The sequence below is a fragment of the Monodon monoceros genome, unplaced genomic scaffold (assembly GCF_005190385.1).
Source record: "Monodon monoceros isolate NGI ecotype Baffin Bay Population unplaced genomic scaffold, NGI_Narwhal_1 Super_Scaffold_7, whole genome shotgun sequence".
Lineage (NCBI taxonomy): Eukaryota > Metazoa > Chordata > Mammalia > Artiodactyla > Monodontidae > Monodon > Monodon monoceros.
Window position 1 is genome coordinate 27,481,491 of NW_021703784.1, and position 72,089 is coordinate 27,553,579.

Here is a 72,089-nt window from a genome sequence, read left to right on the forward strand (position 1 = left end):
CTCTGTTTTTTCTTTTGCCCTACCCAGGTATGTGGGGGAGTTTCTTGCCTTTTGGGAGGTCTGAGGTCTTCTGCCAGCATTCAGTAGGTGTTCTGTAGGAGTTGTTCCACGGGTAGTTGTATTTCTGGTGTATCTGTGGGGAGGAAGTTGATCTCTGCATCTTACTCTTCTGCCATCTTCTCCTCCTCTGAACAGTAAATTATTAAAAAGTTAAATGGTACCATACAATGGGATACCATGCAGCAGTTTTATTTGTTTTTTTGTTTTTGTTTTTTTTTGCGGTCGTGGGCCTCTCACTGTTGTGGCCTCTGCCGTTGTGGAGCACAGGCTCCAGACGCACAGGCTCAGTGGCCATGGCTCACGGGCCTAGCCACTACGCCGCATGTGGTATCTTCCTGGCCCGGGGTACAAACCCGTGTCACCTACATCGGCAGGCTGACTCTCAACCAGTGTGCCACAAGGGAAGCCCCATACAGCAGTTTAAAATGTCAGTATATTATGTTTGATGGAGGAAAAAAATGAAAGATTTAGTTTTAAATTATAAAAATAAGTTGAAGAATATAATAATACTATGTCATATAAAAGTTAACAAATTGTACATTTGTTTATTTGAGTATATTTCTATGTAGTACAAAACTCAAAATTATTAATATTGGTTACTCAGCAAAGAAAGATGAAGTTTGGAGATAATGATATTTACATTTTTAAAAATACCACTTTTTTATTTTTTGAATTGCTTACAACTATTATATAAGAATGGAATCCTAGTAGTGTTTAAATAAAAGTATATAAAATAAAACAGTACAATCTCTGCCTGATTTTACATAGTTAATTTGCAAAAGAGAAGAATATAAGTGAAAGAGTTTTGAATTTGGAAAACTGAAAAAGTCTATGCATAGGTCTTGGTCTTTCTTGGCCTATATTTATTCATCTGTTAATTCAGAACAATAACAGCTACATCACAAGGCTATTGAATGAGACACTCTATACACAATCTCAAGTAGAGAGTCTGCCATAGAGTAAAAAGGCCCTCAATAGCTACTAGTTAGCTTTCTTGTTTCTCTTCCCAGCTCACAGACTTAGAACTTAAAACAAAACAAAACAAAAAACAAATAGTCCCTCACAGACTTCCATTATAGTTCTGAGAAATGAAACTGTTCAAAAGACGAGTGAAATGTAGGAAATGAACAAAACAACAACAACAACAACTAGCTGAAGTGTCTCACTATTTAAAATTATAGTGAAACATTTGTTTCAGGACTAATTATTGGCAACAGTTCCAAAAATGAAAAGATGTTGAATAGATGAACTTTAAAACATAGGCAGAGATGAGATCTGCATTTAGATGTGTGGCTATTTCAAAACATACATATTTCAAAGGGAAGAGCTAGTAGTTGTGAGGAAAATGTTAGTGAGTTACCGATGTCTATTTTGGTTTTCCCTTTGCCTTGTGAAGGATTTGGCTGGAAGTTATATGGGAAATCCAATTAATAAATTAGATATATTCACTAGTCATTTATCTTCAGCCTGTGGCCCATCAAACTGGTGCTGGGATGCTGAGACTGCTCCCTGCTCAGAATGTAATTCATCAACCTTGCTGCAAAGAGGATACTTTGCCAAGAATAGCATATGCAAAACAGGATGAAGAGAAGGTCAATAAACTCATAATCACAGAAGCATTCTGTAATGCCATTGATGAGGCTCTGCACCCCCTGAAAAAACTTGGGCACTTCTCTTTGGTTTATCAGTTTAAGAATTAGGGCTGAGATGTGGCAGCCTAAATTCTCACATGGTGGTTAAGATTCTTCTAAAAATAGAACAAAAGAATATACCAAAGCCTTGAATGATTTTTATTTCTGGATATCCTATGTTGTCTTTTTCTTCATCCTCCTACCACCTTGGCCATTATTTTTCTTCTAGAGGAAGGATCTTCTAATAAATGTCCTCTTCTTACTGCTCCAACTAAGAAAGAGAATAGGGAACTTCCACTTTTGGACATGATGGAGTAAAAATGGATGGATTTACCCTTCTATTCAGAAAAACTACAAAACTAGACAAAATGTAGGAAATGCCAGTTTCACACATCCAGTAACCAGCAGTACAGGACAATGATCACTGAAAGGAGAGGGGACACAATATGCAGAAATAAATCACTGCTGCCAACTGGACAGTCTGGGCACTCAGGTAGATTCCCACAGTAAGTAAAGCCTGTTCTCTGAGGAAACTGACTATAATCAAGTTGCTGATGAAGCCAGCCCTACCAAGTCACTGCTATGTCTACTTGAATCCATCATCAAACCAGACATGGTAGCACATCCACCATCATGGACTGGGAACACAGTTAAGATTATATATGATTCTAATGCAAAAACTACAACTGCATGTCAAACTTGTGACTTCTGCCAACAATGATCCCATTTATCTCAGGGTGACAAAGGCCATATTGTATGAGGTGAGCCCCTGACTGATTCTGGCAAATTGACCATGTAGAATTTTTAGGCCTATCTTGGGGCAACTGTCAATGCTTCACTGCTATTCCAGTCTGACCAGCTGACTCTGGTATCATATTTGTCCTTGAAACAAAAATTGTTTCATGTTTTCAGCTTTTCAGATCATCTGTGTTCTGACAGTGGTGTGCATTCTGTCTTAAAGACCACTTAATAGATCAATTGTCATGGTATTCAATGGACAACTTATTATCCTCAGGTTACTGGAGTCGATATGAGGTGGAACGGATGTCTGAAAGGAAACTAAAAAAGATTTCTGATTCTTCAACTCTCAACTCTTCCTGTTCTACACATCTGAGTAAGGCAGTTTGGTCACTACAAACAGCTGTCCCCCAACAAGTGTTTCTTTCCTTTGGTAATTGCCAGGTTAATGAAGAGGGTGAGGGGTTACGTAGGGCTAATTTAATAATTGATTTCTCCTTCTTTTTTTTTTTTTTTTGTGGTACGCAGGCCTCTCACTGTTGTGGCCTCTCCCGTTGTGGAGCACAAGCTCCAGACACGCTGGCTCAGCAGCCATGGCTCACAGGCTTAGCCACTCCGTGGCATGTGGGATCTTCCTGGACCGGAGCATGAACCCACGTCCCCTGCATCAGCAGGTGGACTCTCAACCACTGTGCCACCAGGGAAACCCCTCTCCTTCATTTTTGAAGGGTAATTTTTCAGGGTATAACATTTTGGGTTGACATTCATTTACATTCAGAATTTTAAATATATCATCCCATTGCCTTTGGCCTCCATGATTTCTAATGAGAGGTTAGCTATTAATCTTATTGAAAACCTCTTGTATGTGTTGAGTATCTTCTCTCTTGCTGTTTTCAATATTCAGTTTGTTTTTAGCTTTCAAAAGTTAACCTATAATGTATTTCTGGGTGGATGTCTTTAAGTTCATCTTATTTGAAGTGTGTTGATCATCAAGAACTTGTAGTTTGTTTTTGTTTGATACCATCTAATTTGGAAAGTTTTTTGACCATGATTTATTCAAATATTCTTTCTGTCTCTTTCTCTTCTCTACTTCTGGAACTCCTATCATGAGTATATTTATAATGTCCTTCATTTTCCTGAAGCTTGGTTTACTTTTTTCATTCTTTTTCTTTTTTGTTCCTTAGACTACAAAATCTCAATTGACTGCTTTTAAAGTTTATTAATTTTTTTCCTTCTGCCACCCAATGCCTCTGCTGAGCCTCTCTACCAAATTTGTTATTTAAGTTATTGTACTTTTCTACTCCAGAAATTCAATTTGGTTCTTCATAATTTCTATAATTTTACTGATATTCTCTATTGGTGGAATATTATTTTCATACTATTTTGTTTCTTTAGGTCTGGTTTTTGTCATTCTTTGAATGTATTTATAATAGCTGACTTTAAGTCTTTTCCCAATAAATCCATTTATTGGGCATTTCTTCAGGGACAGATATTTCTTCAGGGACAGCTGTATTTCTTCAGGGACAGCTATTTTTTTCTCCCTGTGGAGCTTTTGTTTTTGTTTTTGCTTCTTACTTGTTTTCCTCCCTTAGTTTAATTTTTCTTCTTCTAAGTTTTTGTTGAAAAATTATATAAAATTTTACAAAAATTGGACATATTATATTATATAATATAGCAACTCTAGAAATCAGTCTTCCAACTCCCCAAATTTTTGGTGATTTTTCTGGTTATTGTTATTATTCCTTTTTTTTAGTGATTTCTTTGGTCTGATTCTACAAAATCTGTATTCTTTGTTGTGTGTGGCCACACACACACTTTGTTGTGTGTGGTCTCTTTTCTGTAGTTTAGTGGTCAGCTTATGATTGGAATTCTTAAATGGGTAGAACCATTAATTCTCCCAGTCTTTGGTGAAGGAACCTGTGTGTATGTTGGGACACTCATTCAGCATCAGCCAGGCAGTTAACAACTCTTCCTTAACTTCACTTTTGGCTTTTGTAGAACCTCAAAGTCAATGAAAGGTTATAGCTTAAGACTTTCTCTTGTCTTCCCTGAGCATATGTACACCTTTACAGATTCTATGGGTTTCTTATTTTCTAGCTTTTTCTTTTAAGTTTTTGGCTAGCCTGTTCTTTGCCTGTACTGTTATCCATAGCCTAGGCAGCTGCAAAATTAGTCAATTTTTTCTTGCTGTTTTACACAAATATCTCCAGTGAAAAGGCTCTTTTTTTTTTTTTTTTGCATTGGGAAGCCATGAATCAGTTCATATTCATACTTCCTTGTAATTGAGGTCTTCCAGGAAATCATTAGAAAAGTCAATTCATGACAACTGTCTGAGAATGCGGCTTTGAAATAGCTTCAACCTTGATCTTCTGTCTCAGGTGACTACCATCCTTCTTATCACCATTATAGCAGTCTGTTACTGGTTTTCAAGTCTACCATGAAACTGAAAAGGGGACATGAAAAGAAGGAAAAGTAAAACACCACAAAACTTACAGTTTTTACCAAGATTTAGCTATTAAAAAATACTTATAGGACTGCTGCAATCCTTTGGTTAATTTCCAGAGTTCTGAAACATTTTATTCTGACAATTTTTGTCAGTACACCCATTGCCTCTATGTAAGAGAGAATTTTCAGAAGGCTGTACTCCTTCACTCAGGAAGTGCCAGCCTCTACTATGATTTTAGAGTACTCTTTTAAACTAATTTTGTTTCTTCCACCCACAATCAATGTATAACCAAATCTTGTTAACATTTTTCCAACAAATATGCAGAATGTAACTGCTTATCATGATTCTGTGCAATCATCTTGGGCTAAGCCACTATCATATCTCATCTTGATTAGTAGTATATTCTTTCAAAAGTTCTGAGTCAGCTATTGTGTCCCTAAAGAACCCAAACAAGCAGCTAGAGTGACTCCTTTGAAATGTACATCACCATGTCCTTTCCCTGCTTAAAATACCCTTTTCCCTGTCTCACTTAGAGTAGAATTCAAGATCTTAAAATGCCTAAAAATCCTTACATGATCTGACACCTAGCTTCCTTTCTGCTTTCTCAGTACTTCCTCTTTTCTCACCTTACTTCAGCTGCACTGGCCCTTTGTTATTTCTCAACCATGCTATGTAGACTTGTGTGATTCTACCTCAGGTCTTTTACATTCTTTTTCTTTATCTATGCACAGGTCTTACTTAATCATTTACAAACAAACTTCATTGGAGATATCTTCCTTGATTTTCTTATATAAACAATAAACCTCCTGCTCCATTGGTAGTCTTTTTCCTCTTAACCTGTGTTATTATTCTCCACAGCACTTATTATCTGACATATTATTTTCCTTTATTTTTATTATTACTAGTTTTATCTATCTACCCTAGAATGTAAGTGACATGAGGATCTGAGATTATACATTTTATTTCTCACAGTATCTCTAGTCCTTAGAGAAGTGCCTGGAATAGTGAGTATGTTATAAATACTTTCTTAAATAAATGAATGGATCAGGGTTGCAGACAGTAAACTAAGGGGAAGAAACCTAGAATTACAATGACATTAATAATTTTTTATTTCTGAAATAAAATAATAAAGTGCTTAAATATATTTTGTAATTTTTCAGCATTAACTGATTTATTTAGAGGGTTAGATTAATTGCAAATGTGTTCTCATTCAATAGAATCCAGATAAATCAAAGAGACAACAATTAATTCAGGATGATTCCCCCCTTCCTATTCAGAATCCATACATGAAAAGAGGAAGAAAAAGTAGCCCATCTCTTTGTTTCTCTTCACAAACACAAAATTTGGGAGAACATCTTTGCCTGACTCAGCTTCTGTCTGAACAGTCTCCATCTGTTCGGCACCATGTGGTACTTGAGCATATGCCAAACAATCAGTCATTCTGCTGTTTGCAAGGAGAGACAATGAAAAGATTAATAAAATTCCTTTTACTCTGATGAGAAACACAACAGCTCAGTGATCTCACACACGCATTCTGGAAATTACTGTGCTACAGAAAACCGTTAAACTTATTTCTGGGCTGAGTGGAATATTAAAAAAACAATTTGACAGAGCAAGTATAATGAACAATGTACATGACAGTCCCCTCTAGTCTACATTTTCCTGCCCAGACTAATGAGATACATTGGGAAAAATCTACACAAGATCCTCAGAAGAAGATGTTTCTTTTGTGTTAAAACACAAAGGCAAGTTAAGGTCGAGTGGTTGCATGAGATCAGAGCAAGAGGCCATCCATATTGGAAATCAACATTGCCACAAAGTTTTCTGTCCCTAAGATCTCCTCAAGTTTTCTGGAAGAAAAGAAAAGTTCAGGGAAACTCCAAGTTTATCAGCAGGATGATTTAAACCAGGTTTTCCCAGGCACCAGTTTGGAAGTTAGTAATTGATCTTAAAGTCTGGTGGGAACTTTATTCTCAGTTTCATGGTCATCTTCTCTTAATTTCTGTTAATTTCTCAGGAAATAACTAATTATTATAATCACTAAAGTTGGAAATTCTGGGTTATAATTTCTTTATAACTTTTTTCCTTATTAAGTATGTGATACATATTCTTTGGCAGATAACTTGAAAAATATAAACAAAGAATACATCCAAATTCCTATAATCTAGTCATGCACTATTAATACTTGGTAGTATATTCTTCTTGAAAGATATATTTTAAAAATTTTATTTGTGTGTACAATATACATAGATACAATATATTTATACACATTTACATATGTTGATATATATACACATAGATAGATATATATGTATATTTATATATATGATATATATATATATATAAAGAGAGAGAGTAGATATAATATTTGGATAGGGAACTGAGGAATGCCCAATGCTGTTAACAATTATTTTACCTATTTCTCATATTCCAGGGAAATTATATAACCCAGAGGGCAAAGATTTGATTACTAGTTGGAACTTTAATGTGGAAGCATGCTAAATTAGAAGTGTGTGTACCAGGAAGGACATCTTTTGCTCAGGTTAGTTAAACCTCATTCTTGTCTCACCTTTTCTTACTAAGGGAGGATGGTCAATGAGGCAACTTTTTCCAAGCAGGAAAAGATGGTAAGTCCTGTCTTACCACCACCCTGTGCAAGGGAAAATTAGAGAGATGCCATTTATCTTATTAAATGTGGCAGATTGAGACATATTGTATCTCAACTCCTTTCCAAAAACTACACTAACATGATAATACTTTTAAAATAACAAAAATCAAAGGAATAAAGAGAATGTGAAATATAGCAGAGCAAAAGATGTCTATACATACAATTTTGGAAGGTGGAAATTAAATAGGAAGTGACACCCAAGTTGACAAAGGAAAGTGAAACTTTAACATGACTGAGAAGAAGCCAATAAGAAGCTAACTGATTCATGCTTCACAGTTTTAGAAAAGCTTAGAAATGAGAGCCAGTGGATATCTCAGTAGAGAAAGGTATGGATTTAGGCAAGATAAATGAGGACTGGCTGAAGTTTTTTTTTTTTTTTCTTTACTTATTTGTTTGTTGTATAAAGATTTTTCAGTCCTCAGACTTTCCTTAAACCCAGCAGAAGATTGGAGTTTAAACTTTGGAGAGGTTGAATTAAAGGTGCTCTGTGCTCAGAGATACTAGGCACAACTGAGAGTAGTAGTAATATACCTGAGAAATGAGATAAAGTAAAAATATTTGTACAATGAATTGGGAAACTTATATTCGTTTGGCCTGTGTGATTCACATAAATTTGGCAGCTAAAATTTCTCCCTAGACCAAGAGACTATATGATTCTTCTCTGGAGCACATGTATTAGCCTAATACATAATACCCACTAACCCTAATTTGGAAATCTTCCAACAAAATAACTAGGTTTAATTACCCTACAAGGAATCCCAACAGTCAACATTTTTATCCATCTCCCTTCACAATTCACAAAAGGCTTCCAATAAAATTTTTGAAGCCCCACTTCCAAGAGAATAATCAGACATTTGGACAGAAAGACCTTACAAGTGAAACAGACAAAATTAAAAATAATAGGAAGTTAGAAACTATAAACTATGATGTCATAGAGATTATGAGAAAAATGCCAAGAAACTATAATTAATTTCTTAAAAGAAATATGAAAAAATATTGTATTTATAGAGAAGGACAGGAGATTATAAGAAGGACTATTCAAAGAATTTGAAAAATAATCTCTTGAAAATATGATAGTAGAAATAGGAATTTTACCATAAGGAATAGAACATAAATTTGAGTTTCTCTCCATGAAAGTAAAATAAAATTAATTGAAAAAAACTGAGTAAAAATATAAGAAAGAGACTCAGTAGACTCAGACCACAGGGTCCAACAGTTCAGTAAAAATAAATAAATAAACAAAAAGAAATAAGGATAAGAAAACTTCTCATAAATGAGGGGCTTACGTTTCCTGATTGAAAGCCTCCGCAGAGTGCCTAGCATATTATAGGTAAAATGAGTGACACCAAAGTACCTCATGAGGAAATTTCAAAACACTAGATTAAAAGTATTTTTTAAAGTATCAAAAAAAAAATCTTACACAAATCTTAAGGCACAGCACAGAAGTATATTTTTCAAAAGCAATGCTGATGGTCAGAATTTAGTAAAATTTAGAATTTTCCTTCAAAAATATGAAAGTTATTTTCAACCTAGAATCTTATTCCCTATAATCAAGTAAACCTAAACTTTTTCACACAAACAACATCCAAAAGAAATTTACCTCTCACACATTTTCCCAGAAAGCTACTCAAGTATATGCTTCAACAAAACAAGGGCTGAAGGCTGACAGGACTCAGTTGAGATTGGAACAAAGGACAAAGGATCATTAAAAGAAGCATTCATGAAAAGAAAGTGAAGAAAACAAGAAAAGTGAAACTTTTAAGATAGCTTCTCTGTACAAATATGATGAGTGGATATTTACACTTACATAGGAGTGTTTGGTGATGAGATAGTTATGGCTATGTAGAAAAATAAGCAAGCAAAAAAACAAAAGACACAATTATGAACACCAGAGAAAAAATTTTACAGAAATATGATTAGATATGAATTACGATTCAACTGTGAATAATTATATACTCATAACAACATATATTAAATATTGGTTTAATCAAAAATGTTTTACATAAATAAACTGAAAGGATGCTAGGGAAGGTAATGATTCCTTTGTGGGTAGCATGTAAAAAATTAAATTCTTATCATCCATATAAAAATTCAATAAATTGTGCCAATTCTCAAATAACAGTATGAGTTATTACTGAGAAATATGACAGTAAATATCACAAGACAAAGTTAAACAATGTTAATAGATTTTCTCTCAGGGAACAAGAAACCAGATTAGGGAAATGGGTTTTATATGCCTGCTGTTTTGATGTAGAGGTGGTGGTGGTTGTAGCTGTGACAAGCCCAGTTTACAAAAGAGAGAAAGAAGGAGAGAGAGAGAGGTAAAGAAGAAAAGGGGAGAGAAGAAAAGGAGAGAAGTAAAGAAAAGTGAGCTAAAGAGATAGGGTAAGCTTTGTTCCAAGAGCACAGTCCTGGTCCTACTTGCCTTCAAAGATTTGTGACTAAAAGTATGACAGGGGTACAACCTACTCCCAAGAGGGAAAGTTATGAATCTTATTCACATCTTTTTTTTCCTTAAATAAGAACATCCCGGAAAATAAACAACCTGATATGTATTCAGACTTTTGTCTTTGCTCAATCATTCATGATATTGTGTTCATAGAACAGAGTGTGACATGAATAAACATTAACAGCAAATACACAAAAATAAATTTATATCTGAATTGCAGATAATTTTTATATATGTATTCACCATGAATCTCAGTCTTGACTGAACATTAAAATCACTTAGGGTGTTTTTTTAAAATCCAAGCCTGGCCCCCAAAACACTCTCTGGGGACAAGGTCCGGGCATCAGTAGTTTTAAGACTCTCCAGGCTATTTTAATTTGCAGGCAAATTGAAATTATGACTGTTTCATTTGGTCCTCAGACTAGAAGTATTGGCATCATCTAGGTACTTTTATTAAAGTAAAATCTCAGAACCTACCCCCAGACCTACAGAAGGAACAGTTTTGGGTGTAGGTAGCAGCAATCTGAGTTTTAATAAGGCTTTCAGGTGATTCTGAAGCATACTATAGTTTGAAAAACTTTGCTTTAGGGTCTTACTTTATACAAGGTAGTTAATGGACTTATTGGGTTGAGCAAAAAGTGCTTTCTGTTTTTAAGTAAAAGTAAAAGACACATTTTTCATTTTCACCAAGAACTTTATTGAACAACGTATTCACTCTTTTGTTCCACTACCCTCTGCCATTTTTCAGGCAACTTCATAATTCCACCTTCCTAAAACTTTTTATCTTTTTGAGCAAAGAACTGTTCCAGGTGCCTTTTAAAGTTTTCCAGGGAATTGAAATTTTTTCCATTAAGAGAATTTTGTAAAGACCTAAATAAATGGAAATCCAAGGGTGAAATGTCTGGTGAATACAGCAGATGAATCAGAACTTCCCAGCCAAGCTGTAACAGTTTTTGCCCGGTCATCAAAGAAACATTCGGTCTTGTGTTATCCTGGTGGAAGACGCGTTTTCTATTGACTAATTCCTGATGCTTTCTGTCGAGTGCTGCTTTTAGTTGGTCTAATTGGGAGCAGTATTTGTTGGAATTAATCGTTTAGTCTTCCAGAAGGAGCTCATAATAGAGAACTCCCTTCCAGTCCCACCATATGCACAACATCACCTTCTTTGGATAAAGACCGGCCTTTGGTGTGGTTATTGGTGGTTCATTTTGCCTGCTCCACAATCTCTTCCATCCCACATTACTGTACAGTATCCACTTTTTACTGCCTCTCACAATTTGCTTTAAAAATTGGACCTTTTCATTACGTTTAAATAGAGAATCACATGTGGAAACACGGTCAAGAAGGCTTTTTTCACTTAGCTTATGTGGAACCCAAACATCAAAGTGAGGAACATAACCAAGGTAGAGCAAATGATTTTCAATGCTTCATTTGGATCTTCTGAGTATGTGGGCTATATCCCACGTGGTATAACACTGATTGTTCTCAATTAATGTCTCAATTTGATCGCTATCAACTTCAACTGGTCTACCTGACGGTGGAGCATTGTTAGCGAGAAATCTTCAGCAGGAAACTTCACAAATTGTTTTTGAAATGTTTGATCAGTCACAGCACCTTCTCCATACACTGCACAAATCTATTTTTGTGTTTTGGTTGCGTTTTTACCTTTCTTGAAATAATAAAGCATAATATGCCAAAAATGTTGCTTTTTCTTCCATCTTCAGTATTAAAATGGCTACACAAAAATTCACCAATCTTGATAAGCCTTTTTTTTTAAATGCTCACTGATATGACAGCTGTCACATAAATTCTAACAAAATTATTTCAAATGAAGTTAAAGACAACTAAGTGCTACTAGAGCCATCTTACAGAAAAACCCAAAAGAAATTTTTTGGCCAATCCAATATAACTAAGCATATCGACTATCCCAGTTTATCAGGATAACCTTAGTTTGATATTTAAAGCCCCATATGCTAGATAAACCAGAATGATTGGCTACCCTCAGCAGCAGTATTACTTGAAATTTTGTTGTAAATAAAAAGTGTCAGGCCCTCCTCTAGACAGCCTAAGCTCAAATTTGCATTTTAAGGAGAGATCTAGATGACTTGCATGTGCTTGACAACTTGAGAAGCACTGCCCTTAGACAGTAATGATTTTCATGCCTACTGCACATTAGAATCACCTGGGTGTCTTTTTAAAAACAATGGTACCCAGGCTTTACCCATGATTGAATCAGAGTTTCTGAGCTTGAGCTCCAGGCCTCTATGAAACTATGATTGAGCACAACTACAAATTTCTTGTTTTGTTTTGTTTATGTTTGTTTATAAACATTTGAAATTTTATTTAAAATAATTACAACCATGAACATTGTTACAGTTAGAGGCCTTCTTGGTTCTCTACAATGACACTGAGCACATTTGTAAGGGGTTCCCATTGTTTGGTCTTAACCATCTTTCAAAGAAGGGAAAAAAAAACTTGGCACACTACCATTTAAGTTGTTTGTTTCTTCACAAATGGTGAAAATACTAAAGAACAGACAAGGAATAATCATAATGTGTGGCCAACATTATAAATATGGAATTATAAATTTAAACATTTGTGCAGGGAGCTCATCTTGGTGCTCTGTGGTGACCTAGATGGATGGGATAGGGAGGCATTAGGGACGTCCAAGAGGTAGGGGATATATGTATATATATAGCTGATTCACTTTGTTGTACAACAGAAACTAATACAACATTGTAAAGCAACTATACTCCAATAAAGAAAGAAATAACTAAAGTATAAAAAGTAAATAAATCTGGTAGTCAATGCAGCTCCGTGGGGTCTCTGCATCTAGTAGGGTCAGTCTCTGCATTCCTGATGATGCTCACTTTTATTCATTTTCCCATGTTCTTCACTCCTGCCTCTTATCCCTCCCATCTGTTCCATCAAAGGTCCAGGGTGTCCCCCAGGCCCCCTTGTCTTCCTCCACAAAAGCCACCCTTTGTCCATGCCCTGGCCATCACAGAAGCCACCTCTGTCTCCACCACAGCCACCTCTGAACATTCCACTAGAACCACTACGGTCCATGAGGCCACCTCGTGCTCTCAGCATGCTACCAGGGCCACCTCTGCCATGGTCACTGCCCGGGGGTGGGAAAGGTGGTGGGAGAAAGCTTTCAGGCTTTGGGGCCTTACACTGGTTGCAATCTGTTCTACAGGTGAAGTTCTGCTTTACACACCCCTGATTGGGCACTGCCAGTCTCCAACTTGGTGCTGGACCTTTCTTCCTCCAGACAGGTTCTCTTGGGAACTGAGGGCCCTCTTGGTGGGAAGCCTCCTCTGTCTCCTCCTCGGCCTCCCATGTAACCCATGGGTCCTCTAGGACCTCCCAGGTCCCTTGGACCTCCTCAGAGAAGTGGCACCATCCCTCTGCCCTCATGGGGTGGCATTCCTCCCTGCATGCTGTTCATTGGAGGCTTCTTCCAAGCCAGAGAAATTTTAAGTTTGCTCCCTTGAAAAACCCTTCCCATCAAACCACTCGACAGCAGTATTGGCAGTTTGTGGGTCTTCATAGGACACTGTAGCATCACCTTTGGCCTTTCCTTGTCCAAGTATATATGAATCATGGGTTGTCCAGCCCTCTTGTTCACCTTAACAACTCCACACTGCTTAAAGAAGTCTGCCAGATCATCTAGAGTCACACTGTCATTTAATTCCTGCACATAAATTGCACTGTTGTCAGAGTCTTCATCTGGATCTGCAGGTGGGCCTAAATCAAGATCTGGTCCTTCATCTATGGGTCCACCAGGCTAATTGGAGCCACCTTGCTCTTCAGTGCCCATTCCACAACGTCCTTTTCCCCATCCACCTGTGTTCATGCTTCCAGGATCAAATCCTCCTCTTCCACTGCCTTGGTTATCAGGGCCACTCATGCTCTGGTTCTCTCCTGGATTTAGGTTTCAAAGAATTATCAGTGTTCTGTGGTTACAACAACTGAAAAATCTCAACAAAAATCATAGTGAAAAATCAAAATGGTTGTCCAGACTAGGATAAATATCTAAAGGTTCTCCATGTCTTTAGGCTAAAATAGATCTTGAACAGTATTATGCTTTTACTTTTTAAGATATGAATTACTGTGCTTTACCTGCACTAAGTAACCACTTTGAAACACATTGCTTTGGGGGTATTATTGAGAAGTAAATATATAAGCAAAATCTCCATGGAATATATTAAGCTTTAGCTGTAAATTAGCTGTTTTGAGCACTTAATTAAAATACTATCTCATTCTTTTCTTAAGTACAGTGATTTTCCTATAAGAAATAGGGTTTAAGATATCAAGAACATGAATTTGCAATCACCCAGCTTAATCAAGCCTGAGTATCCCCATTGCCTACTAATCTATCAGAAACTGATGTGGTCATACATTGTTCATTCAGGTGTGCTGCTGATATGACTCATACTGGCAGAAAGCTCAGGTTCATTAGATAAAAATCAAACTTGATCTTGCATTGTAATGCAGTCTTCTAACATGCATTTAAGAAACAATAATGTAGCTCTTTGTGGTTGCAACCACTTCTATTATTTTCTCCTAGGATATTGTACATATGCTCTTTTGATTTAATCAAATGTATTACAATCACACTTTATCTTACTAACACAACTTTTTTTGAGTATTAAAAAATTCCTCCTGACCCAGCTAAAGAAGAACATGTGATAGAATTTTATTCTTAGAGAATGGGAATGAATTTTTTAATTATCCATATGTTCCTACCCAAAATTCCAAGGACACAGATCTGCTTGACCACTGGCTAGAAGTAAGAGTATCTGGAAGTATGAAGTCAAAAAGCAGAGCAAAGCTGTGTTTACATGAGGTGAATTCTAAATTTTGGTTACGTTAAGTTAGGGTGCGAGCTTTCTTAGCTACCACTAACTGGAATGCAATTATGTATTACTGATCAGGTATTCAATAGTCAAAAATTAGTGGTACATAAAGTATTGCTTTGGCATTTAAGTAGTTACTATCCTCATGATCTATATACTGTCTTGTCATGTATGACAAGATCTGGGACCCAAGTGATAGTCTGAGATACATACAATCTTGAACAATTTTACGTATGTGAGACAGAGTGGGCTAGATACTTGCACCACTCTGACTTGATCTGATCACCTTAGAGCTTCAAGAAGCCAACTGTATAATAACTCTATTGTTTATTGGGATTCCTTTTCCTTGCTTGTCTTTTTTATAAGATCTCTGAAATGCAGCTCTGTTATGGTCAATAGTTTTAGAGAATGAACTTATAATTACCAGGGGGAAGGGCAGGGAAAAGGGATAGACTGGGAGTTCAGGACTAACATGTACACACAGCTATATTTAAAATAAAATGTCTTTCCATGAAGAAAATTTTTTTGTTTTCTCAGATTTTTTTTATGCCAGAAGACTGTTGTTTTTAATAAGTTTTTTCATGTCATATAGTTTTTTGAGTCATATAGCAAGTATTGTTGCCATGCAAGCTATAGGTGTAAAACAGAGAAATTAATGGTTATTCTTCCTTTCTTTTAACAACCATGTAATGAGCACCACCAGTTTTATGCAGGTCTAACTCTGTGATATGCAGAAAGATGAATAATGAAGCAGCCGTTGATCACAGGGTCTAACAATCCAGAAGGGAAAGCAAAAAGTACAGATGCATACAATAACTACAATTGTTAAAAGTGCATTTCATGAGTGGTGTTGAGAAATGCTGGGGCTATGAAAGAGAAAGATCAATTTGATTTTGGAGTATCAGGAAAGACTTCACAAAGTCAGTAGTTAAAGCAATGTTTGTAGATAAGCACTGCAGAAAACCAAAATTTAATCTCTTCTTTCATTTTCTATTTGATGTTTAAATCTCCATACCTCACTTGAACTTTCTCATTTGTAACAGGAGATTTAAAGCTTTTGTCTTAAGGACAGATTGCATATCTAAATATAAAAGGCAAAACCTAAAGGATTTACAAAAAAATCGTAGGAGAAAATCTTTATGACCTTGGAATAGGAAAAGCTTCCTTAAACAGTACATAAAGAGGTTAAGAACATATAAATCTTTTGTTTTGTCTTCATCAACCAGTAATACAGTTGAAGACGGATGGACAAACTAGAAGAAGATGTGAAGATATTGGTGATACTATGTCTGAAAAATGACTCATATCTTAAATATTTTTTAAAATCTCTCAGAATTAGGTAAGGAAAAGACATTTAAAAATAGGTGAGAGGCTTGCCAGTCACATCACAAGATAGGATGTCCACTTGCCCCATAAACATGAAAAGTGTTTGACTTCATTTATTATTGGAGAAATGCAAAATAGAATCACAGTACATATAATTTTACTAGAAGAGTGGAAATGACAAAAGAAAATTCCAAATGTTGAGGAAGATGTGGAGGAACTAGAATTTTCATGTACTCTTAGTAGAAGTATGAACTGATAAAACCACATAGGAAGCTGTTTGACAGTTTCCAATCGAGTGTAAGTTTACCATATGTCTCAGCAATTCCAGCCCTAGGAATATACCTGTATTGTATCCTATTGCTGCTGTAATAAACTACCTTAAACTTAGTGTCTTAAAACAACACAAATTTGTTATCTTACAGTTCTTTAAATCAAAAGCCTCATCAGGTCTCAGTGGGCTAAAATAGAGGTGTCTTATGTTCCTTTCAGCACTTTCTAGGTTAGAGTCTGTTCTGAAGCCATTCCCAACTTCTAGAAGAGTCCTGCATTCCTCGAGTCATGGCCAAGCCCTCCATTATTAACGCCAGGAATGTTGGATTCTCTCACCCTTCTTCCTTCATTATCTCTCTCTCTCTCTCTCTCTCTCTCTCTCTCTTTCTCTCTCGGCCTGTCTCTCTCTCTTTGTGCCTTTCTGTCATCTCTCTGCCTCTCTCTTTGCCTGTATCTCTGTCCCTCTTTGTCTCTGTCTCTCCTTTTCTCTATCTCTCTGATTTTCTTTCTCTCTGTCTGTCTCTTTCTCCTTCTCTCTTTCTTTCACCCACTGTAGCCAGAAAAGTTTCTCTGCTTTTAAAGACCCTTGTGATAAATTGGGCCCATCTGAATAACCTAGCTCACTAACTCCATCCATCTTAAAGTTCTTAAATTAGACACATCTGTAAAGTCCAATTGGTGATGTAACATACTGACAGATTTAAGGATTTAGAAAGTAGTTATCAAGTTCAAAAACAGGCAAAACTCATCACTATATTAGAAATCATGATGGGGGTACCCTTGTGGAGGATGTAATTTATGATTAGAAGAGGACATGGGTGGGGGACATTTCCAGGGTGATAGAACTGTTCTGTTTCTTATCCTGGGTAAATTGTTTAGTGTGTGAAAATTATGTATGTTATGCTTAAATATTACATTCGAAAAATCTGTTGTACTAACTTCACAGAGCAGTAGATATAATAACCATATGATATAACAATATTGGAAATTATTTTTATTGGACTATACTATTTGACAGATGTTGTACAGATTTTTTTTGTTCTGTTCCCACATATCCCATATGATAAGCATTATTATCCTCATTTAACAAATGAAGGGGCTAAGAACCAGAAGTGTTAAGTAGCATAGCTAATAAAGATCACCTTGACTTAAAAAAAATTAGTTTTGTTTTTTACTTTTTGCTTCTATATAATGGAAATCACCTGGTACCTTACTTATATCAAACTTTATCCCTTTCTATATAATATTGGAAATTTTGACCACACTTCTTTATTAGATTCTATTTACTATTTTCTGGTCAGAGACAAATAATTATCTATAACTACATGCAGCATGTAACCAAACTATTTAGGAAAAGAGTTTCAGTTGCTTCCATGCATTTTCTAGACAATAGCATTGAAACCTGAAATGACATTGCATTCCAGAGTATACAGCCAGGACTTCTACTTTTCAAAAGGATATTGTTCTTATAAATCATGGGAGGAAACGAGGTCCTGGAAATGCTAAAGGAGTCTGTAGAGCTATGGGATTCCCTCAACCTTTACCAACAGGTTTCTAGAATACTCCAATTATCTCTGCAGGATCAGGTATGCTTAAGATGAACTCTTCAACACTATAGAGAATACATCCCTTGCCTAGTCTTTGAGGTAAGATTGTTTCATAGAACTTTGGGGTTGCTTCTCTGCTCTAAGATTCTGAGTTTGGAAATGCTATTTGAGATGGGTCTCCCTAAATGGTAACTAAAATCTTTGGTTCTTATGTATTGGTCTGATGGTGGCTACTAGGATATTTGGTTAATCAGTTGCATACTAAAAAAAAATAATGAATTTTTAAATTTCTCATACTTTTGCCACTTCTTGGAATCAAGTTTACCATTATGTCCTGGTAAGACAAGATATATCAGAAACAAAGGAGATTAAGATTCAACCTAAATTCAAATTATGTACTTCTTTATCACATATTCTAGTTATATATTATCAGGATAGATCAGGTATAGGAAATAAATCTGATGCTTTAAACATATTTAACTCCAATATTTTTAGTTTTCTTATTTATATTGGGACTTCAGCATTATTTATTCCAGGCACCCGAAATAATGGGTCAGAATTATTCACATTAATTAAACTTGTATACTAAATATGTTTACACATTTCTCTCACACATAAACTACAAATGTGAGCTCTAAAGAGTTTTTTCATTGAGTTCCAGACTTTTAAAATATATAATTCAAAATATTATTTTGAAAATATTTAAAATATCTATACAAAAGACACTTGAAAGTGCTAGAAAATCTTCATTTTGGAGAAAGAAAGAGAGTTGGGGGGTTGTCAATGTCATAAAAAATTAGATTTTGAAGACAAACAAGAGAAGAATAAACATAAAGGAAAAGCTGCATTACTATAATCACCTGACAAATGACTTCTACATTTTTATGTTCTTTTAATTTTGGAATAAGTAGAAAATATTAAAAAGTGTGCCAAAATGAGATATAGATTTTCCCCTTGTTTTCTCAACTTATAGAAAAAAAAAAGCAATATTGCTTTTTGTTTCTGCAACTAGGAAAAGTCAAAAAGAACTGGCTAAAATGCACATCTTCCCACAATTTATTTTTGGTGTGCCAGGCCAAACTGTTGCAGAAGGATACTTGTTGAATTTCAATCTGGCTTGCCGTCTATCAGCACTTCAGTGCACTTCCACCATCACTTTGCATGCAAGATTGGTAGACAGGTAAGGTTACAACAGGAAAACAAGGTAGTTTATCACATGGAGGCTGCAACCCAGAAGTTCTGGATTCAAATGCAAAAAGTTATGCCTCTCTATGCTCCGCTTTTTTTCATCCCTAAGATGAGAGTAACATTAATAATAGCACCTACCTCACAGTGTTGTTGTGACAATTAACTGAGCTAATATTTAAAAATTGCTTAGAACAATGTCCAGAATATTAGAAATGTTGCATAAGTTTTAGCCACAGTATATAGGCTTTTCTTTAGCTCAAGTGAAAGCATGATATTTCTTGGAAATGTAGAGGGAACTGCCCTTGAATGCCAGTAAATATATGTTTGAAAAATATTATCTTTATCCTGAAGGAGCAGCTAAAGTTATTGAAAGGACTGCCAGGACACATTCACTGGTTATCTGATTTTCAGAATGGGCTCTGAGCCTAGAGCTGGATTTAGTCTCCTCTGTTTCTAGAGCTGTCTACTGGCCACACATTTAAATGAGCACTTTTATTGCCCGGAAACATACAGACATCAGGCTAAGCTTTCTATACGACAACAGAAGAATCTGCACCTGACTAAGCTAAGGCAGTGCCCCTATAGGACTGCATAAGTCCTGAGGAATGGCTGTCTGTACTACTACTGCTTGTGTAACTAGTTATGTTAGAAAGAGAACATGTCTCTGGTAAATGATTCTCGAACACATGAGTGAAGTAGCATGCATATGGATTTTGTTTTGTTTTGTTTTCTGTTTACATTCAACATGTAGAGAATAAACAACATGTACTACAATGTGTACCACATTGAAAGAAAACTCAAATGATATTGTTGAATTTATAAGGAAAAAGCATTAGTGTTACTACTAATTTTCACTTAAAGAGATTTACCAAATAATTCTTAAAATAAGCAATATCCCCTAGAACATTTCAAATGTTTTCAATATTCAACGTGTATTTATTGAGCACTACTATGGGCCAAGTACCAATCTTACCCAATCTTAATTTAAGTGAGAGTAGGTGTAGAAAAATACTGTATTGAGATTTAAACCATCTTTCTTAGCCTTTGTTATTTGACATTTATACAAGTATTTTTTGTATACTTGACATTACTAAGTATAATTTACACAGTTAATTTTCTGTCAATGGGTACTTTAACCACAAAAACACTAAAATTACTTCCAGTTATAGTAATACATAACTTTACTGATTTTTCCAATCAAAAGTGACTAAAAACAATAATTTAAGAATATATATCATTATTGTCCCTTATATTAACTAATGTGGTCTGTAAATTAGTATATTGCTGAATGCTACTTAAAAAGAAAAGAATTGGAGGAGATAAACCACTGGGAAGCAAAGTTTAAACTTATATTCCTCTGTTTCTTGTAAACTGGTTATTATTTTCTTTAAATGTTATTAAATGGAACAGAGGCTCTCTGAGATAGTCAACTGTTCTAGTATTTATATCTATTTTTTAATCTCACAAGAGTGTAACATTTAAGTGTGAGAACTGAGATGACCCTAGAGTTTTCTTTGTTAATAAGAAATTGAATTTGTCCATTTGACTAAAGCGTAGCTTTTGACTCCACTCTTTGGCAATGTGGATGCTGTCTGAATTATTTTTTCATATTCACAGCAGGATGGCAGTTTCATTCGCAAAGTTCCTAGTCCAATTTTCATATCTAGCAAAATTTAATCCATGTGATCTGAGATTTTACACTTTCTAGTCTCATTTTCTGAACTTCTTTTATCCTAAATAGATGCAACTCATGAGAAATAATGAGACTCTAACCTCCTACTCTTTTTTTTTTTGTGGTACGTGGGCCTCTCACTGCTGTGGCCTCTCCCGTTGTGGAGCACAGGCTCCAGACACGCAGGCCCAGTGGCCATGGCCCACAGGCCCAGCCGCTCTGCGGCATGTGGGATCCTCCCGGACCGGGGTACAAACCCGTGTCCCCTGCATCAGCAGGCGGACTCTCAACCACTGTGCCACCAGGGAAGCCCAAACCTCCTGCTCTTAAGGATGATTTTTACAGCTCCCAAGTTATAATTCTCCACCAAAACTTCCTCTCTAAATCCATCCTGGCTTGTTTTCTCAGTCTCTGTCTCCTAATGAAAGTAAAAAGAAAAATATTGATGAAAGACTAAAAAATGATTAGTAAATCAAGTATCTATAGGACAGGATAGTTACTCAGTTTCAAAGCTTACCCAAAATTATATTTTCAACCAGTTGTTCAAATAATTGAAAAAAGATGAAGGGTATGTCTACCTATTTATGGAAGGGAAGGCAGTGGTGAGCTACTTCTGCTATTTTATACTTGGCTGAGCAACTGTGTATTTTTTTTAAATATAATACCTCTCCAATTTCAATTACCAGCTATTGTTCCTTAATTTTTGGCAACTGTTTGGCCTTCATTTATTGTTTTTATACTTTTCTCTGTGTTTATGTGTATTTTACTGGGAAAATAGAAGAAATTGAGGTTGCTGGACCAATGTCATTTTTTAAAAACAACTTTATTGAGATATAATTTATATGACATAAAATTAACTCATTTCAAGTATATAATTCAATGTTTTTAGTATGTTCAGAGTTCTGCAAGCAGCATCCTAACCAATTTTAGGAAATTTTAATAAACATTAAAAAGAAACCTGATAGCCATTAGCTTTCTCTCCCCATTTCTTGCCCAAATCCTCCAGGCACAGGCAACTACTAATACATGTTCTCTTTATACATTTGCTTATTCTGGACATTTCATACAAATGACATAGAATACGTGGTCTTTAGTGACTGGCTTATTTCACCTAGTATAATGTTTTAAATGCTTATCCATGTTTTGGCATATATCACTACTTTGTTTCTTTTATGGCCAAATGATAGTCATTTGTATGTATATACTACATGTTTATCTGTAAATTAGTTAATGCATTGGTTTAACTTTTTGGCCATTGTTAGAAATGCTGCTATGAACATTTATGTAATTTTTTTCCAAAACTTTTAGTGGAGTATAGTTGATTTACAATGTTGTGTTAGTTTCCAGTGTACAGCAAAGTGAATCAGTTATACATATACATATATCCACTCTTTTTTAGATTCTTTTCCCATATAGGCCATTACAGAGTACTGAGTAGAGTTCCCTGTGCTATACTGTAAGTCCTTATTAGTTGTCTATTTTATATATAGTAGTGTGTATATGTCAATCCCAATCTCCCCATTAATCCCTCTCCTCCTCTTATGCCCTGGTAACCATAATTTATTATGATTACTCTATTTCTCTTTTGTAGATAAGTTCATTTCTATGCTTTTCTTTAGATTCCACATATAAGCATATTGTATGATATTTGTCTTTCTTTATCTGACTTACTTCATTCAGTATAACAATCTCTAGGTCCATCCATGTTGCTGCAAAAGGCATTCTTTAATTCTTTTTTATCGCTGAGTAATATTCAGTTGTATATATGTACCACTTTTTCATTATCCATTCTTCTGTTGATGGACATTTAGGTTGCTCCCATGTTCTGGCTATTGAAAATAGTGCTTCAATGAGCATAAGGTGCATGTATGTTTTTGAATTATGATTTTCTCTGGATATATGCACAAGAGTGGGATTGTTGGATCCTATGGTAGCTCCATTTTTAGTTTTTAAGGAAACTCCATACTGTTCTCCATAGTGGCTGTACCAATTTACATTCTCACCAACAGTGCAGGAGGGTTCCCTTTCTCCACACCTACTCTAGCATTTATTGTTTGTAGATTGTTCGGTGATGGTCATTCTGAGAGGTGTGAGGTGATATATCATTTAGTCTTGATTTGCATTTCCCTAATAATTAGTAATGTAGAGTATCTTTTCTGTACTTCTTGGCCATCTATATGTCTCCTTTGGAGAAATGTCTATTTAGATCTTCTGCCCATTTTTTGATTGGGTTGTTTGATTTTTTGATATTCAGCCACTTGAGCTGTTTGTATATTTAGGAGATTAATCCCTTGTTTGTTGCTTCATTTGAAAATATTTTCTCCAATTCTGAGGGTTGTCTTTTTGTTTTGTTTATGGTTTTCTTTACTGTACTGAAGCTTTTACATTTCATTAGGTCCCATTGGTTTATTTTTCTTTTTATTTTCATTACTCTAGGAGATGGATCAAAAAAGATCTTGCTGTAATTTATGTCAGAGTGTTCTGCCTATTTTATCCTCTAAGAGTTTTATAGTATCTGGCCTTATATTTAGGTCTTTAATCCATTTGAGTTTACTTTTGTGAATGGTGTTAGGGAGTATTCTAATTTCATTTTTTTACATGTAGCTGTCCAGTTTTCCCAGCACCACTTATTGAAGAGACTCTTATTTTTCCATTGTACATTCTTATCTCCTTTGCCATAGATTAGGTGACCATAGGTGCATGGGTTTATCTCTGGACTTTCTATCAAGTTCCATTGATCTATATTTCTGCTTTTGTGTCAGTACTATACTATTTTGATGACTGTATCTTTGTAGTATAGTCCAAAGTCAGGGAGCCTGATTCCTCCAAATCCATTTTACTTTCTCAAGATTGCATCTACTATTTGGGGTCTTTTGTGTTTCCATACAAATTGTAAAATTTTCTCTAATTCTGTGAAAAATGCCATTGGTAATTTGATAGGAATTGCATTGAATCTGTAGATTATTTTGGGTAATACAGTCATTGTGACGATATTGATTCTTCCAATCCATGGACCTAGTATATGTCTTCATCATTTGTTTGTGTCATTTTTATTTCTTTCATCAGTATCTTATAGTTTACTGAGTATAGATCTTTTGCCTCCTTAGGTAGGTTTATTCCTAGGTATTTTATTGCTTTTGTTGCGATGGTAAATGGGATTGTCTCCTTAATTTCTCTTTCTGATATTTCATTGTTAGTGTGTACGAATGCAAGAGATTTCTGTGTATTAATTTTGTGTTTTTTTTGTTTGTTTTTGTTTTTTGCATTATGCGGGCCTCTCACTGCTACAGCCTCTCCCATTGCAGAGCACAGGCTCCGGATGGGCAGGCTCAGCAGCCATGGCTCACAGGCCCAGCCACTCCATGGCATGTGGGATCTTCCAGGAACAGGGCATGAACCTGTGTCCCCTGCATCGGCAAGCAGACTCTCAATCACTGCGCCACCAGGGAAGTCCTGTGTATTAATTTTGTATCCTGCAACTTTACCAAATTCTTTGATGAGCTCTAGTAGTTTTCTGGTAGCATCTTTAGGATTTTCTATGTATAGTGTCATGTCATCTGCAAACAGTGACAGTTTTACTTTTTATCCAAGTTGGATTCCTTTTATTTCTTTTTCTGTGGCTAGGACTTCCAAACTATGTTGAATAATAGTGACAAAAGTGGATAGCCTTGTCTTGTTCCTGATCTTAGAGGAAATGTTTTTAGTCTGAAAGCAGCAAAATACACTTTCTCCTCAGGTGCATATGGAACATTCTCCAGGATAGATCACAAATCAAACCTCAGTAAATTTAAGAAAGTTAGAATCATATCAAGCATCTTTTCCAACCACAACACTATGATATTAGAAATCAATTACAGGAAAAAAAAACATTTAAAAACACAAACACGGGAGCTTAAAGATGGTGGAAGAGTAAGATGTGGAGATCACCTTCCTCCCCACAAATACATCAGAAATACATCTACATGTGGAACTGCTCCTATAGAACACCTACTGAATGCTGGCAAAAGACCTCAGCCCTCTTCAAAGGCAAGAAACTCCCCACGTACTTGGGTAGGGCAAAAGAAAAAAACAGAGATAAAGGAATAGGGATGGGACCTGCACCAGTGGGAGGGAGCTGTGAAGGAGGAAAGGTTTCCACACACTAGGAAGCCCCTTCATGGGCGGAGACTGCAGGTGGTGGAGGGGGGAAGCTTCGGAGCCACAGAGGAGAGCACAGCAGCAGGGGTGCAGAGGTCAAAGTGGAGAGATTCCCGCACAGAGGATCGGTGCTGACCAGTACTCACCAGCCCGAGAGGCTTGTCTGCTCACCCGGCAGGACGGATGGGGGCTGGGAGCTGAGGCTCGGGCTTCCCTTGGATCCCAGGGAGAGGACTGGGTTTGATGGTGTGAACACAGCCTGAAGGGGGCTAGTGCACACAGCTAGCCAGTAAGGAGTCCAAGAAAATGTCTGGAGCTGCCTAAAAGTCAAGAGACTTTTTCTTCCCCCTTTGTTTCCTGGTGCGTGAGGAGAGGGGATTAACAACACAGCTTAAAAGAGCTCCAGAGAGGGCCGTGAGCCGTGGCTATCAGAAAGGACACCAGATACAAGCATGGCACTCTAAGGCTGCTCCTGCCACCAACAAGAAACCTGTGAGCAAACACATGTCACTATCCACACCACCCCTCCCGATAGCCTGTGCAGCCTGCCACTGCCAGAGTCCCCTGATCCAGGGACAACTTCCCCAGGAGATCGCACGGTGCGCCTCAGGCTGTTGCAACATCACATTGGCCTCTGACACCACAGGCTCACCCCACATCTGTACCACACCCTCCGCCTGGCCTGAGTGAACCAGAACCCCCGAATCAGCTGCTCCTTTAACCCAGTCCTGTCTGAGCGAAGAACAGACACCCTCAGGCGACATACATGCAGAAGCAGGTCCAAAACCAAAGCTGAACCCCAGGAACTGTGAAAACAAAGAAGAGAAGGGAATAACTCTCCCAGCAACCTCAGGAGCAGTGGATTAAAGCTCCACAATCAACTTGATATACCCTGCATCTGTGGAATACCTGAATAGACAACAAATCATCCCAAATTGAGGAGGTGGACTTTGGGAGCAAACGTATAGTTCTTTTTTCCTGTTTTCCTCTTTTTCTGAGTGTGTGTATGTATGCTTCTCTGTGTGATTTTGTCTTTTACCATTTGTCCTAGGGTTCTGTCTGCCCTATTTTTTTTTTATTAAAACTTCTTTTTCTTAATAATTATTTTTACTTTAAAAATTTTATCTTATTTTATTTTACTTTATTTTGTTTTGTCCTCTTTTTTTCTTACTTTCTATTTTTTCTCCCTTTTATTCTGAGCTGTGTGGATGAAAGGCTCTTGGTGCTCCAGCCAGGGGTCAGTGCTGTGCCTCTGAGATGGGAGAGACAACTTCAGGACACTGCTCCACAAGAGACCTCCCAGCTCCATGTAATAACAAATGGCAAAAATCACTAAGAGATCTCCAGCTCAATGCCAAGACCCACCTCCACTCAATGACCAGCAAGCTACACTGCTGAACACACTGACCAAAAAAGCTAGCAAGACAGGAGCACAAACACATCTGTTAGCAGAGAGGCTTCCTGAAAATCATAATAAGGACACAGACATACCAAAACACACCACAACACGTGGACCTGCCCACCAGAAAGACAAGATCCAGCCCCATCCCCCATAACACAGGCACTAGTCCCCTCTACCAGGAAGCCTACACAACCCACTAAACCAACCTTAGCCACTGGGGACAGACACCAAAAACAACAGGAACTATGAACCTGCAGCCTGCAAAAAGGAGACCCAAAACACAGTAAGTTAAGCAAAATGAGAAGACAGAAAAACACACAGCAGATTAAGGAGCAAGATAAAAATGCACCAGACCTAACAAGTGAAGAGGAAATAGGCAGTCTACCTGAAAAAGAATTCAGAATAATGATAGTAAGGATGATCCGAAATCTTGGAAATAGAATAGAGAAAATATAAGAAATGTTTAGCAAGGACTTAGAATAATGAAACAGCAAACAAAAAATGATGAACAACAAAATAAATGAAATTAAAAATTCTCTAGAGGGGATCAATAGCAGAATAACTGAGGCAGAAGAACAGATAAGTGACCTGGAAGATAAAATAGTGGAAATAAATACTGCAGGGCATAATAAAGGAAAAAGAATGAAAAGAACTGAGGACACTCTGAGAGACGACTGGGACAACATTAAACGCATCAACATTCGAATTATAGGGGTCCCAGAAGAAGAAGAGAAAAAGAAAGGGACTGAGAAAATATTTGAAAAGATTATAGTTGAGAACTTCCTTAACATGGGAAAGGAAATAGTTAATCAAGTCCAGGAAGCACAGAGTCCCATACAGGATAAATCCAAGGAGAAACACACCAAGAAACATAGTAATCAAACTATCAAAAATTGAATACAAAGAAAACATATTAAAAACAGCAAGGGAAAAACAACAAATAAAACACAAGGGGATCCCCATAAGGTTAACAGCTGATTTTTCAGCATAAACTCTGCAAGCTAGAAGAGAGTGGCAGGACATATTTAAAATGATGAAGGAGAAAAACCTACACCCAAGATTACTCTACCCACCAAGGATCTCATTCAGATTTGATGGAGAAATTAAAGGCTTTACAGACAAGCAAAAGCTAAGAGAATTCAGCACCACCAAACCAGCTTTACAACAAATGCTAAAGGAATTTCTCTAGGCAGTAAACACAAGAGAAGGAAAACACCTACAATAACAACCCAAAACAATTAAGAAAATGGGAATAGGAACATACATATTGATAATTACCTTAAATGTAAATGGATTAATACTCCAACCAAAAGACTTAGACTGGATAAATTGATACAGAAACAGGACCCGTATATATGCTGTCTACAAGAGACCCACTTCAGACTTAGGGACACATACAGACTGAAAGTGAGGGGATGGAAAAAGATATTCCATGTAAATGGAAATCAAAAGAAAGCTGGGGTAGCAATTCTCATATCAGAAAAAATAGACTTTAAAATAAAGACTATTACAAGAGACAAAGTAAGACACTAGATAATGATCAAGGGATTGATGCAAGAAGAAGATATAAAAATTGTAAATATTTATGCACCCAACATAGAAGCACCTCAATACATAAGGCAAATACTAACAGCCATAAAAGGGGAAATTGACAGTAACACAATCATAGCAGGGGACTTTAACACCCCACTTTCACCAATGGACAGATCATCCAAAATGAAAATAAATAAGGAAACACAAGCTTTAAATGATACATTAAACAAGATGGACTTAATTGATATTTATAAGACATTCCATCCAAAAACAACAGAAAACACTTTCTTCGCAAGTGCTCATGGAACATTCTCCATGATAGATCATATCTTGGGTCACAAATCAAGCCTTGGTAAATTTAAGAAAATTGAAATCGTATCAAGTATCTTCTCCGACCACAATGCTATGAGACTAGATATCAATTACAGGAAAAAATCTACAAAAAATACAAACACATGGAGGCTAAACAATACACTACTTAATAATGAAGAGATCACTGAAGAAATCAAAGGGGAAATCAAAAAATACCTAGAAATAAATGACAATGAATAAACAATGACCCAAAACCTATGGGAGGTCTTTCCTGCTGGGACAGTGGTTGAGAGACCGCCTGCTGATGCAGGGGACATGGGTTCGTTCCCCGGTCCAGGAAGGTCCCACATGCCGTGGAGTGGCTAGGCCTGTGAGCCATGACCGCTGAGCCTGTGTGTCTGGAACCTGTGCTCCACAACGGGAGAGGCCACAACAGTGAGAGGCCCGTGTACCGAAAAACAACAACAACAACAAAAAAAACCTATGGGATGCAGCAAAAGCAGTTCTAAGAGGGAATCTTATACCAATACAATCCTACCTTAAGAAACAAGAAACATCTCAAGTAAACAACCTAACCTTACACCTGAAGCAATTAGAGAAAGAAGAACAAAAAATCCCCAAAGTTGGCAGAAGGAAAGAAACCATAAAGGTCAGATCAGAAATAAGTGAGAAAGAAATGAAGGAAACAATAGCAAAGATCAATAAAACTAAAAGCTGGTTCTTTAAGAAGATAAACAAAATTGATAAACTATTACTCAGACTCGTCAAGAAAATATGGGAGAAGACTCAAATCAATACAATTAGAAATGTAAATGGAGAGGTATCAACTTACACTGCAGAAATACAAAGGATCATGAGAGATTACTACAAGCAACTCTATGCCAATAAAATGGACAACCTAGAAGAAATGGACAAATTCTTAGAAATGTACAACCTTCTGAGACTGAACCAGTAAGAAATAGAAAATATGAACAGACCAATCACAAGCACTGAAATTGAAACTGTGATTAAAAATCTTCCAACAAACAAAAGCCCAGGACCAGATGGCTTCACAGGCGAATTCTATCAAACATTTAGAGAAGAGATAACACCTATCCTTCTCAAACTCTTCCAAAATATAGCAGAGTGAAGAACACTCCCAAACTCATTCTATGAGTTCACCATCACCCTGATACCAAAACCAGACAAAGATGTCACAAAGAAAGAAAACTACAGGGCATTATCACTGATGAACATAGATGCAAAAATCCTCGACAAAATACTAGCAAACAGAATCCAACAGCACATAAAAGGAACATACACCATGATCAAGTGAGGTTTATCCCAGGAATGCAAGGATTCTTCAATATATGCAGATCAATCAATGTGATACACCATATTAACAAATTGAAGGAGAAAAATCATATGCTAATCTCAATAGATGCAGAAAAAGCTTTTGACAAAATTCAATACCTATTTATGATAAAAACCCTGCAGAAAGTAGGCATATAGGGAACTTTCCCCAACATAATAAAGGCCATATATGACAAAATTACAGCCAATATCATTCTCAATGGTGAAGAATTGAAACCATTTCCCCTAAGATCACGAACAAGAGAAGGTTGCCCACTCTCACCACTGATTCAACATAGTTTTGGAAGTTTAAGCCACAACAATCAAAGAAGAAAAAGAAATAAAAGGAATCCAAATCCGAAAAGAAGAAGTAAAGCTGTCACTGTTTGCAGATGACATGATATTATGCAAAGAGAATCCTAAAGATGTTACCAGAAAACTACTAGAGCTAATCAATGAATTTGGTAAAGTAGCAGGATACAAAATTAATGCACAGAAATCTCTGGCTTTCCTGTACACTAATGATGAAAAATCTGAATGTGAAATTAAGAAAAGACTCCCATTTACCACTGCAACAAAAGGAATAAAATATCTAGTATCCTATGTAAGGAGACAACATATGTAAGGAGACAAAAGGCCTGTATGCAGAAAATTATAAGACACTGATGAAAGAAGTTAAGATGGTACAACTAGATGGAGAGATATACCATGTTCTTGGATTGGAAGAATCAACATTGTGAAAATGGCTCTACTACCCAAAGCAATCTACAGATTCAATGCAATCCCTATCAAACTACCACTGACATTTTTCACAGAACTAGAACAAAAATTTCACAATTTGAATGGAAACACAAAAGACCCCGAATAGCCACAGCAATCTCGGGAACGAGAAACGGATCTGGAGGAATCAGGCTCCCTGACTTCAGACTGTACTACAAAGCTACAGTAATCAAGACAGTAAGGTACAGGCACAAAAACAGAAATATAGATCAATGGAACAGGATAGAAAGCCCAGAGATAAACCCACACACATATGGTCACCTTATCTTTGACAAAGGAGGCAAGAATATACAGTAGAGAAAAGACTGCCACTTCAATAAGTGGTGCTTGGAAAACTGGACAGGTACATGTAAAAGTATGAAATTAGAACACTCCCTAACACCATACACAAAAATAAACTCAAAATGGATTAAGGACCTAAACATAAGGCTTGACACTATCAAACTCTTAGAGGAAAACAAAGGCAGGACACTATGACATAAATCACAGGAAGATCCTTTTTGACCCACCTCCTAGAGAAATGGAAATAAAAACAAAAATAAACAAATGGAACCCATTGAAACTTAAAAGCCTTTGCACAGCAAAGAATACCATAAACAAGACCAAAAGACAACCCTCAGAATGGGAGAAAATACTTGCAAATGAATCAACTGACAAAGGATTAATCTCCAAAATTTATAAGGCACTCATGCAGCTGAATATTGAAGAAACAAACAACCCAATCCAAAAATGGCAGAAGACCTAAATAGACATTTCTCCAAAGAAGATATGCAGACTTCCAACAAACACATGAAAGAACGCTCAACATCAATAATCATTAGAGAAATGCAAGTCAAAACTACCATGAGATATCATCTCACACCAGTCAGAATGGCCATCCTCAAAAAATCTATAAACAATAAATCCTGGAGAGGGTATGGAGAAAAGGGAACACTCTTGCACTGCTGGTGGGAATGTAAATTGATACAGCCACTATGAGAACAGCATGGAAGTTCCTTAAAAAACTAAAAATAAAACTACCATATGACCCAGCCATCCCACTACTTGACATATACCCTGAGAAAACCATAATTCAAAAAGAGACATGTACAACAATGTTCATTGCAGCACTATTTACAATAGCCAGGACATGGAAACAACCTAAGTGTCCAGCAACAGATGAATGGATAAAGAAGATGTGGCCCATATGTACAATGGAATATTGCTCATCCATAAAAAGAAACGAAATTGAGTTATTTGTAGTGAGGTGGATGGACCTAGAGTCTGTCATACAGAATGAAGTAAGTCAGAAAGAGAAAAACAAATACCATATGCTAACACATATATATGGAATCTAAGAAAAAAAAAAAGGGGTCATGAAAACCCTAGGGGCAAGATGGTAATAAAGACACAGACCTACTAGAGAATGGACTTGAGGATATGGGGAGGGGGAAGGGTAAGCTGTGACAAAGTGAGAGAGTGGCATGGACATATATACACTACCAAACGTAAAATAGATAGCTTGTGGGAAGTAGCCGCATAGCACAGGGAGATCAGCTAAGTGGTTTTTGACCACCTAGAGGGGTGGGATAGGGAGCGTGGGAGGGAGGGAGTCAAAAGAGGGAAGAGATATGGGAACATATGTATATGTATAACTGATTCACTTTTTATAAAGCAGAAACTAACACACCATTGTAAAGCAATTATACTCCAATAAAGATGTTAAAAAAAAAAAAAAAAACAGAAACACATGGATGCTAAGCAATATGTTACTAAATAACCAGTGGATCTCTGAAGACATCAAAGAGGACAGCAAAAAATACCTAGAGAAAAATGACAATGAATACACGATGATCTAAAACATATAGGATGAAGCAAAAGCAGTACTAAGAGGGAAGTTTATAAAAATACAAACTTACCTCAAAAAAGAAGAAAAATCTCAAACAACGTAGCCTTATATCTAAAGCAGTTACAGCAAAAAGAACAAACAAAGCCCAATGTTAGAAGTAGGTAAGAAATCATAAAGATCAGATCAGAAATAAATGAAATAGAGACAACAAAATTAATAGCAAAGATCAATGAAACTAAAAGCTGGTTCTTTGAGAAGGTAAACAAAATGGATAAACCTTTAGTCTGACTCATCAAGAAAAAAGGGAGATGGCTCAAATCAAGAAAATTAGACATGAAATAGGAGAAGTTACAATGGACACCACAGAAATAAAAGATCATAAGACACTACTACACCAATAAAATGGACACCTAGAAGAAATGGACAAATTCTTAGAAAAGTACAACCTTCCAAGATTGAACCAGGAAGAAATAAATATGAACTGACCCATCACAGATACTGAAAAGAAACTGTGATTAAAAATCTTCCAGGGGGACTTCCCTTGCAGTCCAGTGGTTAAGATGCCATGCTTTCAGTTCAGGGGACACGGGTTCAAACCCTGGGCAGGGAACTAAGATCCCAAATGCCTTGTGACAAATAAATAAATAAATAAATATACAAACAAGCAAATACATACATAAAAAATAGCAAAATTTTAAAAAATCTTCCAAGATTAGATGGCTTTACAGTTGAATTCTATTAAACATGTAGAGAAGAGTTAACACCTACCCTCCTCAAGCTCTTCAAAAAATTTCAGAGGAAGAAACACTCCCAAGCTCATTCTATGAGGCCACCATCACCCTGATACCAAACCCAGACAAAGGTATAACAAAAAAAGAAAATTACAGGTCATGTACATAGATGCAAAAATCAACAAAATAGTAGAAACTGAATTCAACAACACATTAAAAGGATCATACACCATGATCAAATGGAAGTTATCCCAGGGATGCAAGAATTTTTCAATATACACAAATCAATCAGTGTGAAACACCACATGAACTGAAGAATAAAAACCATCTGATTATCCCAATAGATGCAGAAAATGTTTTTGACAAAATTCAACACCCATTTATGTTAAAAACCAGAAAGTGGGCATAGAGGGAACATACCTCAACATCATAAAGGCCATATATGACTAACCCACAGCAAACATCATTCTCGTGCAAATTTTTGTGTGATGTATTTTCATTTCACTTTCATTTATGTTGGGTATATATCTTTCTAAAGAATTCTAAGTCATATGGAAACTTTATGTTTATATTTAACTTTTTGAGGAAGTGGCAACATGTTTTCCAAAGTGGCTGAACCATTTTACATTACTACCAGAAATACAGGATTGTCTCAAATTTTGCAAATTCTCACCATTTCTTTTTACTATCTATTAGATTATGGCTACCCCTACAGGCCTGAAGTGCTATCTCATTGTGGTTCTGTTTTAAAATTTCTCTTACGGCTAATGATGTTGAGCATCTATTAATGTGCTTATTGACCATTTGTAAGTCTTCTGTGGAGAAAAATCTATTCAGATCTTTTGCATACTTTTTAATTGAATCATTTATATTTTTGGTTTTGAGTTGTAAGTGTTCTTTATATATTCTAGATAAACTCCCTTACCAGACATATGATTTTTTAATATTTTATCCCATTCTTTGAGTTGTCTTTTCACTTTCTTGAAGTTATCATTTCTAGCACAGAAGTTTTAATTTTAATGTAATACAGATTTTCTATTTTTTCTACCATCACTTGTGCTTTTAGTATCATTAGTGCCTAACCCAAGTTCACAAAGATTTACTCCTATGCTTTTCTTTAAGTGTTTTATAATTTCAGCTCCTACATTTAAGTCTGTAATTCAATGTGAGTTAATTTTTGGGTATGGTGTGAGGTAGAGGTCCAACCTCCTCCTTTTACATGTAGACATCCAGTTGTTCTGCTACCATTTATTAAAGACTATTTTTCTGCATTGAACTGTCTGGGATCCTTATTGAAATGAGGATTATTGATCATAAATGTAAAGGTTTACTTCCGGATTCATAATTCTACTCCATCAATCTACATATCTATCTTTATGCCAGTACCACCCAGTATTGTAGTAATAAGTTTAAAAATCAGGAAGTGTGTGCTCTCCAACTTTGTTTTTTCAAGATTGTTTTGACTATTTTCATATTAAGTTAAGATCACCTTGCCCATTCCTGAAAAGAACTGTCAGCTGGAGGTTTGATATGGAATCTAACAATATTAAGTCTTCTGATCAATAATCTTTAGATGTCTTTTTATTTATTTAGATATTCTTTCATTTCTTCCAATAATATTATGTAGTTTTCAGTGTATATGTAGTCTTGTGCTATTTTTCCTTAAATTTTTACCAAATTATTTTGTTCTATTTTATGCTATTGTAAGTAGAATTGTTAGTTTCTTTTTCAGAATGGTCATTGCTAGTGTATAGAAATATAATTGAATTTTTGTATATTGATCTTGAATTTTTTAATCTTGCTAAACTCATTTGTTATTTCTAATAGATTTTTGTTGGAACCCTCAAGTTTTTCTAAATATGTAAGATATGTGTATTTCCAAAAAATATTAGGTTTATTTCTTCATTTTTCTAAAGTGGATGACTTTTATTTGTTTTTCTTGCCTATTTGCCCTGACTAGAACTTTCAGTACAGTGTTAAATAGAAGTGGAAAGAGCAAATATCCTTATGTTTTTCCTTGTCTTATAGAAAAAACATTCAGTGTTTCAACATTAAGTGAGACAGTAGCTTTGATTTTTCAATTAAATCCTTTATCAGATTGAAGGAGTTCCCTTCTATTCCTAGCTTATTGAGTGTTTTTATCATAAAAGAGTGTTAGATGTGACAAATACATCTTCTGTATCTACTGACACAATCAAGTGTTTTTTGTACTACAATCTATTATTATGCTGCATTACATTAATTGAATTTCATATGCTAAAACCATCTGGCATTCCTGGGATAAGTCATACTTGGTTATTTTATATAATTATATATATATATGTATATGTGTGTGTGTGTGTGTATTGCTGGGCACACAATGCTAGTATTTTGTTAAGATTTTTGTGTCTTTATTTTAAAAAAAAGATATTGGTCTATAGTTTTGTTTTGATACTTTTCTGTGGTTTTAATAAAAAGTGTATTCTTAGCCTCATTGAATGGAAAGTGTTATCTCAATTTTTGGAAGAGTTTGTGAAGGATTGGTATTAATTCTTTTTTGAATGTTTGCTGTAATTCACCAGTAGAGCCATCTGTGCCTGGAATTTTCTTTGTAGGAAGTTTTTATTTGTTTGTTTAATTGAAGTATAATTGACTTACAATATTGTGTTAGTTTCAGATGTACCAATAGTGATTAGATATTTTTATACATTAAAAGGGGAAGGTGGGGCAAATTAAGAGATTAGGATTGACATATATATACTACCATGTGTAAAATAGATAGCTAGTGGGAACCTGCTGTATAACACAGGTAGCTCAGCCTGGTGTTCTGTGATAACCTAGATGGGTGGGATGGCAGGGTGGGAGGGAGGTCCAAGAGGAAGGGGATATATGTATATGTATAGCTGATTCACTTCATTGCACAGCAGAAACTAACACAACATTGTAAAGCAACTATAATTCAATAATAAAAAGATCATCTTGCTAAGCCTAGTTACCATCTGTCACCATACAAAGTTATTGCAATGCCATTAACCACATTCGCTATGCTGTAGGAAGCATTTAGATTATTGATTCAATCTCCTATGTTATAGCTCTAGAGGTCAAAAGTCTGAAATGGATATCACAGACTGTGTTCCTTCTGAAACCTCTAGAGAAAAATCAGGTTCCTTGCTTTCTCCAGGTTCTAGGTGCTGTCTGAATTCTATGGCCAATGGCCCCTTCCACTAACTTCACAATCTATCACTCCAACTTTTGCTTCTGCCGTCACACACCTTCTCTCACTCTAACCCTCCTGCATTCCTTTTATAAGGACCTTTCAGATTACATTGAGAACACCCAGATAATACAGGATAATCTTTCCGTCTTAAGGTCTTTAATTTACTCACATCTGCAAAGTCTGTTTGCCATTTAAGATAACGTATTTTCAAGTTCTGGGGATTAGGACTTAGACATCATTGGGGGTTATTATTCTGTCTACTGCAACCCTTATGTAATTCTCTCTTCCTCTTTTTTTATTCACTATTGTTGTTATACCTGTTATATCTACATACATTATAAACTCAACAATACATTGTTGTAATAATTAATTTAGTTCATCTTAAGTTTTTAGAAATCTGGAATGCAAAAGGAGAACAAGTATGTATTTATGGATTTTGTTATATTCACCTTTTTATTTATCATTTTTGTTGTCTTCATTGTTTCCTGTGGAATCACAAAACTATTTGACGTTATTTCCTTCTTCCAATATATTTTTGCCCTCATCTACCTTCTTTATCAAGTTATTGTTAAATGTATTACATTCCTATATGATACAGAACCATTAATGTAATTAAATATATGTTGTCTTATGTAATTGCTTATTAAATAAAGACAATAAAGGAGATGAAATATGCATTAAACTGTTTTTTATATGTCCCTACATAATTAACTTTATTTTTTGTGTGAAGTTAAACTACTCTCTGATGTCAATTGATTTCAATCAGAACTTCATTTAATATTTCTTACTATGTATTTTCCAGGAAAATACGCACCTTATTTGGCCTATCGTTGTTTTCTATCTCTTTGAATATGTCATCCTACTGTCTTATGGTTTCCACTGTTTCTGATAGGAAGCTAGCTGTTATTATTATTGGGTTTTTCTTGTATATAAGTGTTTTCCCCCTACCTTGATGCTATTAAGATTTATTTTTCTTTCAGCATTGTTACTGTGATGTGCTGTTTGTGTATCACTTTGAATTCATCCTATTTGGAGTTCTTTGAATTTCTGGGCTGTATAGTTTAATATTTTTTCATCAAATATGAGAAGCTTTGCCATTATTTTTTCAAGTATTTTTTTCATGTTTCTCCTCTCTTTCTGGCACTTCCATTAAGGGTATGTTGCTTAATGATATCTCATATTTCGCTGAGGCCCTTTCAGTTTTCTTCTTTTTTCTTTTTTCTCTTTGTTCTTTAGATTTAGATTCAGATAATCATTTGTCTTCAAGTTTGCTAATGCACTCTTCTGCCAACACAAATTTACTGTTGGGTCTCTCTGAATATTTTTTACTGTCTTTTAAAACTCCAATGTTTCCATTTTTTAATAATTTCTATTTCTTTAATACTATTTTAACTTAATGAGATATGGATATCATACCTCCTTTACATCTGTAATCATAATTTCCTTTCATTATTTGATAATATTTATAATAGATGATTTGAATTTTTTCCCACTAAATCTAATATCTGGTTTCTGTCAAAGGCCATGTGTGTTGCCTGCCTTTATTGCTGTATATGGGTCAGGCTTTTATGTTTCATTGTATGTGTCATAATTTTGTAAGATATTGTAGCAACTCTGAATATTGACAACCACCACCACTATATATCCAATCCACAGGGGTTGTTTTTGTGGTTTATAGTTACAGTGTGCAGCCTTTGATGTTTTTCCTCAGAAGTTTTAACCTTGGACATGTATTCAGACACCTTTTCCCTTCCCTTTCCAAGGATGTTAGCTGTTTTAGCTGGACTTTGGATGTTTTTTTCTTTGATGTCTCTAATACATTGCTAACTGATCTGCCTTTTTTCAGCTTTATTTAGATATTGTTGACATATAACATAGTGTAAGGTAAAGAGGAACAAAGTGTTGGTTTGACACACTTACATACTGCAAAATGATGACCACCATAGTGTTAGCTAACACCTCCAATACTTCACATAATTACATTTCTTTTTTGTGGTAAGAACACTTAAGATTTACTCTCTCAGCAACGTTCAAGTATATCATAAAGTACTAGAAACAATAATCACCATACTATACATTAGATGCCCAGAACTTATTCATCATAGCATAGAAATTTGTAGGCTTTGACCAGCATCTCCCCATTTCCCCCACCCCTCAGCCCCTGGTAACCATGATTCTACCACCATTCTACACTCTATTGCTATGAGGTTAGGTTTTTTAGATTCCATGTATGTGATAACATAGGATATTTGTCTTTATCTTACTTATTTTACTTAATATAATACCTTCAAGATTCATCAACATTTTCCCAAATGACAGGATTTCCCTCTTTCTCATGGCTGAATAATATTCCATTACATATATGTGTGTATATATATATATATATGTATATATTATATACATATACATATATATCATCCATTTATCTATTCACAGACATTTAGGTTGTTTTCATATCATGGCTATTGTGAATAATGCCGCAACAAGTATGAGATTGCCGATAACCCTCTTATACTGTTGGTGGGAATGTAAATTGATAGAGTCACTATGGAGAAGAGTAGGGAGGCTCCTTAAACACTAAAAATAGAATTACCATATGACACAGCAATCCCACTACTGGACATATACCCAGAGAAAGCCATACTTCAAAAAGACACATGCACCCCAATGTTCATTGCAGCACTATTTACAATAGTCAGGTCATGGAAGCAACCTAAATGCCCATCAACCAATGAATGGATAAAGAAGTTGTGGTACATATATACAATGGAATATCACTCAACCATAAAAAGGAATGAAACAGGGTCATTTGTAGAGATATTGGTGGATTTAGAGACTGTCATACAGAGTGAAGTGAGTCAGAAAGAAAAACAAATATCATATATTAACATTTATATGTGGAATCTAGAAAAATGGAACAGATGAACCATTTTGCAAGGCAGAAATAGAGACTCAGATGTAGAGAACGAACATATGGACACCAAGGAGGGTGGGAGGGTGGGATGAATTGGGAGATTGGGATTGACATATATACACTAATATGTATAAATAGATAACTAATGAGAACTTGCTGTATAGTGCAGGGAACTCCACTTCACTGCACAGTAGACACTAACGCAACATTGTAAAAAGACTATACCCCAATTAAAGAAAAAGATTCATCAATGTTTTGCCAAATGGCAGGATTACCCTCTTCCTCAGGGCTGAATAATGTTCTATTACATATATGAATATATGTATATTATATATAGTATATGTATATATATATATATATACATATACATATATATATATATATATATATATATATATATATACACACATATATGTCATCCATTTATCTATTGACAGACATTTAGGTCATTTCCAGACCATAGCTACTGTGAATAATGCTGCAACAGATATGAGATTGCAGATATCTCTTCAAGATCCTGCTTTCATTTCCTTTGGGTATATATATATGTATATATTTATTTATTTATTTATAAAGTGGGATTACTGTATCATATGGTAGTTCCTTTTTTTTTTTTTTTGATTGGGATATAGTTGCTCTACAATGTTGTGTCAGTTTCTGCTGTACAATGCAGAGAACCAACTTTATGTATAAATATATCCCCTCCCACTTGGACCTCCCTTCCACCCTCACCTATCCCACCCATCTAGGTGCTCACAGAGTACTGAGCTGAGCCTCCTGCACTACATTGCATGTTCCCACTAGCTATCTGTTTTACACACAGTAGTGTGTATATATATATATATATATATATATATATGTATATATATCAGTCACAATCTCCCAGTTCATTCCATCTGCCTTCACCCCCCCATGTCAACATGTATGTTCTCTATGTCTGCATCTCTATTCCTGCCCTGCAAATAGGTTCAGATGTACCATTTTTCTACATTCCACATATATGTGTTAATGTACAATATTTGTTTTTCTCTTTCTGACTTACTTCACTCTGTATGACAGACTCTAGGTCAAACCACGTCTATACAAATGACCTAGTTCCATTCCATTTAATGGTTGAGTAATATTCTGTTGTATATATGTATCACATTTTCTTTATCCATTCATCTGTCAATGGACATTTAGTTTGCTTCTATGTCCTAGCTATTGTAAATAGTGCTGCAATGAATATTGGGGTGCATGTGTTGTTTTGAAGTATGGTTTTCTCAGGGTATATACTCAGTAGTGGGATTGCTGGGTTATATGGTAGTTCTATTTTTAGCTTTCTAAGCAACCTCCATACTGTTCTCCATAGTGGCTGTATCAGTTTACATTCCCACCAACAGTGCAAGAGGGTTCCCTTTTCTCCACACCCTCTCCAGCATTTATTTTTGGTAGATTTCTTGATGATGGCCATTCTGAACAGTGTGAGGAGATAACGCATTGTAGTTTTGATTTTCATGTCTCTAATATTTAGTGATATTGAGGATTTTTTCATGTGCTCCTTAGCCATCTGTATATCTTCTTGGAGAAATGTCTATTTAGGACTTCCACCCATTTTTTTATTGGGTTTTTTTTTTTAATATTGAGCTACATGAGCTGTTTGTATATTTTGAGGATGAATCCCTTTTCAGTTTCTTTGTTTGCAAATATTTTCTCCCATTCTGAGGATTGTATGGTTTTCTTTGCTGTGCAAAACCTGTTAAGTTTAATTAGGTACCAATTTTTTATTTTTGTTATTTTCAGTACTCTAGGAGGTGGGTCAAAAAAGATTTTGCTGAGATTTATGTCAAAGTGCTTTCTTCCTGTGTTTTCCTCTAAGAGGTTTATAGTGTCTGGTCTTACATTTGGGTCTTTAATCCATTTTGAGTTTATTTTTGTGCATGGTGTTAATGAGTGTTCTAATTTCATTTTTTTAAATTACATATAGCTGTCCAGTTTTCGCATGACCACTTACTAAAGAGACTGTCTCTGCTCCATTGTATATTCTTGCCTCTTTTGTCATAGGTTAGGTGACCATAGATTTGTGGGTTTATGGCTGGGCTTTGGATCCTGTTCCATTGATCTATATTTTTGCTTTTGTACCAGTACCATATTGTCTTGTAGCTTTGTAATATTGTCTGAAGTCAGAAAGCATGATTCCTCTGGTTCTGTATTTCTTTCTCAAGACTGCCTTGGCTATTCAGGGTCTTTTGTGTTTCCGCACAAATTCTAAAAATTTTTGTTCTAATTCTGTGAAGAACACGATTGGTAATTTGATAGAGATTGCATTGAATCTTTAGATTGCTTTGGATAGTATAGTCTTTTTCATAATATTTATACTTCCAATCCAAGAACATAGTATATCTCTTCATGTGTTTTTGTCATCTTTCATTTCTTTCATCAGCTGTCTCATAGTTTTCTAAGTACAGGTCTTTTACCTCCTTATGTAGGTTTATACTTAGGGATTTTATTCTTTTCTTTGCAATGGTAAATGAGATTGTTTCCTAAATTTCCCTTTCTATATTTTGTTGTTAGTATATAGGAATGCAAGAGAGTTCTGTGCATTAATTTTGTATCCTGCAACTTTACCAAATTCATTTATTACCTCTAGTATTTTTCTGATGGCATCTTTATCATTTTCTATGTATAGTATCATGTCATCTGCAAACAGAGACAGTTTTACTTCTTCTCTTTCAATTTGGATTCCTTTTATTTCTTTTTCTTCTCTGATTGCAGTGGCTAGGACTTCCAAAACTAAGTTGAATAATAGTGGCAAGTGTGGATATCCTTGCCTTGTTCCTGGTCTTAGAGGAAATGCTTTCAGTTTTTCACCATTAAGAATGAAGTTTGCTATGGGTTTGTCATATATGGCTGTTATTTTGTTAAGTTAGGTTCCCTCTATGCCAACTTCCGGGAGAGTATTTATTTATTTATTTTTAATCATAATTAGGTATTGAATTTTGTCAAAAGCTTTTTCTGCATCTATTGAGATTATCATATGGCTTTTATTCTTTAATTGCTAATATGGTGTACTGCATTGATTGAGTTGCATATAGTGAATAATCCTTTCATCCCTGGGATAAATCCCACTTGATCACAGTTTATGATACTTTTAATGTGTTGTTGGATTCCGTTTGCTAGTATTTTGTTGAGTATTTTTGTGTCTATGTTCATCAGTGATATTGGCCTGTAATTTTCTTTTTTTTTATATCATTGTCTGATTTTGGTATCAGGGTGATGGTAGCCTCATAGAATGAGCTTGGGAGTGTTCCTTTGTCTGCATTTTTGGAAGAGTTTGAGAAGGATGGGTGTTAGCTTTCCTGGACTTTAGCCCCCCCTCTCCCTCCACCCAATCAAAGCCTCTTCTGGAACATGGGTAATTCAATTTTAATTTTTGGAGAAAACACCATACTATTTGACACAGTAACTGCAGCAATTTACATTCCCACCAATTGTGCACATGGGTTCTTTTTTCTCCACATGCCTACAAGCATTTTTTATTTCTTGTCTTTTTGATGATACGTTCTCTAATGGGTGTAAGGTGATATCTCACTGTGGTTTTGATCTGCATTGCCCTGATTATTAGTAATGTTGACCACCTTTTCATGTACCTGTTGGTCACTTGTATGTCTTCTTTGAAAAACCACCTATGCAGTTATTCTTCCCATTTTTTAATCTTGTACTTTGTTTTGTTGTTATTGAGTTGAAAAAGTTTTTAATATAGTTTAGATATTTAACCCTTATAAAATACAAGATTTGCAAATATTTTCTCCCATTTCATAGGCTGTTTTTTCATTTGCTGATTATTTCTCTTACTGTGAAGAAACTTTTTAGTTTGATGTAATCCCACTTGTCTATTTTTGCTTTTGCTGCTTGTGCTTTTTGTGTCATATCCAAAAAGTCATTGCCAAGACCAATGTTTCCCTATGTTTTTTCCAGTAGTTTTATGTTTTCAGTTCTTATATTTAAGCATTTAATGCATTTCTAGTTATTTTTGTGAGAAGTGTAATATAAGGGTCCAATTTCTTTCTTCTGCATATGGTTATTCAATTTTCCCAAGACCATTTATAGAAGAGATTGTCTTTTTTCCTTTGAGTATTCTTGGCTTCCTTGTCAAATATTAGTTGACTACATATGCAAGGGTCTACTTCTGGACTCTCTCTTTTGTTCCATTGGTCTAAGTTTCTATTTTTATGACAGTACTGTACTATTTTGAATACTGTAGCTTTGTAGTATTGTTTGAAATCAGGATGTGTGATGCCTCCAGCTTTGTTCTTCTTTCTCAGTATTGCTTTGACTACCTGGGGTCTTTTGTGATACCATACAAATTTCAGGTTTATTTTTTCTTTTTCTGTGAAAAATGCCACCGGAATTTTGATAGAAATTACATTGAATCTGTAGATCACTTTGGATAGTATGGGCATTTAAGCAGTATTAATTGTTCCCATCCCTGAACATAAGATATCTTTTCATTTGTTCATGTCTTCTTCAATCCATCACTGTCATGTAGTTTTCATTGTACAGATATTTCATGCTCTTGGTTACATTTCTAAGATTTTATTGTTTTTGATATTGTTGTGAATGGGAGTGTTTTCATTTATTTTGTGTGTGGTTTGTTGTTATTGTATGAAAATGTAACTGATTTCTGTATGTTGATTTTGTATCCTGCATCTTTATGAAGTTATTTATAGTTCTAAGAGTTTTTGATGGTTCTTACAGTTTTCTACATATGAGATCCTATATTTGCAAACAAAGATAATTTTACTTTTTCCTTTCTAATTTGGATTCCTTCTATTTTTTTATTTTTTCTAGCCTAATTCCTCTGGCTAGATCTTCCTCTATTATGTTGAATAGGAGTGGTGAGAGTGGGTACTCTTGTCTTTTTCCTATTTATAGAGGAAAATCTTTTAACCTTCACCACTAAATATGCTGTTTGCTGAGGGGTTTTATTATAATTGATGTTGTATTTTGTCAAAATTTTTATTCTGCATCTACTCAGATGATCCTATGGTTTTTGTTTCATTCTATAAATGTGTCCATAACATTAGCTGACGTGTATGTTGAAACATCTCTGTGTCCCAGGGGTAAATCCTACCTGACTGTGTGGTATGATCCTTTTAATATGCTTCTAATTCAATTTGTTAATATTTTGCTGAGAATTTTTGCATTTCTATTATCAAAAGGAAATAATAATGTACTTTTTTGTGGTGTCCTTATATGGCTTTGGCATCAGGCTTCATAAAATGGATTTGGGAGTGTTCCCTTCTCTTTAATTTTTGGACAAATTTAGGATTGGTGTTAATTCTTCTTTAAATGTTAGTAGAATTCACCAATGAAACCATCTAGTCCTGGGATTTTCTGTGTTGGGGGGTTTTGATTACTGACTCAATATCTTTAGTCATAATTGATCTTTTCAGATTTTCTATTTCTTCATGATTCAACCTTGGTAGATGGTATATGCCTAGGAATTTACCAATTTCTTTTAAGTTATCCAATTTTTTGGTGTATAATTGTTTATAGTAGTCTCATAATAATCCCTTTGATTTTTGTAGTTACAGTTGTAAGGTCTCCTCTTTCTCTTCTGATTTTATTTCTCTTCTCTTTTTTCTTAGTCTAACTTAACTTATGCTGATTTTGTTTATATTTTCAAAAAATTGTCTCTTCATTTTATTAATATTTTCATTTTCTTTTCCTATTCTCTATTTCTTTTATTTCCATTCTTATTTTTGTCATTAACTTTCTTCTGTTTACTTGGACTTAGTTTATTCGTATTTTTCTAGTTCCTTGTGGTATAAAGTTAGATTGTTTATTTGATATCTTTTTTTCTTAATGTAGGCATTTATTTCTATAAACTTCTCTCTTAGAACTGCTTTTGCAGGATCACAGAGGTTTTGAGATATTGTGTTTCCATTGTCAGTTGTTACAAGATATTTTTTGTTTTCCTTTTGGATTTCTTCTTTGAAATTGTTTGTTCAGGAATATGTTGTTTAATTTCTACATAATTGTGAATTATTTACCTTTCCTCCTGTTATTGATTTCTAGTCCCTACCATCGTGTTTGGAAAAAAATACTTGGTATGATTTTAATCTTCTTAAATGCAAAGACATTTTTGGTGACCTCTCATATGCTCTGTCCTGGGGAATGTTCATGTGAGCTTGAGAAAAATGCCTATTCTTCTGCCATTGGATGGAATGTTCTGTACATGTCTGTTAGATATATTTGGTCTAAAATATGGTGCAAGACAAATATTTTCTTGTTGATTTCTGTCATTATTTAAAGTAGGGCATTGAAGTCCACTACTGTCATTATATTGCTATCTATTTTGCCCTTCAGATATGTTAGTATTTTCTTAATATAAATATGTGCTTCAATATTGGTTGCATATCAATTTAAGAGTGTTATATCTTCTTGATGAATTGACCCCATTATCATTATAAGGGGGTCATCATATAATGAACTTCTTTGTCTCTTATTACCATTTTTGGCTTAAAGTCTACTTTATTTTATGTATATATAGCTACCTCTGCTGTCTTTTCATTTTCACTTTTATGGAATACTAACTGATCTGCATTTATTGATATTGCACCCAGCTGTTCACCTCCTCTAATTGCTAGCTGATTTGTCTTGTTATTAATGATGCTCCAGTGCATAAATTGTTAGACGATTATAGAATTAAATTGGAGCTCCTTTTCTAGGTGGTTTTTGACTTTAGTGTTTGAGGCTTGCTCTGACTCCAGAAGGACTCTTTTTAGCTGCCTCTACCTCTAGTTTGTATGCTAAACTTCTGGCTGGTGTATCTTGTTGCTTTCATGGAGCTAATAGTATTAATTGTATACTGCTAAAATGTCCATTGTTTCTAGAAGTGCCCTTAGACTTGAAATTCTTCATTCTCAGTTCCAAATAAAGTCAGTCTCCTTGTAGAGCTAGTTATTCTTAAGGCTTGAATATCTGCTGGGCCTAAATAGTGCACTAATGTTCTGAACCTGGAAAGGGGGAATATTGTCTTCTGCTCTTAGATTGACTCCCTGCTCTATGAGTGAGCTATCAGGCAATAGCAGTAGTTGTGGTCTTCTTTTATTTTGGAGGTGGGGTGGGGATGTGTGGTCAGCATACATTTATTGAGGATTTTTTAACATCTTTATTGGAGTATAATTGCTTTACAATTGTGTGTTAGTGTCTGCTTTATAACAAAGTGAATCAGTTATACAAATACATATGTTCCCAGATCTCTTCCCTCTTGCATCTGCCTCCCTCCCACCCTTCCTATCCCACCCCATAGGTGGTCACAAAGCACCAAGCTGATCTCCCTGTGCTATGTGGCTGCTTCCGACTAGCTATCTATTTTACATTTGGTAGTGCATATATGTCCATGCCACTCTCTCACTTTGTCCCAGCTTACCCTTCCCCCTCCCCATATCCACAAGTCCATTCTCTAGTAGGTCTGTGTCTTTATTCCTGTCTTGTCCCTAGGTTCTTCATGACCTTTTTTTCTTTTTGATTCCATATATATGTGTTAGCATATGGTATTTGTTTTTCTCTTTCTGACTTACTTCACTCTGTATGACAGACTCTAGGTCGATCCACCTCACTACAAATAACTCAGTTTCATTTCTTTTTATGGCTGAGTAATATTCCATTGTATATATGTGTCAAATCTTCTTTATCCATTCATCTGTTAATAGACACTTAGGTTGCTTCCATATCCTGGCTATTGTAAATAGAGCTGCAATGAACATTTTGGTACATGACTCTTTTTGAATTATGGTTTTCTCAAGGTATATGCCCAGTAGTGGGATTGCTGGGTAGTATGGTAGTTCTATTTTTAGTTTTTTAAGGAATCTCCATATTGTTCTCCATAGTGGTTGTATCAATTTACATTCCCACCAACAGTGCAAGTGGGTTCCCTTTCTGCACACCCTCTCCAGCATTTATTGCTTGTATATTTTTTTGATGATGGCCATTCTTACCGGTGTGAGATGATATCTCATTGTAGTTTTGATTTGCATTTCTCTAATGATTAATGATGTTGAGCATTCTTTCATGTGTTTGTTGGCAATGTGTATATCTTCTTTGGAGAAATGTTTATTTAGGCCTTCTGGCCATTTTTGGATTGGGTTTTTTGTTTTTTTGATATTGAGCTGCATGTGCTTCTTGTAAATTTTGGAGATTAGTCCTTTGTCAGTTTCTTCATTTGCAAATATTTTCTCCCAATCGGGTCTTCTTGAATTGCCTTTCTCAGTGTAAAACCTCTGCCATTTCAGCAAGCTAGGGTGAAGGTAATCAGGGCTCAGTGTTCTTGGATTGTGCACCTGGCATAGAGCTTTTTCCTTATGAGTTTATAGCTGGATAAAAAAAAAGATGCCCAGATCTCTCAGTCGCTCTTGCTTAGAGTAGAGCTTCTCCAATACAAAGCTGAGAGGAATGAGAAATACTGGGATTCTGACCTTCTTGAAGGAAGAATCTATAGTCCCTTACTGGAAACTGAGAGGAGAGGGAGTCCCATTCTCTTTTCTCTCTTATTTTCTGCCTATAGTGGGGCTTCCAACATGCTGAGCTACAGATGGGCCAAGAGTGAGTTATGCCTCCCCAAATTCAGAGTTTATCCTGGTTTTTACCAAAATTTAATGTATTTTCTTCATTAAATATTTCTCAATTTTCTGTATGCTATTACAGTAAATTCCAGAGATTTTAAATAGCTGTTTACTTTATAATCTGTTTTTTGCTGAGGAGTGGGTTTGTGATCCTCCTCATGTTATCATTCTGCAATTGTCTTTTCCTAAACAATGTAATTTTAAATAAAAATCATATGTTATAATACCAAATCCTTCAAAATTGCTTTAAAAAAACAATTATTTTTATTAACTTGTCCCTGGATAATATAGACATTTTTCTGAATAGTATGTAGTTTCTTGGGAAAAAATTTAAATGTGGTAATTTAATGAGTGTATTGCAAAGTTCTCATAATTCATTTCAAAAAGTAAATTGATTATTATTCAAGGTATACTCTGTTGCTCACCAGCTTTCATTTGACTTCAGTGTTTAGCCATGGGAGAACCCAACAACTGGTTGGATGCCTGTGGTTTTAAGGTCAGAATATTTCTTCCATGATCCCCTCCCCTCTATCTGCCTTGGTTCAATGGTTGTGGATGTGGTTCTGTCATTTTGTAACTATAGCTCCTTTCAGATTCCTAGTGCCAGTTCTTACATGACTCTGGTAATAGGTTTTCTACTTACCTTGAGAGAGCTTTTCACCATTGCTGGTCTGTAGCTTCTCATCATCCCTTGTTGGTTCAACTATAAATATTCCCTTATTTAAACTTACTTCAAAATGTCAGCTAAGTATGGCATTTATTCCTGGTGGGACAGTGACTTGTTTTCTTGGTTCTGGGTCAGAGAAAAGAATGTTAACTTCAAGAAAAGAACATGTGAATACAAATCAGGCTCCTATTTTAAATAATTTCCTGACAGTGTACATTTACTGTCTATTCATAGTCTGCTGGCTACTTTGCAGGACGCAGAATCAGTCATTGTTCTTAGTTGCTGCTACAGACATTGATATAGACATAATTAAACAGAAAAAAAATGAATTTATCCAAAGGGTGTTACATAACTCATTGAAACTCCAGGAAGCCTAGAGAACTGGGACTGGAAAATTGAGGAGGAACAAGGGACATGGTCAAAATCAGAAACACTAGTCCAGTGAGAAAACTGTTGCAATTGCCACAGAGAATAGGCACCCTGGGATACAGTGCCTCCATTGTTGATGCTGAAAACTGGGCACTGTCCTTCGCTGCCTCCTGACCTCGAGGGTTTTCCCCTGCTACTAATGCTGTACACTGGCATAATGGGTTCTTTCTTTGTCCTTTCCTCTCAATTCCAAGTCCAGAGTTGGTGAGTTGGATTGACAGAAACAATATTCCATCCCATGCCCTGAGAAAACTATCTGGCATTTTCAGCTTCCACTAATACTCACCAATTAAGGAATTGCCCATCCATGAAAAGGGGAATGAATGTTTGTCATAGAGAACATGCTAAATACCCATTGCTGTGTGCCTATTTTTCTGACAGGCGGTTGTTACTTTTGGCTGTCCAGTTCATGTACTTATACTTCAAAAACAAAAACAGAATGAAACAACTCCACCTTAATGTACTACACCATCCTTCGTGAAAATAAAATGTATTTTCACCTTCCTCCAAAGAAGAGGAACTCAACATTTCATCAGTTACTGCATCCAGCCAGAGCACCAATATCTCTGGAGAAATGCATACTACTCCTTTTCTTCTGAGTTCAACATGCCTTGATATTTTGTAACTACAGAATTCTTACCACAAATATGTCCTATAGAAAATAGTAAGAGGAATGAAACTGAAAGGAAATGAAAGAAGGAATAAAACAAAGGACTTTGTTTTTCATCTCTTTGGGATTCTTTACTTACTGAAGTGGCTGTAGTGCCTAAAACTTTTCTTCAATTCATGAAAATTGTGCTGCACCTGTCTATTGTCAAGTCTGTAGATTTCTCCCTTTAATTTAAATGAAGATGGTTCTGTCATCTGAATATCCATCAATGTGCCATTGGATCTAGTTTCAGTTAACTAAGCAAATAATCACAAAAGCTCCAGGCAGCTTCAATTATTGTACCAATGAATAATCTTTGATAACCTTGTTAAACTTTGTGATGAATGCAGAGTTTATGCTGGTGCTTTCTGGAGCTTTGTGTGCTGGTAAAGGAGAGTTTGAAATAACCTGAAGAGTGTTCAAGATCAAATCCAAGTGATTGGATTCTCTTATGATACCTGAAATTATAGAATTAGGATAGCTGGAATAATAAAAAAAAAAAAAACTAAAAATGATCATCAGTTTGCATTATCTCTGCTTGAGATCAATTATACAGTTACCTAAATTTATAATTGTTCTTTGGAAAGTGAAATGTTTGAAGTGCTCATGTCATGGTCCAGCTTGCTTTCAACAGCAATTAACTAGTATGCATAATGTAAAGATACTTTTAAAGATATGGCATATAGTATCCATGTGTTCTCTTTTCTTTTTTTCTCAGGCCAGCAATGAGAATCAAGTAGAATATCTTTCTCCGTAGTAATTTCTTATGTGTTGATAACAGTTTAGCAGCAGATCCCTCCTTGACTCAGTAAAATTGGGCTTACATATTAAGTCATGATTTTTTGCTTTGTGTCATCATTTCCCCAGAGGTTTGAAGTCAGCAACAATATAATTTTGCAGTTCAGAGCAGAAGACTCCTGATTATCAGCAGAAGCTCCATGATCTGTCTTGAATTCTCTGTTTCTCAGCTCCTTCACTAACTCATCTTACTCCTCCATTGTGACCTTATTCAGATATTCCAATATATTCAACACTTTCTTCTGTGTCAACATAGTGCTTAGTGGTACCACATGCTGGTTGTGATTAACAGTGCACTGAAAAAAGTTAATTTTCTGATTTTTTTCAAAATTATTATACCATATATAAATAACATGTTGAAATTTTCCAGCACCAACCACATTTTATAATTTTTATTTATTTTCTCATGGAGAGAAGCAACTCACATGCACAATAGATGAGAATATGTACATAGTCATGGTTATGTCTTTTATGTAGTCACACTTTACTACTTCTAAATTTTCTTCTAATGTATGATTATTTCCTGCCTCTTAGGCTCGCCTATTTTCTTCACAGGTGTTTATACTTCCTTAGAATGCCTTTAAAATTTACTTAGGGTAAAATGATAGGAAAAATACACAACATATTTTTAAAAATGCAAGCATAAGACAAAAACCTATAGAAAAAATTGCTTAGATAAGACTACATCATATTCTATATCTTTTCACATTGATACTCATGCAACTCAAATGTTTTTACTGACACCTACATGTAGGTTTGTCTACCAAGTTTTCAATTTAGATAGTGAATATTGTTCAGATTTACTTGAAAGATATTCCAACATATATTCAGATGAATAGAATTCAGAATATCAAGTAATATTTTTGTTTATTCCATTGCATGCTAAACATAGACAGAATTATTTCCCCAAATACCAGTTGAGTTTTTCATTTCAGCCCTGTCTAGAAAATTAACTGCTCACTTAATTAATTAAGTGATCACTCCCCATACCAGTTAAGATTCCTTGTTTCATGCAGAAGAACAAACTGGGTAATTTAAGCAGAATATTTGTGAAGAGGATAACGTGTAGTACACAAAAAATTATGAAGTCTAGAGAATCAGGTCAGAAAAATGGCCAGGAAGTGGGGAAACTATGTAGTTGCTAGCAACAGTCTAAGTGTCACATCAAATATCAGCTCTGTGATAACAGTTCTACTGCTGCTGCAGCTGTTGAACACCATACAGACCAGCTTGTACTCCTGCCACTGTTGGCACCAAACACAATACTCTGTATACACTGTGCTGCTTCCACTGTTGCTGCTTCTATCCCTGGAACCTGGATAATGTTGCTACTATTGCTGTAATTGATGTTCCTTGGCCTCTACCTTAAATTTACTAAATCCCAATTCAAAGTCCAAGATGGTGCAAGCTGATTGAAAGAGCAAGGTCACATACTGTCAATCTAGCTGCAAGAGAGGCTGAAGCTATCATACTTCTCTCAGAGAAAATAGGCTTTGTCTCTACTGATACTCAGAGGGCAAGAAGAAGTCAAACATGAGAAGAGTGATCATATTCTGGACAGCCAAAGATCAACTCATATTGATTACATGACTTATGAATTTTCTATTGTTTCAATGAGTTGAAGGAATTGACCTGTCAGTAAAAAGGGAATCAACAACCCTAAACATAAATTAATAGATCAGTGGGATAATAATGCTTATAATACCATTAGTATTGGTTGAACTTGAGGTTGAAACTACCAATTCAGCATTTTATGGGAGTACTTTAAATCCTCTTTTTAGTTATGGAGTTAGAAATTCCAAAATTCACCCTTATGAGTGAATCAGAGCAAGCATTTATGAAAATACTAACCTGGGTTAAATATATACTCTCTGGACATGAAAATAATGAGCCCATACGAGGCATGAGGTCTTGACCTTGCATTGGTCAAGTTCTCACCTGCTGAGTTAGCCATCTGTATAAGCACTATTATTCTCCTTTTCTTGCAAGATTATATAAAATTCCAATTGAAAACAGAATGGTGTTTTTTTTCAGGCTGAAGCTAGATTTTATCAAAAGACACAAAGTTTCTATTTCTTAGCTCTATTGTTTTGCTATCTCAAGCTACTTATCACCCCTCTCTGATCCCATAGAACCCCACAAAATACTAGCAATTTAAGATCCATTCACCCAGGAAAGGGCATGCAAACATGGCAGATGAGGCTTGAAGTATGGAAATTTCAATGGAAAAAATCCAGTGTACTAGGACATATACTCCATGGTAAAAATAAAAACAAGACACTCCTTTTTTTCCTCAGAAATTCTGGAGTTTGTGTAAAATATGAATGTATATATATAACTGCCATATATTAGTTTCTAGATCAGTTACACAATGTTTTGACTCCAAACAAATTTTATATATCTTCCCACAGCTGAACAAACTTTTCCATTTCTGTTTAAGTGCTGAGTCACTAATGCATGTTCTTCTTCTTTTCATAGTGAAGATATCCATAAAGTGACATCCATAAGTCTAAAATGACCACTTTCCTCCACTTGGCAGCTGGGTAAGCATTAATTCAATAAGACTACACTTCCAAAATTGTATTTGCCTTAAAAACCAAGATTCTCTGTTTTCTCCTACTTCATCTGTCCATATGACTTCTAAAAAATATGTAACTGGGTTCTTTATGTGTGAATATTGGATCTGGTAGATTTAACAAAAGGTAATGATGATAATGGACTGAGTTCCTCTAGTGTGCAAGAAAGGCTGCTGTGTACTTTATACACATGACATCTGCTGACCTGAAACAAATAGACTGCCAGATATTTTTCCAGCGAAGATAGCTTATATAGGATCAGTAGAGAATTGTAATTTGGGATCTGTCACTATGGCAAGCCATGTGGTAGTTTCTTCACAGCAAGAGAAGGAGGATGCTTTTATAGGTAGAAAAAGAAAGTGAGGAGGGCTATAGTAAACAAAGACTCAATGGCTTTTGATTGGATGAGTCCTTGCCAGGAAAGAAAAAAACTCTTTCTTCCTCATGTTGGGCTCTCATGCCCCAACTCAATTCAACTGTTCCTATTTATTAGTTTTTTACATGTATAATGCCCCAAATCGTTACCAGATTCACATATATACAGGGAGGAAAAGTGATTTTCTCAGTGTTACACAGTTTTTAAGTGGAAGAGCTAGGATTGAGTGCACTTTAGCCACATTTGAGGATCTAGAAGAATTATTTGAAAACTGATACATAAAGAGAAAAAAACAAGTGTGTATCCAGCTTTTCCAATGTGAACTGTACTTAAGTGCAACTAAATAATTGAGCACCAGAATTTCTCTTTAAGGAAGTATTAAAAACTAAATGAAAAATAGTAGAGTCAGAATATCACCATTTTTAAATCCAAGAGAAACAGAGATGCAGGAAACGGTTACCAATAACAGCTAAAAACCACAAAAAGGAGAGAAAGCTAGACTATATGTGTTTCCTGCTGGAATACACAGTACCACATTCCAGAATGTGATCAAGCTTCTAAGTCTAACAATAACAAGGGACAGAAGAGCATGTTAAATAACACCCCAGGGATGAAAACAGCCAAAACCATATTGTGGAAAACCACCTGAGTCAACAATAAATAAATTGTAAGAAATTGAGAAAGAGTGAGAACAAGAGTTAGAGAGAGCGAGAGGGTGGCGCGGGGAGAGACAGAAAATCAAATCTATAGATTAAAAGAAACTTACCAACAAATTGCAATATGTAGAACTTATCAGAACATTAATTATTAAAAATCCTTTAACAGTTATGAAATGGATATATTTATTTGAACTCTGTCTAAATATTTGGTGTTATTGAGATATTGTTTTCATGCATATTTTAGGCATAATAAAAAAGAATATTGCAGTTATGTTTTAAAAGTGTTATATTTTATGTATACATAATAAATATCCTTTAATAAAAGTATGTAATATTTTAGATTTGTTTGAATAATCCATGAGGAAAGGATAGATGGAGGTGGGGTCATAGATGAAAGAAGATTGAAATTGGGAGATTAAATAATGGGTTTCATCATACTATTTTTTCAAAATTTGTAAATACTGAATTTCTATAATTAAAAAAACCTACAAGTATAGATTTTTTAAATATAAAATAAAATGAGGAACTCATGAGTCTTTTTTGACTCCATGCAATTAATATCAAGCACCCAATTTTCTTTCTTTCAAATTCTTGGTTCCCTGTGAGTGTCAATGGAACATTAAATTATATTTGTGCAATGAAGATGGCTTCTTTAGATTTTAGAAGACTCTTACAAGATGTGCCAGTTGTGTTTGTTGATAGTACCACACCTGCTCTTCTAAGCCTGTCATTCAAGTACAATGGCATAGAGCCCAACAATGCCATTTACCAGATGCCCTTGCCAGCATTTTTCTATTTCAATTTTGTATTAGGAGGCACTCAAGTAAAATGTGATAGATTGAAGAGAAGAAAAAAATCATATTACTTGTAGCACAAAATTATATTCTCATGTACTGAAAGCACATACAAGCATATGCATGACCATTGATTGGCAGAGAGAAGCAGTAGGTTTTGCCTACTTTCAGGCTTCCTCTTAAGAAACATCAAGTTTGATATGGAAACAACTGAGAACTTTTGTGGCAGCTTCCCTGAAATTCCTTTGCGGACAGCGATAACACCAAGTTGGGATTCCGGTATGGTCTATTATTTTATCTATGTGTTGGTTACATAAGCGTTTGTGAAAATCATTGAGCTGTATACTACGATACTTACCCTTTTCTATATGCTACTGTACTTCAGTAAGATGTTAAAACAAAAACAAAAACAAAACAAAACAAGAATAGCCAAGAAGTGTTGAAAAACCTCTACCTTTTCACATGTGTTTCAATTGAGCAATAAAAGTAATTGTGACACTGAAAGACAACAAAGACTGATCACAGATAAATTCAGATGTACATTATTTATAGATATCCAAATAGCAACTCAACTGATTAAGACCTCAGGTTTAAATTAACCCCATGCCAAATGCAAGGTAGTGATAGATATTTCCAATGTGAATAGAAGCATTCCATGGCTCATATTCAATCTGAACTTTGATTGCAATTTTGGGGATTCTATTAGGGCCTGTACCTGCATCGGGAATTGTGAAATATTCTGAGAAACACATTTCCTGGTTCATTTCAATTTGGTATATAATAACTCAGCTTCACTTGTAATGGCATCTCAAGGTGGAAACGATAAACTGGGTGCATGAAAGAATTACAGCAAAGGAAATATGAGCCTCACTTACTGACCTGAAGGTCAAAAAGTGGACTTGTAGAGAAAAATCTCAGGGAGACTTCTACTTTAAGGGAAATTAATAGAGTATAATGTGTGTGGGGGAAAGGAATTAAGCTTGCTCTAGATGATATATTTTAACCCATTCTAGACCCATCAAAGTAAAACATCTGCAGAGTCTAAAAACATATTTTGATAAAACATTCTTAAATACATTAAGATGCTGGTGCATAAGATAATTATTTATCATTAGATTAATCAGTCATAAAAATGTCCCAAAGATTCCACAAATTAATTCTTAACTAAACAACCATAAGTATATTGTACACTAATCAAAATTAACACTGTTATAGCAGGTTCTATTTCACAGAGTATTTTGACATGCTCCATTTGAATTTGTTCCTTTAGCAATGGCATATTATCTGTACCAAACATTATTCATGTACACTGCACACAGACCTACAATTCCTAGGAAGTCTCACTCTAAAGAATCTGTTCATAACTTTGACTGCCCAGTGTGTTTTTAATTTTTTTAAAAATATTTGTAATATAAGCTTACATTTCTTTGTAAAATTTCAAATGTTAAGAAACTCTTAGAACAACTTTTGGGAAGGTCTTATTGATCTCCTTTCCTTTTTATCCCACTCCAGACCTCAAGGAAAACCATATTCACAAATGGTATGTATCCTCTCAATACCTTTTCCATACTTTTGAGGTAGATATGAACTTATCTAGGCATAGGGTTTTTAAATACATCATTGTGTTCTGTAACATTTTCCCCACTTAGTAACATGTTCTGAAATAGTTTTCCATGTTAATACACTTAGTCCTACTTCATTTTGTTTAGTCACTACCTAGTCTTCCAAATTATGGGTGCTTCATAATTCAGTCAACACCTGATACAAAGGTTTACAATTTCAAATAATATACAGGTTAAAAACTTATGCTCTGTGGTCTGATTACTCTGCTGTTTAACTAATATGGACACCTGAGCAAAGTATTTAACTATACTGAGGTGCATTTTCTTAATCTATAAAAATGAGATGAATGCCTACCTCACAGGAATACTGTGAGGATTAAGTGATATAAGTAACAAGCACTAAGCATAGAGCCTGGCACATAGTAAATACTTAATAAATGCTAAACACACACACACACACACACACACACGCACACACACACACACGATGTATGTAAAGTACCTGACATACTGCCCAAGATGTTAAATGCTCAATATATGATATCATTATATAGATATCTTTCATGTCTTCTTCTCTGCTTTCAATAATCATTAAATATTTATCTACAAAGGTTTTATTTATATGAAAAATATCTATTATTTGTTAATTATGTAATTTGTTAATATTTTTAGCCAGTTGAACTTTTTTAACTCTGTACAATCATTCTATATGAATTTTTTTCAATTTTATGAATGCAAATTACTCATACAAATTACTTATAGCTCTTAATATTTGTCAAGCTTAGAAAGGCCTATGTCACAAAAAATGTAAAAATATTCTCCTATACTGTATTATAATTTATATTTTTTCTGGAATTTTTTCCTAACTTCTTCTGGCATGCACCTTTTTATATGATGTGAGGTAGGCATCTGTTAATTTTTTTCCAATGCATCACCAATTATCTCCAAGTCATTTTTCAATTTTTCCCCATGGATTTAAACTGCTACCTTTAGTCATATAATAGATGCATACTCATGCATGGCTCTCCTTCAGGACTCTCTACTTATTAGTCATTTAGATTAGAGGATATTTTTCTTATTTTGTGATATACTTGGTTGCTTTGGGTATAAGTATTAACCTTGTCATATAGAAATAGTTGTAAAGATTTCCAGATCCCTTTAACCAGAATCGCATGCACTTTTCTCAGTCCATTCATGGTTACACAACATTGGTTGGATCTAGGAGAAATTGAGGAAAACTTCTTCTGTTCACCTCCAAAAGTAACTATTCTTTCTTCTCCACTAGACCTGATCCTGCCTTCAATCACTATAAATGGAATTCTGAAGAGCTACAGGTTGTGTAGTAACTACTTTCTGTCTATCCTCTACTTTAATCACCATAAGTTTTCCCCTATCATTAGGGGATTTGCAATTGTAATTACTTTTCCTGACATTAGCCAAGTTGACTAATTCTTGTGCCTTCAAATTCTCCTTTTGTGCCACAAACATCACTTTTCATATTTTTGAGTCCTGTAAGAATCTCCTTCCACCCCATTTTCTATCCAAATCCCACCTTTGTGTGGTAATTTCTACTATCTCTGTTTCACAAAGTAGAAGGTTGCCTGAGAACTCACAGGATGGACCTTATGCATCATAGCAATGCCCTAATAGTTCACTGTGACAAAACTGATGCTCCATTATTCCCTTTTCATGTTGACATATATATGTATGGCTCATGTTAGATTATTAACTAAATGTAATGAGGTATCGGTAGTGGCAGATGAGGATGCTTTCTGAAATGATTTGATGACTTGGCAGCATCTTAAGACACAAATTACCTATCTCTGAGGTACTTGTAGTAGTGTGAGAAGAATGCAGTGACCAGCTCCATTCTAGCATATTTCACTGGTTTGTGAAGTGATGCACATCATCTGTTACATTGGGCATCAACTTAAAATACTGTTATAGCTACTCAATTAAATCATGGTGAAAAGGGGTATTGAAACAGTGTTAAAAAGTAGGACCCTGGGCTTCCCTGGTGACGCAGTGTTTGAGAGTCTGCCTGCCGATGCAGGGGACATGGGTTCGTGCCCCGGTCCGGGAAGATCCCACATGCCGTGGAGCGGCTGGGCCCGTGAGTCATGGCCGCTGAGACTGCGCGTCCGGAGCCTGTGCTCCGCAACGGGAGAGGCCACAACAGTGAGAGGCCCGCGTACCAGAAAAAAAAAAAAAAGTAGGACCCTGACCTAGAAAGACTGGGCACTTGCTTCATATGGGAAGCATGGCTTAATAGTCTGTGATATAACTCTTTAGTTCTACATTGCCTCTTTAACTTACTGTGAAATTTTAATGAGATTGGAATCAGTTTAGATGAAAAATAAGTGTTTTCAATTATTTTCATGGCAAATAAGTAAGACTTTAAATGGTAATTTTTCATAAATTTATTATTTGAATATGAGGAAATTGTTTTTCTTTCACTTATTTTAAAGATGTTGTTTATTTTTAATGTCATTAACAAGTTCAAGCCAGAGAAATCAGCTGAGCTTCTGAAATGCCACTAAATTTAGGCATATAAAATAGTTTATATTATGGTTTTAAATGTAAAAAGTAAGCATTTTAGTTGAAAGGGTAAATTTTAGGAATTAAAATTTAAATTAGAAATGGACTGCTATTCTTCTTTGTTACTGCACTTAATTTCATCCTAGGATGGCCCTAAAACAAAAAATAGATATATTTTGGAGTTCAAATTCATATTTTTAAAAGCCAGTCTAGTTAAGTGGTCTCATAGACATACTGTGTCAACAAAATAAGACATAGGGAGGTGAAATAGTTTGAACAGTAAAATTAAAAAGAAAATGAGCTACAGCATTTACCAGTGTAGTAGAAAATGCCCAGAACTAGAAGCCAGCAAACTAGAGGTTTAGACAGAAATCTTACAGTAGCTCGTTCTGTGATGTGAAATAACCAGCTGACCACTCCAGGGCTTACATAAGAGGAGAAGTTTTGTGTCAAAGGTCTTGAAGTTTCCTTTCTGACATAAAATATGTGTAAAAGTCCATGATTTTCCCAATGCACTCTCAATGTGATAGTCCAGCTGCTTTTGTTAGTTTAATATTGAAACTATTATAAACTGCCTCACTTGAAAGAGAAATTCAGTTTTTTGCAATGGCACATAGGGTTAATAGAAAATATACTTGTAAGGTCGGATCTTAACAAACCACGAAACACAGGAAAGCTTCAAGTGAACTTTATTAGGGAGTACTCCCAGGCGAGGTTCACTGGTCCAAGAGAAAGGGGCCAGAGAAGTCACACTCGGGTGAGGGTTGGGCAAGACTTTATAGGAGAAGAAGGGAAAGGGGTGCGGTGTATCTGGGAGGGTGCAGGGTATTCCTTATTTGGTGGTCTTTTTGGGTATCCTGGGGGACTGTTAGTCCCGCCCCTTGAAAGGCGGGAAGGCTGGGCTGCATTCAAAGTCCCCAGGTCAGTTCCTGGAACTGGGTGGTCCGGAGAATTTCGGTCTGATGCAACCTGTGAATTTGATTGTGTTCCCCTGCCTCGGGCCAGTTGGCCTTACATCCTGACATCTTTGGTGTAATGGGGCGGCGTTCTGATCTCTGGCTACTTCATGCTGAATGGGGGCGTTGAAAGGGGAGTCGGGCGACCAGAGGTCCAAGGCTTAGGGGAGACCAGTGAGGGGTTCTGTAGGAAGCAAGGTGTAAGGACTGAGGAGCATTTGGTTTGTGGCCACCCGAGAGACTTCCTCCATGCGCCTGCAAAGGAACCTAAGAAAACAGGGAGCAAGCATGAACAAGGTACAGATGAGAATTAAGGGGCCTAAGATTGGTGTTAGCCAGGTATAGAGGGTGGATCGCCACCAATCGGGAATTGGGGGGGCGGACTGTTGGTGTTTGCGTTGAGTTCTTCTCTTAAGCGATGGAGGGCTTTTACGTTGTCTTACATTGCCTTCGAATCCTGTTTCATTGATGTAATATCAGCATTCCTCCTGTAGGAAGAGGCAGGTACCTCCTTTGTCAGCCGTCAGGAGATCCAGGGCTCATCGATTTTGGAGGGCAACTCGAGCTACTGAGGTGATCTGGCGCTGGAGGGAGGTGATGGAGGTGGCAGAAGCCTCGATGGCTAGCTGGAGTTTCTGTTCTAGGTCACGGGATGTTGAGACACTGTGTGTTAGGGCTCCTCCCCCGATGCCTGAAGCAATGAGAGAAGAGGCTAGGGAAATGCCTGCGACCATAGGGAGAAAGATGGCTCTTTGGCCCTTAGAGAGGTCAAGGGCCCGCATGAGTGCTATCAGTTAAGCCCTTTGAGAGGCTGTCCCTTCTGGGAGGCTGTTAGCCTTGATAATAGTTGAGATAGTTACCACCGCATAGGCTGCCTGTCGGCGTCCATCAGGACCGAGTATTGAGCTACTGTCCACAAAGAGAGTGCGGTCCGGATTTGAAAGAGGGGTGTCAGAGTCCCTCTCTTGGTGGTTTGAAGGGTTCTATGACATGAGGGCAGGAATGGGATGGAAAACCCCCAGTGCCAGAGATAGGCAGGAGGGAAGCCGGGTTCAGGCTTCAAGAGAAATAGCTGGGTTTTCAATGAATAGTAGGTGGAACTCCTGGATGCAGGAGGGGCCCAGGAGGGAGAGAGACTTGTGGCCTAGAAGGTCGACCAGCCGGTGGGAGGAAAACACTGTTAGTGGGTGGGCCAGAGTCAGTTTGAGTGTTCATTTGGTCAGTTTGGCTGCGCTGCTAGGGCCCGAAGGCATGGTTGCCATCCCTGAATGGTTGGGTCTAGCTGTTTGGAGAGGTAAGCCATGGGGTGGTAGGAAGGCCCTACAGGCTGGGCAAGGAGTCCAGTGGCTATTCTGGCCCATTCACCCACAAAAAGCTGAAAAGGTCAGTTTGGGTTGGGCAGAGAAAGGGGAGGAGAAGATATCAGAGCATTACGGAGGGTGAGAAAGGCCTGCTGAACGGCAGAAGGAGAGGTGAGGGGTCCTTGAGGGGTTTCTTTAGTGACTAGATATAAGGGTTTAGTGAGGAGAGCAAAGTTAGGGATCCAGTGTCAGAAAAATCCTATAAGGCCCAAAAAGGAAAGAATTTGTTCCGCTGTTTCTGGAGGCTGGAGTTCACGGATAATCCGGGTGCGATTGGCTGTTAGACCTTTTGTGGTAGGGGTAAGGTGGAGCCCCAGGTAGGTTACAGAAGATACAGATAACTGAGCCTTGGCTGGGGAGACCCGATAACTGCGAGAGCCAAGGTAATTGAGGAGATCTGCAGTATGTTGTCTTGAGAGGCTGAGGGATGGGCTACAAAGGAGGAGGTCATCTACATATTGAAGGAGTGTGCTGGGGGTAAGGGAGCAGGAAGTGAGGTCCCGTGCCAGCACCTGACCAAAGAGGTGAGGACTGTCGTGGAAGCCCTGGGGAAGAACTGTCCAGGTGAGCTGACTGAAAGTATGAGTATCCGGATCCGTCCAGGTAAAGGCGAAGAGGAAATAGGAGTCGGGATGTAGGGGGATAGTGAAAAAGGCATCTTTGAGATCCAGAACCGTAAAGTGGGCTGTGGATGGGGGGCTATGGGAGAGCAAGGTGTATGGGTTTGGTACTACTGGGTGGAGAGGAATTATGGTCTCATTGATTAGTCGGAGGTCCTGGACCAGGCAATAATCCCCAGAGGCCTTGCAGACAGGCAGGATGGGGGTGTTGCAGGGAGAGTCCGTGGGGATGAGGAGTCCCTGGTTTAGGAGTCTGGTGATAATAGGTTGTAAGCCCCTAAGATGAGTCTCAGAGATGGGAAATTGGGGCCTTGTTGGAAATTTGGAGGGGTCCTTTAGGCGGATGAGGACGGGGGAATAGTGTGTTGCTATTATGGGCTTAGAAGTATCCCAGACGGGGATTGATTGGGTTCGGTGTGATTGGAAAAGGGGGATAGGAGGGGGAGGGTTCTAGAGACAGGCCGAGAAGAGGAAGCAGGAGTTGGGAGGAGGAGACCTTAGGGTCAAGTCTAACCAGCTGGAGGGAGGTCCCTAAGTGGAAAAGGACATCTCAGCCTAGCAAGGGAACTGGGCAGGATGGTATGACTAAGAAAGAATGAGTAAAAGGGAGTCCTTCGGTATGATATGGGAGTGGACCGGTCTGGAGTGGGAAGGATGGTTTGCCATCAATACCCATGACTGAGATCTGGGAAGGAGAAACTGGCCCGGAATAAGTAGGCAGGACCAAATATGTAGCCCCCGTGTCCACCAGAAATGAGATGGACTTACCCGCTACCTGTAGCGTTACCCTGGGCTCGGCAAGGGTGATGGGGGTCTTCGAGTCTGGGCGCCGTCAGTCGTCAGCCAATCCCAGCAGTTCGAGTGGTAATGCTGTTGGGTCATCCTGACCCCCGCGTGGAGACGCTGAGGGAGGGCCAGTCATAGGGCAGTCACTCTTCCAGTGGCCCGTTAGCCCACAGCTGGGACAGGGCTTAGAAGGAGGTCGGGGATTGGGACATTGGCAAGCCCAGTGGCCTTCTTTTCCGCATTTGAAGCAGGCCTCTGGCGGGGTTGCCTTTTGCGGACCCTGTGGATACTGTGATCCATGAGAGATGGACGGCCTTAGGGCGGCTACAAGAGCTTGGGTTTGGAGGGCCACCTTCTGGTGCATCCGAGCCTGTCAGCTGGATTCTGCCAAATCCTCACGACCATTATAGACTTTAAAGGCCATTTTTACCAGATCTCGAATAGGGGTTTGAGGGCCGTCTTCTGCCCGTTTTAATTTCTTTCGGATGTCCGGGGCTGATTGGGTGATAAAATGGGTGGCTAGGACCGCTGCCCCTGCTGGGGTGTCGGGATCCAGCCGGGTGTAGAGAATTAAGGCCTCTGTAAGGTGATTGAGAAAGATAGCTGGATTTTCGTTAGGTTCTTGGGTTATCTCTTTTAGTTTTTCAAAATGGACTGCCTTATGAGCGGCAGCCTGCATGCCAGCCAAGAGGCATTGGATCATGAGGTCGTGTTTACGATGGCCATCTTGGCCATCCTGATAAGTCCAGCCTGGATTGGTGCCAGGTACGGCAGTCGTTCCGACCGGCATGGAGTTGTCGGTAAGGTGAACCTGATCTGCATGGTTTCGGGCAGCAGTTTGAATTCTTTCCCTCTCATCAGGGGTCAGAGTAGAAGATAGGATCACAAAGATATCATGCCAGGTTAGATCGTAAGCTTGAGAGAGGTAGAGAAATTCTTTGATGTAGCGGGAAGAGTCGGCAGAAAAGGAGCCTAATCGCCTTTTCTATTTGAGAGAGATCTTGGAGGGAAAAGGGAACATGAACTCTAACTAATCCTTCCGCTCCTGCTACCTCCCTCAGAGGGCAGAGGAGATTTGAATCTTGGGAGTCGTGAGAGCGTGTATGTGCACTAATTGATGAAGCAAGGAGCGTGGGAGGAGAAACCGTCAAGGGAGGCGGGGGAATGGTTGGAGGGGCCGGAGCGGGTTCGGGAGGAGGAGGGACCGCTTCAGGGTAGGGTGGAGGTTGGAGAGGAGTTCTGAAGGGGGGAGTGGTAAGAGATTCGGGAGGGTCAGTTAGTGGGGAGGAATCCAAGGGGATTGAGGTTTTGGATGGAGGAGATGTTTGTTTGGCAAGGAGGATTTGAGAGGTAGAACAATTGACGCAAAGGGAGGGGCGGGAGCGCAAATACCAAAAAACCTGGACATAGGGGACCTCAGACCATTTGCCCGTCCTGCGGCAGTAATTATCTAGATCACGGAGGATGTTAAAATTGCAAGTCCCTTCAGAATTGATTGTCTAGAGGATATTGTGGCCAGGCCACAGTGGAATAGAAAATAAGCCATCGGCGACGGAGATCTTGGGAGAAACCGAGGGCTGTAAAATTGGCTAGGAGACACCCCAGGGGCGTCTTAGAATGTGGTTTCGATTGTGAGGTTCCCATGACCCCCAGTCTGTCCCTGAGTGAATGGAGAGGGAGAGAGGCGTCCCTGGTCTCAGTCTCCAATTCACGGCAGGTCGGAGGGCGGTCAGGCAATTGGGACGTCTCCACAGTTGCCCGAGGCCCGGAGAGAGGACAGAGGAATCCCTGACGCGGCCGCAATTAAGGACAGGGATTCCGGTGGGTAGGGATTCTGAGGGTCGGAGGGAACAAGGGAAGGGGACTTACTCCGTTTTCTGCCGGATCGGGTGGATGAGTAGAAGTTCTCTGGTTGTCTCCTGGGGGAGGGGAGGAGCGGCCCACGTGGTAACCCGCGGGGCTTGGTACCCCTCCCGGATTTCGGCACCAAATGCAAGGTCAGATCTTAACAAACGGCACCGCGAAACAGAGGAAAGCTTCAAGTGAGCTTTATTAGGGAGCGCTCCCGGACGAGGTTCACTGGTCCGAGAGGAAGGGGCCAGAGAAGTCGCACCCAGGCGAGGGTTGGGCAAGACTTTATAGGGGAAGAAGGGAAAGGGGTGTGGTGAATCTGGGAGGGCGCAGGGTATTCCTTATTTGGTGGTCTTTTTGGGTATCCTGGGGGACCGTTAGTCCCGCCCCTCGAAAGGCGGGAAGACTGGACTGCATTCAAAGTCCCCAGGTCAGTTCCTGGAACTGGGTGGTCCGGGATGTCTCCAGGGCAGTTTCTGGAACTGGGTGGTCCGGAATGTCTCCAGGGCAGTTTCTGGAACTGGGTGGTCCAGAGAATTGCGGTCTGATGCAACCTGTGAATCTGATTGTGTTCCCCTGCCTCGGGCCAGTTGGCCTTGCAATACTAATACAGGAATATAGATCAAAGGAACAGGATAGAAAGCCCAGAAATAAACCCATACACCTATGGTCAATTAATCTATGACAATGGAGACAAGAATATACAATGGAGAAAAGTCAGTCTCTTCAATAAGTGGTGCTGGGAAAACTGGACAGCTACATATAAAAGAATAAAATTAGAATGTTCTCTAATACCATACACAAAAATAAACTCAAAATGGATAAAATTAACCTTTCTTATGTTTGTCCATTTGACAGAGTTTTGATATGTCGTGACCTGGCACATAAGCTATAAATATCCTCAAATGGAGCCATTCATTGATGTTTTTCTTCATAAGCAACAAATAAGCTAAGTATTTTTGAGAATCCATAACTTGGGAAGGACTGTAATGATTATTGAAATTAAAAATATTTTTTTATAATTAGTTATTAAGCAAAATATATAATATGTATAAAATGGAATTATTAAACTTACAGCTTAAATGCCCAAAACATAGAGGCATTAATGGAGAAAGTATTTCAGTTGATCTTTTTCACTTAGCTTTGAGATATAAACTAACAGTAATAGGACAGGCTCATTAAATGTTCCATACGGTCAAAGTAAATCTCTGTTTTATGTTTATTACTATAGCACTGGAACAATTAATAACAATTTTATTGTAAACAAAATTTATATCCCTTTTGATCATTTTTCGAGTCCTTAAAGTTGCTTTGGTATAGTGTACAAAGTTTCACTTAATACTGTTTGTGAGACTTTCATGTTAAAACTTAAAAATTCTATTCCAAAAATTATAAAGTTTTCTCAAAAAGAAGTCTCTATTGAAACCAAATTTTAAATATACAGTCTTATTATATCATCAATCATTAGTAACTATAATTTTAATCCTTGCTTTGAAAATAATATTAATACAGTAAGGAAATTTAAACATGACTATTATTTTTGAAAATGCTTTTCTTGAAGATCACAGTGACTCACTTGAATAAGGTCTTTTTTAAGTCTCATCTAGAGTAGAAGAATACACAACAGCAAGTGATTTAGGGTGCTTAACATAAACTCTTTTTCTCATTTGTTCATGTAAAGACTACCCAGAGCATAGCACTAAGGAATATGACAAGTAAGGTACTAGTAATGTGGTGTGTTCATAAGAATACATGGTTTTTAAGAAGGCTTTATAGATAAATATATGTAGGTTATTTCATATAATCTATAAAAGAGAAACAAAAAAATACAATTAAACTCAACACTACCTTGAACTTATTTATGGCAGTTCAAAGAAAAAAAAAGAAAACTAAAGGGCTTTGAAATTCATCAAATATCCTAAAAATAGTGCAAGTATGAAGTTCCAGAATTGATTTCCAAATTTTGATTTGCTCTCCAGTATGACATGAAGTTAAGTTGCTCCAAATCAGTGGCAGATGATATTACTTAGATGAAAGCAACATTGATGGAAATGAAGATAGATTTATCAGGGAGGAGTGCAGGGGAAGCTGCAATGGCATTCTCCCAAATCTTTGAAACAGTCCGAACAAAACTATGAAGTGTTCTTTTCATTCTAGAATATCAAAATATTTAAATATTTTATTTTATTCCCTAATGGAGAAAAATGGAATCCCTGGAACTGCTCACTCACCAGTGCTAGAGATTGCTTAAGCTTCTGCGGCAACCTCATATTATTCTCTCTGACAAACGTACCCTATTACTCTATGTGTGGCACATGGTTCTAAGAGGCAACTCCTCTTGGGAAATATTTTTTAAGATAATAGACAAATTCATTTTCCTTAGTTACACTTATCTGGACAATTTGTTCTCAATCTGTACATGTATTCATTTATGCACTTATATATGAGATGTACATACAAATGTCTGTATATTTGTATGAATTTAGTGCTTAAACTATAATATCAAAGTGTTATGTTTTGTTTTGTTTTTAATTTATGATTATGGTCAGATAAGTGCCAGTTTGGGGAAACTGAAGATTTTAGCATACCCATCTCAGACAGACAAATTCCTTTACTTTAGTAACCTTTGTTCACCTCTAATTATGTGAATTCTTCAAGATGTCTTTTCTATCCCTAATACCAGACACCTAACTTGAGGTCCCTCAGTATGGGATAAAAAATATAGTCTATTGGTAAGAACTCGTTCCAGAGCATCCAAAGGATGTACTTCACATTGCTAAAATAACTCTCCATTTGTAGTAGTAAAGCATCCCAGGAGTGGAAAGATGGTAATTTAATATGTGGTGTCAGTGTCACAATTATTTTTCTATATTTAAGGTAAGAATCTGATGATGTTTTTACCTTAACCACACTAGTTAGTATTTTCTTATAACTCACTACTTCCTAACATTTAAAATTTCAGTGAAGTTTTATTGATGTTTCTTTGCAGATTGAACTGAAATTGTCTTTTGTTTAAGACTTTAACTATCATCTTGGAATAAGGGTGGAATTTTTGCCCCTGTTTTGTATCTGCTGTAGACTGATAAGCTGAGTATCAGAGTTAAGACTGGTAATAGTGAGAAGAATGTCCTTTTGCTTCTTCCCCATGCATATTATCAAGAATGCCCTAAGGTTGACAAAATTGTCTGGGTCATATTCTTACTTGTGCATAACTATCATTAAAAAATCATCTATGTATCTATCTATGTATCTATCTATGTATCTATCATCTATCTATCATTTACCTACCTAATCTATTTATCCTACTTACCTATCTAATCTATCCACTCCCTATTCTGGAATTTGGAAAAGTTTCACCATAAATCTTCAAAGTACAGAAATAGATATTTGAAATGTCTTAATACTGGAGCAATTTAGCATTCATCTGAGACAGTGTTTCAAGCTACCAGTTATCTCACATGTGGAGAGTTTGCTTATACAAATAAACATAAGCAAGTGACTTGTAGAAGCCTCAACAACCACTTATCAGGTCTCAGAAAGATCTGAATACAGAACAGGACTCACCTCTATTATCTATCAAAGATCCTAGTGATGCAGCAGTAACACTTAAAGGCATCTTTTGTATCTTATAAGAACTGAGACAATATTTGTTAAGTGCTCTCTTACCTCTCTTCTGCTGGTTCTTTCATTTCTCTCTTTCTCATTCTCTCTCTCTCTTTCACACACAAACACACACACACACACCTCCCCAAATCCCACAGAAGCCATCACTAGTAAGCCATTTCCATTTGATACAGAAGCCCCCTAATTGGGCAGTACTCTCATGCCAGGCCACATCATAGGCTATTGGCAGATCTATACATAACAGTCTTTACATGAGAAGCCCACCACTGATCTAAGCTGCAATGACCCTTGGGGGTGGAAGAAAATGTTGTTTAAAATTTGGTGCAGAGATTTTTCAAAAAGAGTGGTGGCCAAGGAAGGCTTTCAGAGAATTACAGTCTTCTCTCTAACACTTTGCTACACAGAGTATGGTCTATGCAGCAGCAGCATAGACATTACCTGGGAGCTAGTTAGAAATGCAGATTCGCAGGCTCTTTTTTCATTGACTGAACTCAAATCTGCATTTTCAGTTGACTGTATTTTTAACAAGACTTGAATGATTCACATGCATATTAAAGTGTGAGAAACACAGCATCTGACAAGCTCTCCCTGAGCTCCAATTTGACTCTTAACAGGATTTGTGGTGTCAACACATCTATCTCATTATACTGAAATTTCAGATGTAAAAAAGGTGCATTGAAGGACTCTGTTACTTTTCTGAACAAAGATAAGCAAATAAGAAGTATCTCTGTCTGAGCTGCATATTAAAGCTCTTAACAACTTTTGATATGTATGTATGTGATGTGTGATCCATGCACTTCTAAAAGAGGGGAGAGCACTGCTAAGCATGGAGATCTAAGGATGAACTTAAATGTACAAAACACTTGGGTGTTTTTTTAGTGACTAATTAATGCTTTAGTTAAATATCACCTCATTGAATAAAAAATGGATTTGCTCCAAGAAATAATTTTATCAGTCAAGTTTCAACTTTAGGAAATTATTAATTAGAACTTATTAAAAATTTAAATGTGCTTTAAAAGAAAAAAGTATAAAATATTTTTTATTTTCTTCAGAAGTGGTACCTAACATTCTACCAAATCCATTAAATTTGTCACACCCCTTCCTCTTTTCATCCTAAATACTTGTATTCATTAATCAATATTTAGAAATCCAATTTCTAGAATCATTCAATATTTAAAACAATTAAGAAGCAATATTTGTAGCTGTTTTATCTATATCATAAATAGTCCCCCAAAAGGAAATGTTAATTGCCAATTTTTTTCCCTAAACCAGAGATTCTCTAACATCATGTTTTGATCCTCTTCTGTGTCTTGATCAAGGAGACATGCACCAAAGCAACCATACTCCAATAAAAGTTAATTTTAAAAATGAGACATGCAACATAAGTAATTTAAGAACAACACTGAAAAACCAAAGTTTCCAAACAAGGTTTTTTCTGAATAAAACAGTAATAAAACTTAATGTTATTTTTATTTTATTTTATTTTATTTGTGGTACATGGGCCTCTCACTGTTGTGGTCTCTTCTGTTGCGGAGCACAGGCTCCAGATGCACAGACTCAGCGGCCATGGCTCACGGGCCCAGCCGCTCTGCGGCATGTGGGATCTCCCCAGACCGGGGCACGAACACATGTCCCCTGCATCGGCAGGCAGACTCAACCACTGTACCACCAGGGAAGCCCTGTTATTCTTAATAATTGTACTCTCACTTACTTAGATCACAATAACATTTTAAACTTTTAATTAAAAAAAAAACTTTAAATTTAAACTTACAAAAAATTATATACAGTACATAATGAACTCTACCTGGATTCATGATTTGTTTATATATTGTCACATTTGTTTTCTCTCTCTTTCTCTTCTTTGTCTCTCTGTCTCTGACTTTCTCTGTGTCTTCTCCCTCATTCATATATATATATATATACATATATGTATATATATATATATAACACGTATATTTGTGTATGTATTACATGTATTTTGTGTTATATATAATATGTATATTTTAATAGAATTTTGGATGAACCATTTGAGAACAAAGCAAAACTTGACTCTTGATGCTTTACACAGAAATATTTTAATGTATGTCTCTTAAAATAAGGAGATTTCCTTACAAGACCACAATTTCAACTGTGATAGGGACAGAATAAATGGACAAAGTAGATGATTAAATAATTAATCCCACTAGGGGATTATAAGTAAAGAAAAAATTGTGGGAGACCCCTGTAAGTTAATGATCACTCAAGAAAGCAGGTTCGCTTAGCCACCAAACAAAACAGGCTTGCTTAGCAAGAAAACCATGCAACAGAAGCGTGAGACATGCCCCAAAACAATAAAACAATGGTGAATGAGCCCCGTACCCTGCCCAGTAAGCTCAGTAAGTTTATGATTCACATGACACAGTCCTCTGTGCACACTAAAGACAAAAATATAAAGAAAAGGTGGCATTATACTGAAACCTGAGATGATTTACCAAATTTAGCATATGTTACCACTACTACTAATTTAGATAGTGCCATGACAGTCCTGGTTTGACCACGTAGGGACAAGAAAACTCCCCCCAACTGATGAGGAGGAGAAACTGATGATAGAAGTTTGATGCCTACTCAAGAATGTGGAAAAAGGTGGTCTTCTACCCCTCCCCACTTTTCCTTTGATTATGAAACTGTAACCCACTATGTTCTCGAGGCATGGCACCCTCTCACCTGCCCTCTTATAAGCCTCACAAGCATCCTACTCTAATAAATCACTTCTTATCTATCACTTTGTCTCTCACTGAATTCTTTCTGTGCTGAGACATAAAGAACCGGAGCTCCTCGGAGCCTAATGCGGCACATTCCTGCAGTTTCAATTTCAGATAATTTAATATTTATCCATTATTACCTAACATAAATTTCAATTTTGCCAGATATCCCAAAGTCTTTTATAGATTTGTTTCTTCTGTGATCTGTGATTCATTCCAAGCCTGTGAAATCTGTTTCATTATTATCACTTTAGTCTCCTTTAACCAGGATAGTTCCTGAGTCAGTCTTTGTCTTTTATGACCCTGATTTTTTTAATGGTAGTTTTTTAAACTATCTCTCAATTTGACTTTGTCTAACTGTTTCCTTAGAATCAGGTTTAGGTTTTGCATTTTCGGCAACAATGCTACATAAGTGATATTATGTTATTTTTAGATGAGCATATCTAAAGTCACAGGGTGACATTTTGACTCATAGTCAGTGATATTAACTTTGATCACTTGGTTAAATAGGGGCATAACAATTTTCTCCCCTGGAAAACTAATACTTTCCCCCCTTTTTTAAATAACAGCTTTATTGAGATATAATTCACCTACAAGTCACCCAGCCAATTCAGTGTATACAGTTTAATAGTTTTTAGTATATTCACAGAGTTGCACAGTCACCACCACAATCAATTTTAGAACATTTTCATATTCTAAAATACGTTTATTTTCATCCCAGAGAGAAACCCCACACCTCATTGGCAGTCATTTTTTATTCACCTCCTAAACTTCCTTTCCATTTACATGTGTTATACATATTTTAACTTTGATAAATGTTTTTCTTTTTCATGAAAAAGTAGGTTTCCAAACACTATGTAGTCCAATTCATTATTATTTTCTTTTACTATATCTGGATTTGAGTCATAATTAGAAAGCCTTTCCTTACAAGGAAGAATTTATTAAATTTTCTACTTGTACATGCATTATTTTTTATACTAGATTTATTATTCACTTGGAGTTTATTCTTCTGTATGTGTGAGAGAGAAATACTTTTATCTTTTTCTCAATGGCTATCAGATTTTTTAGCACAATTTAATTTAAAATTCTATCTTTGTTTCAAAAATTGGTGATGCCATTTTCATCATGAACTAAAATTTTCATATGTTCTTGAGTCTATTTCTAGATTTAAAAAAAATTGTATTTCACTAGTCTATCTACCTAGTCATGTGCTGGTAACATAATGCTTAATTAGAGGAATGATAGCATGTTTAAATCCCTGGTTGGTATAGTATACCCACATAGTTCTTTTTCAGGAATTCTTAGCTATTCTTGCATGTTAATTTTTCATATGAACGTCAATCTGTTTTCAGGGAAAAAAAGAGGTTGTTGGTGCTTCAATTTGACTTACATTACATTTATTAATTGATTTAGAATAAACTAATATCTTCACAATGTTGAGTTGTCCTGTCTTTTGTTTTTGGTTTTGTTT

The 72,089-nt window shown here is 36.5% G+C and overlaps 1 pseudogene; it reads right to left on the reverse strand.

Annotated features, from left to right (window-relative positions):
• Positions 1–12,824: 12,824 nt before the first annotated feature.
• On the reverse strand, positions 12,825–49,603 carry LOC114887525 (annotated as a pseudogene).
• Between the last annotated feature and the right edge of the window lie 22,486 nt (positions 49,604–72,089).